The 71,708-nt window shown below is 37.6% G+C and overlaps 4 protein-coding genes across 6 annotated transcripts; 2 read left to right on the forward strand and 2 right to left on the reverse strand.

Annotated features, from left to right (window-relative positions):
* The first annotated feature begins 1,311 nt into the window (after nt 1-1,311).
* dnd1 (DND microRNA-mediated repression inhibitor 1) lies at nt 1,312-9,120 on the forward strand. 2 transcript variants are annotated; one of them, XM_059346260.1, is made up of 5 exons: nt 1,312-1,370; nt 2,781-2,886; nt 4,289-4,614; nt 6,428-6,560; nt 8,181-9,120. In XM_059346260.1, exons 1-5 carry the CDS (start codon nt 1,332-1,334, stop codon nt 8,726-8,728), a joined length of 1,152 nt encoding a protein of 383 aa, XP_059202243.1. In that variant the 5' UTR covers nt 1,312-1,331; the 3' UTR covers nt 8,729-9,120. The 2 variants fall into 2 exon arrangements, with proteins under 2 accessions (XP_059202243.1, XP_059202242.1); XM_059346259.1 differs by lacking the exon at nt 1,312-1,370 and adding an exon at nt 1,436-1,523.
* A 1,641-nt stretch (nt 9,121-10,761) lies between these two features.
* hars (histidyl-tRNA synthetase) lies at nt 10,762-24,714 on the reverse strand. Of its 2 annotated transcripts, XM_059347006.1 has the most exons (14): nt 24,587-24,714; nt 22,410-22,750; nt 21,490-21,579; nt 20,418-20,537; nt 20,245-20,340; nt 19,128-19,253; nt 18,917-19,024; nt 18,744-18,842; nt 17,085-17,178; nt 16,768-16,895; nt 14,940-15,212; nt 14,746-14,862; nt 13,797-13,943; nt 10,762-11,311 (listed from the first exon to the last, which is right to left on the reverse strand). In XM_059347006.1, the coding sequence occupies exons 2-14, from the start codon at nt 22,518-22,520 to the stop codon at nt 11,252-11,254; spliced, it is 1,569 nt and encodes a 522-aa protein (XP_059202989.1). In that variant the 5' UTR covers nt 22,521-22,750; nt 24,587-24,714; the 3' UTR covers nt 10,762-11,251. The 2 variants fall into 2 exon arrangements, with proteins under 2 accessions (XP_059202989.1, XP_059202990.1); XM_059347007.1 differs by lacking the exon at nt 22,410-22,750 and having other exon boundaries at nt 24,587-24,712.
* A 1,000-nt stretch (nt 24,715-25,714) lies between these two features.
* On the forward strand, nt 25,715-40,512 carry ugl (ureidoglycolate lyase). The gene is made up of 16 exons (XM_059346813.1): nt 25,715-25,755; nt 25,865-25,904; nt 26,130-26,255; nt 28,895-29,113; nt 29,977-30,067; nt 31,225-31,301; nt 31,537-31,647; nt 31,747-31,806; nt 32,701-32,857; nt 33,869-34,067; nt 35,869-35,947; nt 36,047-36,139; nt 36,707-36,779; nt 36,870-36,937; nt 38,482-38,606; nt 39,946-40,512. The coding sequence occupies exons 1-16, from the start codon at nt 25,715-25,717 to the stop codon at nt 40,103-40,105; spliced, it is 1,719 nt and encodes a 572-aa protein (XP_059202796.1). The 3' UTR covers nt 40,106-40,512.
* Nucleotides 40,513-61,243: 20,731 nt separating this feature from the next.
* Nucleotides 61,244-65,463, reverse strand: LOC131982217 (fibroblast growth factor 4-like). The gene is made up of 3 exons (XM_059346814.1): nt 65,166-65,463; nt 63,610-63,713; nt 61,244-61,443 (listed from the first exon to the last, which is right to left on the reverse strand). The coding sequence occupies exons 1-3, from the start codon at nt 65,461-65,463 to the stop codon at nt 61,267-61,269; spliced, it is 579 nt and encodes a 192-aa protein (XP_059202797.1). The 3' UTR covers nt 61,244-61,266.
* Between the last annotated feature and the right edge of the window lie 6,245 nt (nt 65,464-71,708).

Below are 71,708 nucleotides of genomic sequence, written 5' to 3' on the forward strand. Positions count from 1 at the left end.
TCTCCTGTTCAGCGGTGTTCTGCCGTTGGTGATTATTAGGTCCTTGAACTCCTCATAACCTCCTTTATGAGCTGCTGCTCTGCTGCAGAGAAGAATTGGGCTCTTTTCTTTCGGCATTTCTGCACTTCTGTCAGATGGATGATCATGGTTTTCTTTTATGCCCTTTGGTGAAGATGGGTGTGAGCAGTAATTTAGGGTTACATCAGTCCAGGTTCAAACAATCAATCCTGCACAAAGAACCAAATATCTGCATGAAATAATCCCTCAGTCTGAATCTTCATTCAATTTAAAAGACAGAAAAACTCACAGAACTCCATCATAAATTCATTTTAAAGACTTGTTTAAATAATTTTCTGTCTTTTTAATAAGTGTGTGTCATTTGTAATAATTGTGTGTATTTTTTAATAATTTAGTGTCTTTTTAAAAAATAATTTTGTGTCTTTTTTAAGTAATTTAGTTTTTGGTCATTTTGTGGGGGTTTTTTTTGTAATTTTTTGTCTTTTTTTGGTCATTTTGTGTCTTTTTTTGGTCATTTTGTGTCTTTTTTTTTAAATAATTTTGAGTCTTTTGTGGTCATTTTGTGTCTTTTTAAAATAATTTCGTGTTTTTTCAGTCATTTTGTGCCTTTTTCTGTCATTTTGTGTCTTTTTAAAGTAATTTAGTGTCTTTTTTACGGTAACTTTATGTCTTTTTTGTCATTTTTTGTCATTTTGTGTCTTTTTTAAATAATTTTGTGTGTTTTTTGGTCATTTTGTTTCGTTTGTAAGTAATTTAGTTTTCTTCTGTCATTTTGTGTCTTTTTAAAATAATTTTGTGGGGTTTTTTTGGTCATTTTGTGCCTTTTTTGTGTCGTTTTGTTTCTTTTTAAGTAATATAGATTTTCTGTCATTTAGTGTTTTTATCTTGTTTTTAGACCTTTTTTGCAGTGGGGTGATTGGGTCATAAGGACAGAGTTAATGCTTACACACAGAGGTCAACTTTGCAGTACTTTGAGATGTAAAACAATACTAATTGTTAGTGCTAAAAATGTCAAACTGGATGAAGATCTTATTTCATGGTGTTCCACTGGGTTCCGTTCTGGGTCTACTTGTTTTTTGCAGAGTAATGAAACGTATTTATGACATTCCAAGGCTATGACTTTTTGTTACAGAAACATTTTCCTGACAGTTTATTTTTTATCTCAAATGTGACTTGAATGCGCGGCAGCACGAGCTGACCGTGAATGCTGCGCACTTGAATCTGACCAATCACAGAGCGGCTTCAGGTGAGGCCACGCGCTGCCGAGTGGCGTCACTGTCCGCGCCAACACACCAATCAACCACCAACCATCAATGGAGAAGATGGAGCAGATGGAGACCGGACAGACTCAGGTAACTTCTGTTACAATGTAGCTGTTAATAAAAATAAGTTTTAGTTCTGGGAGAAAATCAGCTGTCGGCGCGGTGCTTTGATGTGCTTTGATGTTAGTTTGTGTCGAGTTGTTTTCAAACAAAGTGGCTACAATGTGTCAACAAGGCGTCACGGTAAAACGGTTATTTTAGACGTCTGCTTGTGTTTTCTGCTCTAGTCTTCTTGTCTGATGACCAGCTGCCGCTCATTACTTTAATAAAGGACGGAAGGGTGTTTTTTTTTAAATATTTTTTATGATTCTTTTTTTTGTTTTGTTTTGTTAATTGGAAATTACAAACATGTAGCCAAACACGTTAATCGCGATCATTTCCAAAGAAAAACAAAGTGTCAGCTTTTCTCTAAAGTTTTGTTTTTTCCAAAAGTTTCCAATTACCAATTAAATGAATCAACTCTTTTACAGTAAAGGTAAAAAAACAACAACAAAAAAAACACCTCGACCAAATGTAGTTAAATGATTTTACTTTTTTTGCAGAGATTTTTCTAATGTTGCAGTGTGCATTCAGCATTTTTAATGCAATCTTTTGTGTTTACTGTTTGTTTTTTTTGTTTTTTTGTAATTCCTTTTTGTGTTTTTATATGTTTTGTGTGTTGTGTGTTTTTTGTAAAAAATGTTTAACGTTTTTGGTGGGTTTTTTGTAATTTTGTGTGTGTTTTGTGGTTTTTATGTGGTTTTTGTGTGTATTTTTATGGGTATTTTTATGTGGTTTTTGTGTGTTTCTGTGTGTATTTTTATGTGGTTTGTGTGTGCTTTATGTGGTTTTTGTAATTTTGTGTGCGTTTTTGTGTTTTTTTAATGTGTTTTTGTAAAAAAAATATAATGTTTGTGTGTTTTTTTGTAATTTTGTGTGTTTTCTGTAATTTTGTGTGGTTTTTGTGTTTTTATGTGCATTTGTGTTCTGTATTTTTTTGTGTTTTGTCTTCAAAATGTTGATCCAGTAAGTCAAAATGAAAATAATAATCAGGTATCATATAGGTGAGGTTGTGCTGAAAACAATGATACCAACACGTCATGGTGAAGATTTTTAAGTGGTTTATACAGCTCCAGCTGCTGTGGAGGATTTAGACTTTTTGATTGTTGCAGTTTCTTACTGCAACAGACGATCTGTGTATTTAAAGTTTTTATATTTTTGTGAGTTATAAAGGACAAAGTTTGCACATGTACTCATGAAGCCAACAGCCAACAATTTATATATGTGGCTAATATTACATTTAACGCAGGAACTGAGTGTTGGGATTGTGGTTGGGGGGCAACACTGAAAAGTGTAAGTAGTGTAAAAGTGTAAAAGTGTAAAAGTAAGTGGAATAATAAAGCTACTGTATCTTTCTGACTTTGATCCTTTGACCCGTTGGTGGTCCTCTCTGTGTTTGAGGTCCTGGACGTAGAGAGGGTGAAGACTCTGGAGACGTGGCTGAAGACCAACAACATTAATCTGACTCAAGTTAACGGCCAGAGGAAGTACGGAGGACCGCCTGCAGGTGAGACACCAGACAGCTGAAACACTCAAAGAAAACGCTGAAATACAAACAGCGGCTGCTGACAGCAGAAATGTACTGAAATCACCGATTATTCAATAGTTTTGTCGGCTTCATAGGTAAAAATGAACGATGTGTATATTGATTGAGAATCTGTGTTTAGTGAAACAGGGACGCGGGTAGAGTGGCAGCAAACAAAACACACATACAGCACGATATTTGTGTGATTTAAACAGCTGTCTGTGCAAGAAATGCTTCACCAAACGCGACAGAATAAACTTGACACATTGATTAGAATCCTATTTGATCTGTGAGACGTGCGTAAAAACACTTGTGTCCAGGGGGAATTGGACTTCAGGATCCTTTTTTTAATCAAGTTATTGTCAATGAGTGATGACAGAAAATAGTGAAAATGGTAAAAATGAATCCCATTATTTCAGTCTCAGATTATGAATGCAGACCCCCACAGCGTGTTGATTTTCGTCAAATATGATCAAATTTTAAAATGCCTAAAAATGCTAGAAATGGCCCAATTATTCCCTGTTGATATATGTGGTAGTATAGTTATGGGATGTCTAAAAATGACCTCAAAAAAAGTCATACTATAGCATGTTGATTTTTGTCAAAAAATGGGGAAATTTAACCTGAGATTTAGTGTCGTGCATTTATTTATTTAAAAAGACACAAAATGACTAAAAAAACACAAAATTAATTAAAAAAGACACAAAATGACCAAAAAAGACACAACATTACTAAAAAATACACAAAATTACAAAAAAAAAACCCCCACTAAATTACTTAGAAAGACACAAATTTACAAAAAAAAAAGACACAAAATGACAGAAAAAAATGGATGATTGTTCATTTTTCCATTTGACTTGATGAAACATGATAAATGTAGCAAACAATCAGGCAACATGACCACCTCTCCTCAAAAGAAGAGACAAAATGACCAAAAAAAGACACAAGAATATTAAAAAAAACAACACAAAATGACTAAAAAAGACAAAAAATGACAAAAAATACAAAATGACCAAAAAATACACATTATTTTTAAAAACACACAAAATTACTAAAAAACGACACAAAATTACAGAAAAAACACAAAGTTACTTAAAAAAGACACAAAATCACCAAAAAAGACAAAATGACCAAAAAATACACATTATTTTTTAAAAAGACGCAAAATCACCAAAAAATACACAGAATTACCAAAAAAGACACACAATTATTTTTTAAAAAGACACAAAATGGCAGAAAAAAAAATGGATGATTGTTTATTTTTCCATGTAACTTGATGAAACATGATGAATGTAGCCAACAACCAGGTAACACCATGACCCCCTGTCCTCTCCTCTCCTTGTTTCCTCTCCTTGTTTCCTCTCCTCCCCTCTGGTGTCCCCAGAATGGCTGGGGCCCCCCCCAGGGGCCCGCTGCGAGGTCTTCATCAGCCGGGTGCCCCGGGACGCCTACGAGGACGTGCTGCTGCCCCTCTTCAGCTCGGTGGGTCCTCTGTGGGAGTTCAGGCTGATGATGAACTTCAGCGGTCAGAACCGCGGCTTCGCCTACGCCAAGTACGGCTCGGCGGGCGTGGCCTACGAGGCCGTCAGGCTCCTCAACGGGTACGTCCTGCAGCCCGGCGCCACCCTCAGCGTCCGCCGCAGCACCGAGAAGAGACACCTGGGGATAGGAGGACTTCCTGTCTCCGTCAGACAGGAGGACCTGCTGCAGGTAGGACACACTGGCTGGTAGAGCAGCTGTTCTCAACCTGGGGGTCGGGACCCCAATTGGGGTCGTGAGATGATTTCTGGGGGTCGCCAAATCATTTTGGAAGTCAGCTCTGTCTCCACTGTGTTAAAGTGTTCATGTGTTAATGTGTTTTAGTCGTTTTGGTCACTTCATGTCTTTTTTTTTGGTCATTTTGTGTCTCTTTTGATCATTTTGTGTCTTTTTTTTTGTCTTTTTTTTTTAGTCATTTTGTGTCTTTTTTTGTGTCATTTTGTATCTTTTTTTGCTCAATTTGTGTCTTTTATTGGTCATTTTGTGTCTTTTTGGTCATTTTGTGTCTTTTTTGTAATTTTGTGTCTTCTTTTGGTCATTTTGTTTCTTTTTTTTATTTATCATTTTGTGGTCAGTTTGTCTTTTTTGGTCATTTTGTTTCCTTTTTTTAGTCATTTTTTAGTCTTTTTTTTGTCATTTTGTGTCTTTTTTTGATCATGTTTCCTTTTTTTGGTCATTTTGTTTCTTCTTTGGGTGATCTGAACTGTGCGTGTGAGATTGTGTTCAGTGAGCGGGGGTCACAGACAACATGCATGTTAAATTGGGGGTCTCGACTCAAAAAGGTTGAGAACTACTGTGTTAGAGGATCTGGGCTTTATGGAGACACGTTCAAAGGTTAACATAGTGGTTCAGTGGTTACCAGTGGCGGTTCTAGACCAGTTCTACTGTGGGGGCCAAGCAGGGGCCAGTGTTTAATAAAAAAAAACGGCAAAGATTATATTTAGGCATTCAAAATCTTTATTTTAGCTCATTTAAAAATCTAATTTAAATATATTTGGAAGATACAAATACACTGATTGAAACAATGAGATTTACCAACAATAGTTATTTTTGCACAACAATGACATTTCTCATTTTTGTGCACAATTACTTTTTATTTATTTTGAAAGTGCAGTAGAGTGAGAATTATCTTTTTATATATATATATATATATATATATATATATAGATATATATATATCTATATATATATATACAAGCTTTTGCACAATTAATCTATCATACAATGGTTTTTATTGCTTAGACTTTGTGTTTCCTTCGTTCCTTAACGAATTCAAGGCGGGAAAGCATTATCGCATTTCTACCATTAAACCTGTTGGGCGCTGTTGTGTTATTCTACCATTAAAGCGGAAAGAGGATACGTCGTTTTGTAGTATTTGTAGATTTTTCCACCTATTTTCGGTCTCTTGGCCAATGAAATGCATCAGAATACATGTGGGAGTGTCTCAATGCATCATGGGACTTTTCCAGAACTGAAATCATGGTGAAGACGACTATAGCGGAGGGAGCTCAGATATAACAACTATAAGCTCTCAGATACTTTATGAATTTCATTTCTATCTGCTACAGAGGCTGAAAAATCTATTATTTAGTAGGAAGAGTTGACACTTCTGTTGGAGTTACAGAGAAACTTCAGGTTTTAGGGTAGGGGCTGATTTTAAAATCACCAATCAGAGGTTTTACAGGCAGTTTTTACAGCCGTTTTAGGCCTGAATGTGTTAATGTGTAAATCTGAACTCTTGTTTCTTTTGTCAGAGATATGAACACAGTTGAGATTTATTGGGATTTTTTGTCTCCAAACTCTCAAAAGACAAAGAGTTAAAGTGAATAATGCAAACTGTGATTTGTTTTTTTTTGCTTGAGTTGCTTGAAATCCTTGAAAAGTGCTTGAATTTGACCACTGAAAAAGTGTGTGAACCTTGAATATAGATTCATGTTCCTGCTGGTAATAGGTGAAGTGTTGTGGTTCTTGTCTGTGTTCTCAGGTTCTGCGTTCCCTGTCAGAGGGAGTAGAGAGAGTTTCTCTGAAAACTGGCTTTGGGATAGACGGAGTCTGTGCTCTGGTCACCTTCTCGTCTCACCACGCTGCTTCTATGGCCAAGAAGATGCTGGCTGAAGGTACCACAGTTTAGTCACGACTAGGGCTGCAGCGGTTAAACCCCTCACTCTATTTTTTGGTTAATTTGTGTCTATTTTGGTCATGGAAACATTCTTGCTAATAACCAAAATCATGATCAAGAAAAAAAACATGCAAAATGTCTAGATATCAGCGCTTAAATTAAACTCTTATCAGCTATTTTAGTTGTTATTAGGGCCTCGGGGCAATCGCACCGAGCTGCACTACTGTTATACTGTGGATTTCTTCTTCTTCCTCTTCCGGACACAATTTCGTCCCGCTACTAGTCCTACAACTTGAAGAGTTGCAGGACAAATTATATATCAAAACGTGCGGTTTGATCGGGATCGGTGTGCTATTACTTTTCTCTACAGAATACGAATTTTAATTTTAAAAACTGCTCAAAATTTTGCATTGAAATGAATGGGACGGCCGACAAAAAATGAGTGAAAAAGAACAATAATTGTAGATTTTTAAACGTCTACTTCTCCGGCATAATTTCACCTAGAGACTCCATTTAAACTTTAAACAGTAGACACAAGTCTTGTGTATCGGTGTATTAATCCACGTTTCGATAGGTCATATAGTTTTTTATCAATCCCTGTTCAATGACCATGATCATTTTTGGAGAAATTCTGAGATTATAATGGGTGTGTATTGCACGGAATGTTCGTGTCACAGTGTGTGACATCATCGCCAGAGTGTAGAGGGAGAGAAAAAACTGTCAAAAAATAAATTTGAAAACTGCGCTCCAGGCCGCAAATTCCACTCTACAGAAATAATTTATACATAGAAACGTAGGAAAATTAGTCTTCTCCCTCACAATCCTCTGGTAAAGCTGTCAGAGTTATAGTTTGGGCGTAGGACGCACAGATGATCCACCAACACCACCAACAGCCTCATTGGCTCCCATATTAAAAACACAGGAAGATTTCTGAAAAAGGGAGATGGAACAGTTTTTTTAGATCGCTCTAACAAAGCTATTTTTTCATTTTTCTTAAAAAAAAACATATGTAGACGTTCAGGAAGAACTCAGGACGCTCAAAGTGAAGTCGGATCAATGATAGGTATTATGGTTTTGCCAACAATGCTTTCTGTTCGAGGCCAGAAATTCCAGTCTGTCCACCTCTGCTGTCACTGTGCCGGAGGATTTGACAGCTGCAGTTAATTTCTGTTGATTGCTCTGCTGTGATTGGTCGACCGCAACGCCTTTGATGCTTTGATGTTATTACAGTTACAGATACACACACACACACACACAGGTAACTTTATGCGATTTTCGTGACACACACACACACACACAAATGTGTCCTCCAGATACACATGTTTCACACACGCACACACACACACACACACACACACACACACACACACACACACACGCACGCACACACATTTTGAGGTTAAAGGTCATAGGTTGCTGTATAAATAAATACTTGAAGAGGAATGCTTGTTGTAGGTGTGCTTTTACACATTTACAGATTTGTCTTTACATTTGCAATCAGTTAGATACAGTTACACTTATTAACTTCTTAATGACACAACTTTTTTATGTTTAAATCAGAGAATTCTCACATATTCTCGGGATAAAACAGTTCACCTCCTCTTCTTTCTGTCTGCAGCGTTCAAGAAGCGTTTCTCTCTGGACATCTCCATCTGCTGGCAGACTCCAGAGAAGCCCAGTCCAGAGGAGAGACACCAGAGGGTCTCTAGGACCCTGCTGCCCTCCCCCACCAAACCCCGCCGCCCCCTCCCCCCCCCAAAGACCCCCAACCAGCCCCCCCGCCTGGCCCCCGACCCCCCCTCCACCCCCCCGGGCTTCTGCAGGGCGGTGGGAGGACGTCCTGCAGACCTCCACCTTCCTCCTGCTGCTCCTCCCAGCTCCCCCCGGTCCCCCCGGGGGTCCCCGGCCCCGGGCCCCTGCCCCGTCCTGCTGCTCCACAGCCTGTGTGAGGTGAACGGGGTGGGCCCCCCCCTCTATGAGATGTTCTACAGCCACACGGGGCCCGACGGCTTCCTCTGCTTCTCCTACACCGTGGGCATCCCCGGGGTCCCCAGGGCCTTCGGGGGCCTGGTGGGGGTCCTCCCCGGGCCCTCGCCCTGCTCCACCATGGAGGAGGCCAAGAGGGCCGCAGCCCAGGAGGTCCTCAGGGGCCTCTATGAGAGTTAGATGCTCCTCAGGGGCCCCTATGAGAGTTAGATGCTCCTCAGGGGCCCCTATGAGAGTTAGATGCTCCTCAGGGGCCCCTATGAGAGTTAGATGCTCCTCAGGGGCCCCTATGAGAGTTAGATGCTCCTCAGGGGCCCCTATGAGAGTTAATGGTCCCTGTAAACCTGCTGCTGCTGCAGGAAATGATGTTATATATTGTTATTATGTTGTTATATCTTAAAAAAAGAAAGAAATATGGTTCATGTTACATGTAGTTTGTTGCTTTCTGCATGCTTTTATTAGACTTGTTTACATTTCCATGGTTTGTTTGTTTGTTTGTTTGCATGCTTTTTATTGTGTGTTACTGTTTTATTGGTTCCTCATTTTAATTAAATGAGATTTTGAAAACTAAATGTGATGGATTAGTGTCGTTGCTTGATTCAAGGGTGGAAAATGACGAATTAATGGAATGGAAGGTGGTTGATTATTATTATTATTAATAATTACTTTTTTATACTGTTTTTATTGATATTGAGACTTTAGAAGAGAAAAAAATGGTTGACATTACTATAATAATTTATTTAAAAAGACGTCTCACTCATTTTAAATGCTAAAAATAGTTTTTTTGTTTTTAGGTAATAAATAATAAAATTAGGTTTAAAAACATTTTAGGAGACATTTATAATGCTAATTAAAGCCTTTCACACCTTTTTTAAATAAAAGCATTAGTTTGGTAAAATATAACGTGTAACATAAATAAATATATATATTTATATATAAATAAATATATATATATATATAAATATATATCTTTACATATATAAATATATATATTTATATATATAAATATATGTATTTATATATATATATAAATATAAATAAAATAATATATATTTATATATATATAAATAAATATATTTATATATAATATATATTTATATATATAAAAATATATATTCTTTTATTTATATTTATATATATATACATATATGTATATATATATATATAAATAAATATATATATATATATATATATGTATATATATATATATATAAATAAATATATATATATATATATATATGTAAAAACCCTCAAATTAAAGCTGAAAGTCTGAATTTAAAGCTCATCTGGATTGTTTAATTTTAAATTACATTGTGGTGTTGTACAGAGCGTAAATAACCTGCATGTTTCCATCTAAAACCCTCCTATTATTATTATTATTATTATTATTATTATTATTATAATGAGCCTATAGAAGCTGTTTGTCTGTAGAATGACTTGATGTGTCCTGATGCAGCCAACAGGTCCAAGTCACTCTGACACCAGTTCATCTTTAACATTCAACACTGAGAATCAGTTGATTATTGATGTCTGAAGAACAAGAAGCTGCTCACCGAGCTGGAAAATCACACTCTGATTTATTCACAAAGTGTCTCTGAAGAGACTCGTTGATTTACTGCATCAATGCTCCTAAAGGGAAGATTCACCAACAAATCTAAAACACATCATCTATTTATTAACCTATGATCCATAGGGCTGTTTATTATTCTACATTGTTTTGGTTTGAGTCACAGAGTCAGTAGAAATATCCACCAATATAATGAATGGAATGAGACATCTTGTTGCTCTGAAATCTAAAAGAAAAACACGCTTTTCCTGGTTTCCACTGAGGTTATTGCTGCTTTATACCTGAGCATTGCAGTGTTTGATGCAATTACCAAAAATAATAGAATTACCAGAAAGAAAGTCAAAATTGCCAGAAGAAAAAAAATCAAAACTACCAGAAAAAAATCTTAATTACCAGGAAAATCAAAATGACAAAAAAAAGTCAAAATTACAAGTACAAGACAAAATTACCAGAAAAACGGGGAAAATTACCAAAAAATAACAGAATTAGCAGAAAAAAAGTCAAAATGACCCCCAAAAAGTCAAAATTACAAGTAAAAGACAAAATTACCAGAAGAAAAAAAGTGGAAAAATTAACAAAAATAATAGAAATTACCCAGAAAAAAAAATCTAAATTACCAGAAAAAAAAGACAAAATGACACTTCCATTGAGCAGAAGGATGAATGTGTTTATTTCAGACACGTGACAGTACAGCCATGTTTGATACAGATATTAATTATTAATGAGCCTTTATGTTATTGAGCTGAAGTAGTAAGAAGTAAATGTCTCCAACAGAGTCTGTTATCCTGCACAGAGAGTATTTCTGCTCTGAAATCTGACGGAGACCAAACTGATCTCAGCAGCTTCATGGAGAACAACTGAACTCCGAGTTCTTGGACTTTAATCGGTAATAATAATAATAATAATGATGACCTGTTCCTCATATTATACATGTACATAATCCACAGCACAGGCAGGGATCCACCCTGGATCTCTGACCACGGTTCCTTTAAGAAGCACTTCCAGTTCGGCCTTCTTGCTCTGTTGCAGAAGAGCAACAGGAGAAATTCTGTACAAGATTCTGCAGACGGTGAATGTGTGTGTGAGTGTTTGAAGCGATCAGAAGACGTGGTGGAGCTGTAGTAGAAGAAGAGAGTCTAGGCCTGAGAGGTCCTCCTCCTGATCTCAGCCAGCAGCTCTGCTCTGGAAATATCAACCTGAGGACAGAAGAAGAAGAAGACAAGTCAGTTCAGAGTGTCACATGAAGATTTCTGCTCTTTTCAGAGACACAGTGGCTCATTTATCACACGAGAGTACGACAGAAAGTGGGCGTACGATCATTTCTCTGTAAGGCTCGGTGTTTATCAGTCTGGACGGACAGGTGTGAGTCAGAGAACTGATCTCAGACTATAGTATCGATGCCTGGAGCTGGTAAAACTCTATGCTGTTTTGTTTTTTAACGGTGACGAAGCGAAACATGTTTAGGCTTCATTATTTATCACTGAAACGTAATTTAAGAGAAAATTCACCCCGCGACCGTGAAATTCTTTAAACAGGATACAAGCCGAGGATATTAAATGTTGGTGTCTTATATTAAATATTGTTGTCTAAATGTTGTTGTCTTCTTCTATTAAATGTTGTTGTCTTCAGCTATTATTATTTACTACTATTATTCCATAAACCTGTCGCTGCGTATTTCTGTAAAATGTCTATTTCCTCCTGTTGTTATTTGTAACGGTGCACTTTGCTAATAAAAGGTCAAAAATCCTCTCTCTTTTCTTTATTGTGACTTCTGTGATAATCTCCAGGTAATATCGTCTCAGATCAGCTGGTTTCTACATTAGTGTGATAACTGAGGGCCGTAGTGTGTTAATAACTGTTATTAGTGTGATAACTGAGGGCCGTAGTGTGTTAATAACTGTTATTAGTGTGCTAATCATGTGTCGTAGTGTGTTAATAACTGTTATTAGTGTGCTAATCATGTGTCGTAGTGTGTTAATAACTGTTATTAGTGTGATAACTGAGGTCCGTAGTGTGTTAATAACTGTTATTAGTGTGCTAATCATGTGTCGTAGTGTGTTAATAACTGTTATTAGTGTGCTAATCATGTGTCGTAGTGTGTTAATAACTGTTATTAGTGTGATAACTGAGGTCCGTAGTGTGTTAATAACTGTTATTAGTGTGCTAATCATGTGTCGTAGTGTGTTAATAACTGTTATTAGTGTGCTAATCATGTGTCGTAGTGTGTTAATAACTGTTATTAGTGTGATAACTGAGGTCCGTAGTGTGTTAATAACTGTTATTAGTGTGCTAATCATGGGGCCGTAGTGTGTTAATAACTGTTATTAGTGTGCTAATCATGTGTCGTAGTGTGTTAATAACTGTTATTAGTGTGCTAATCATGTGTCCGTAGTGTGTTAATAACTGTTATTAGTGTGCTAATCATGTGTCGTAGTGTGTTAATAACTGTTATTAGTGTGATAACTGAGGTCCGTAGTGTGTTAATAACTGTTATTAGTGTGCTAATCATGTGTCCGTAGTGTGTTAATAACTGTTATTAGTGTGCTAATCATGTGTCGTAGTGTGTTAATAACTGTTATTAGTGTGATAACTGAGGTCCGTAGTGTGTTAATAACTGTTATTAGTGTGCTAATCATGTGTCCGTAGTGTGTTAATAACTGTTATTAGTGTGCTAATCATGTGTCGTAGTGTGTTAATAACTGTTATTAGTGTGATAACTGAGGTCCGTAGTGTGTTAATAACTGTTATTAGTGTGCTAATCATGGGGCCGTAGTGTGTTAATAACTGTTATTAGTGTGCTAATCATGTGTCGTAGTGTGTTAATAACTGTTATTAGTGTGCTAATCATGTGTCCGTAGTGTGTTAATAACTGTTATTAGTGTGCTAATCATGTGTCGTAGTGTGTTAATAACTGTTATTAGTGTGATAACTGAGGTCCGTAGTGTGTTAATAACTGTTATTAGTGTGCTAATCATGTGTCCGTAGTGTGTTAATAACTGTTATTAGTGTGCTAATCATGTGTCGTAGTGTGTTAATAACTGTTATTAGTGTGATAACTGAGGTCCGTAGTGTGTTAATAACTGTTATTAGTGTGCTAATCATGTGTCGTAGTGTGTTAATAACTGTTATTAGTGTGATAACTGAGGTCCGTAGTGTGTTAATAACTGTTATTAGTGTGTTAATCATGTGTCCGTAGTGTGTTAATAACTGTTATTAGTGTGCTAATCATGTGTCGTAGTGTGTTAATAACTGTTATTAGTGTGATAACTGAGGTCCGTAGTGTGTTAATAACTGTTATTAGTGTGCTAATCATGTGTCGTAGTGTGTTAATAACTGTTATTAGTGTGATAACTGAGGTCCGTAGTGTGTTAATAACTGTTATTAGTGTGATAACCATGTGTCCGTAGTGTGTTAATAACTGTTATTAATGTGATAACCATGTGTCCGTAGTGTGTTTATAACTGTTATTAGTGTGCTAATCATGTGTCGTAGTGTGTTAATAACTGTTATTAAAGTGATAATCATGTGTCCGTAGTGTGTTAATAACTGTTATTAGTGTGCTAATCATGTGTCCGTAGTGTGTTAATAACTGTTATTAGTGTGCTAATCATGTGTCCGTAGTGTGTTAATAACTGTTATTAGTGTGATAATCATGTGTCGTAGTGTGTTTATAACTGTTACCTCCTCTCTGGTGGCCACCACCCTGAGCTTCACCACCCCGTCCTTCAGCTCCTGCTCCCCCAGGATGGCCACCAGGGGGATCCCTGACTCCTCACAGTGCTGCAGCTGACTCAGCAGCTTGGGGTTCTTCTTGTACATCACCTCAGCCTGCAAACACACACACACACACACACACACACACACACACACACATTCAGGATTTCACTCATTATTAGAATCATTTTACTTTTCTATATGACAGCACGACATCTTAGAATAGATCCAAACATAAACCTGAGGCTCCTTTGACCTCTGACCTCAGGTTATTTCACACCTTTTGCTTCTGTTTTTGCTGCTGTGACAAGTGAATTTCCCCATTGTGGGATCAATAAAATATAATCTAATCTAATATCTGAATGAAAATGGGTTCTCCTCTTTATAGAAACTTTATGCAAAAACCATCCAGTTCAGGGCAGAAAACATGCAGTAGTTCTGATTTTAACCTACTGTATGTATGTATGTATATATATATATATATATATATATATATATATATATAGCTGAGACTCTTGTGGATTCAGTGAGCCCAATTTTATTCATGTGTGATGATGTTAGTCACCATAAAAAAAACCTTTTAATTATATTACAGATTTATGAACAGAACTTTTTTTTTTGTCATTTTGCGTCTTTTTTGGGGGCCATTTTATGTGTTTTTGGTCAATTTGTGTCTTTTTTGGCCACCTTGCGTCTTTTTTTGGGTCATTTTGTGTCTTTTTGTGGTCAATTAGTGTCTTGTAGGTCAATTTGTGTGTGTTTTTTTGTCATTTTCCATCTTTTTTGGTCATTTTGTGTCATTTTTTGTTCTATGGAGTGCTGTTGGTAAATGAACACGAGTCACCTCTTCTGTTCAGGGTCAGTTTGACCTGTCAACTTCACGAGGTGAATACAGAAGATGGAAACATGAGCAGACCTTGATCCCAGCGTTCCAGAGCTCCGTCACCAGTTTGAGTCTCTCCTCCAGCAGGTTCTTCTGAGCCGACGCCACCATCACCTGGACCTCCGTGGTCCGGACCTTCTCCGCTGAGCTCTGGACACACAACAGACACAGTCAGGACACCAGTACACACAGTAAACCAGGTTTACAGGTACCAGGAGGCTCTTCACCTCAGCTTTCTGCTCCATGATGGAGAAGATCCTCTCGATGCCGATGCTGACTCCAACACAGGGAACCTTCCTTCCTTTAGGGTCGAACATGCCGACCAGGCCGTCGTAGCGCCCGCCGCCCGCCACGCTGCCCACGCTCACGCTCTCCTCAGCGGGGGCCCCGTTCTGGGCCTCGGTGGTCACCGGGGCCACGCCCGCCTGGGTCAGCACCGCCTCGTAGATGATCCCTGTGTAGTAGTCCAGACCGCGGGCCAGACTCAGGTCAAACACCACCTGGACACCAGACAGAAGTAGAGGGTATGATAAAACTAAGAAATACTTTAAATAATAATCAGAAATAACCAGGCGGCAACCTCCCGGTCTGAGCAGGAGGCAAACCAGGAAGTACCTTAACCCTTTATCAGGCGAAAGAAGAACTATATTTGGTAACTTCAGTGGATATCTAAATGGGGTCCCGTGTCTCTCTGTGAGGTCGTAGAACCACATGGACTTGTAATATTTAGAGAAAAAAGTGGCAAATTTACTAGATTAAAGTGGCAAATCTACAAGAAAAAAAAAGTTGCAGATTTAAGAGATTTAAAGTGGCAAATCTGCACAAAAAAAGTCGCAGATTTACGAGAAAAAAGTGAAGAAAAAACTTTTTTTCTCACAGATTCATCACTTTAAATCTCACAAATCTGCTAATTTTTTTGCACAAGTTGCAAATTTACTAGATTAAAGTGGCAAATCTACAAGAAAAAAAGTTGCAGATTTAAGAGAAAAAGTGAAAAAAAAACGTTTTTTCTTGCAGATTCACCACTTCTCATAAAAATCTCATAAATCGGCACATTTTTTCTCGTAGATTTGCCACTTTAATCTCATAAACTTTTTTCTCTAAATATTAGCCCCTTCCCCGGGTCCGTATGTTTTTTTTTTACACATTCTGGCTGTATGTAATATCCTCCAATATTAACTAGGGTTGAAATTTGGAATTTGCAAGTATTTCAATGAGTGTCCTATTCAGGGTTAAACTGCATTCTACTGAAAATTCCAGCAGGGGGCACTGACGGTGGCTGCAAAAGCATTTTGGTATATATATATATATATGAATAAAAGGACATTTAGCTGTTTGCTTTCATGACTTTGACCCATTTCACACTTTTAAATTATAATTTCAACGTTTTGTTCATTAAAAATGTCTTGTTCATCATTTGGTCGGACTAACAGACTAACAGAGGAGATCCCTTAAAATGGAGGAGATCTTGGGCCTTCACTCTCTTGATTCTGATGCATTTGCTGTCTTTGTCACTAATGAAAACGGTTTGTGGGACTTGGTAAATTGGGGTACCCTATACATTGCATTCACGTAGTTGACTTTCTGTTCCTCCACTAGGTTTATTGGTTGTGCCACCATTGTATTGTTTTGGAAAAGTCCTTTTGTTAGAGAAGTTAGTTAGGCCTTTTGTTTGTTTGTTTTTCTTCACAGCTAGTTTAGATCGGCCTTCTTTTGTTGTTTTATTAATTTCAACTTTCTTTTGGCTCAATCACTTGTCCCATCCTCCCCCACCTTAGTGTGCCTTTTTTTCGTTACAATAAAGCACAATTGTTAACTCCACTTTTGACTTCTCTGATTTTATGATTGTCACGTTATTGTCTGCTGGCTGGGTTTGGTCAAGTGGACGTAACATCAGGTAAGTAACGAACATTTTGTTTTTGCTTTTTGCAAAAAAACAAACATCCCAGTTAATGCTAACAAGAGTCAGTCAGGTTGAGGTGTAGAGAGGCTGTAGTCAGTGATCAGATTTATTAGATTCATATTCAGTCTACAATAAATAAGAGCGTGTCTCACCTTGTCTGTGACCTGGAAGAGCTGCAGGTAGCTGAAGAGCTGCTTGATGTCAGTCAGACCAGCACAGGCCTGTTTACTCTGAGACATCTTCTGGTCCTGGAGGAGGCGCTCTGCTAGCTCCATCCCTCCTGCAGCAGAAACAACAGTTAAACAGTTACACATCCATGAAAGTTAACCTTTATTAATCGTATGTTGAAACTGATTTGGGGTAAAAAAAAAAAAAAATGAGCCCAGGAGGATAAACAGATGATTCCTTGTGAAGCCCCAACATCTCATCTTTGTCTTGAATCTTTTTACTAATAGTGAAGAAGTCTCACCCTGCTGGCTGACGTACTCCCCGATCTGGTCGGCGGCCTCCTCTGATAAACCTTTCTCATTCACCATCTCCTTCTTCACCTCCTCCCACGGCATCTGGACAGGAGGAGGAGGAGGATGAGGAACAGAGGAGTGAGGAAACCAGTTTACATCAGATGAACAACAACTGTATGATGTTAAAAATGTGCCATTCATAACAGCTGACTCTGTAGAACATCACCAACACATCTATTTAACCCTGAGGACCTGTTCAAACTTTATGCACACTTGTACTGCTCAGTGCTCTTTAAAAGCAAACTATAAAAATATATATTATACATTATGATATTCGACTTTCATTATACGGATTGTTTTTCCACCTACATCTGACCCAATTATTGGTATCAAACACTGATTGATTTTATGAGTTTGTCATGTCTCTCTAGATGGCTGATTCAAGATGACCCATGTTTAGATTTATTTGAAGCACTTAATGTTTGTGTGTGTGGATTCTCTGGATAAATCAAGTTTTTTTCTCTATATGCTGAATATGGTCAAAATGATGCAACGTGGTGGAAGGTAGTAAAAATGATCAATTCCGAGGCCAAAGCCCAGATTGACACCAAAATTTAATAAATGCATGTAATCACTGAATTTCCCCTCAGGGATGAATAATGTAATTTTGATTTTTTTTTTTTTTATCTTATCTGGCCCCCCTCCAAACAGCGGATGACTGTCTGACTATGCTACTCTGCCCTCTGTGGCATGTCATAAGTCTGTTCATGTTTATAAAGGGTATTATGTTTATGTTACTGAGGTTTTTTTTCATTGTTTTTTCCTCCTTTCCTCCCCTCACGTTGTGCTGTATTTCTTTCTCTTTATCTCTGTCTTCCTGTCCTGTTCATCTGTCATATTGTTTGTGTGTTTTTATAAATTTTGGACAGCTTGATGGAGAAGTTCGTTGTCCTACCCTGTGCAATGACAATAAAGGCTTCCGATGGTTTTATGCTTTAACGTAAGCGAGTTTAAAAATTGCATTTTGAATGGGTTTCAATGGCTCAACCTGAAGAGTAACTATTGTTTGTCCACAGTGTATTTCAGCCTTACTGCTGGAAATAACAAGATCAACTAAAAACACACAATCTTGCCAAAATTCATGCCAAATGCATGAACACAGCCGAAACTATTAACAATGACACACATTCAAAATGCGCTCAACCTGCCCTGAGGGTTAAACTGGTAAATGCAGACTTAGGCCCCGTTACACGAGGACACTTGCAGGCAAATTCTGGATGCACCAATTGGTCGGAAGCGAGCCAGACGGCTTTGTACGAGACCTGGGAGATCTAGTGATGTGGAGAACTTTGTGGAAGGAGTAGCTGATGAAAATATGTGGCGTGAAAACTTCCACATGCCCAAAGATGCTCTTATCTCTTTAAGTAAAGAACTTCAACCTCACATCGAGGGTGAAACCACCAATACATTACATTATTTAAGCGACGAGGGGCGGCTAAGGAAAACTGCCAAAGCTTTCGTTTTATCCCGATCGAATTCACACACTTTTGCGTCACCGTATGCAGCAGATTTCCTCCTGAAAACGCTCGTCTAAACACGGAATTAAAAGTGAAGACGACTGTTCAGACCGTCACCATGGAAACAGAGCCTTAAGCATGAACACACACCTTGTCCAGTTTGTCGACTGTAGAGCAGATTGTGCGGAACTTGTCGTCTGGAACGCCACAAACAGCGAACATGCCGTCCAGGATGCGTCTGTCGTTGACCTGAACACAGAGACGAGTTAGAGACGACAGCAGCTGCTCACCTGGACGTTTCTCTGAGCGGACGAGTTAAAAACCTTGATACGGAAGTCTCCCAGCTCCAGCTCACTGAGGATCTCATGGACGATCTTCAGACACTCGGCGTCTGGAATCATCGCGTCGTACTGACCCGCGATGTCAAAATCCTGAAACACAAACACACAGTCAGGAATTCAACTAGAGCAGATTATCTGTTTTTAGTAAATCAACCCAGGTCTTTCTGAGCCCGTGTGATCTGTGAGGACTCACGCATTGGTAGAACTCCCTGTAGCGTCCTCGGGTCATGGCGGGGTTGTCACGGCGATACACCTTAGCGATGTGGTACCTCTTGATGTTGGTGATCTTGTTCATGGCCAGGTAACGGGCGAACGGGACCTGAGAGAGAAGAGGTCAAGGAAAACACACTGCTCTCTGCTTTAATGGATGTGCTGTTATACCATATATATATATATATATATATATATATTATATTATTTTGAAAAGGAGCCTTTTTTAATAATTTTGTGTCTAGTTTGGTAATATTTTTTATTTTTTGGTAATTCTGTCTTTTTTAGTAATTTTGTGTATTATTTGGTCATTTTGTTTCTTTTTTTAAGTACTTTATTTTTTTCTGTCATTTTGTGTCTTTTTTGGGTCATTTTGTGTCTTTTTAAAAAAATAATTTTGTGTCTCTTTTGGTAATTTTGTGTCTTTTTTTTAGTAATTTTGTGTATTTTTTTGTAATTTTGTGTCTTTTTTAAATAATTTTGTGTCTTTTTTGGTAACTGTCTTTTTTTCATTTTGTTTCCTTTTTAAGTAATTTAGTCATTTTGTGCCTTTTTTAAAATAATTTTGTGTCTTTTTTTGTCATTTTGTGTCTTTTTTGGGTCATTTTGTGTCTTTTGAAAATAACTTTGTGTCTTTTTCGTGTGTCATTTTGTGTCTTTTGAAAATAATTTTCCGTCTCTTTTTTTAGTAATTTTGTGTCTTTTTTGTCATTTTGTTTCTTTTTCAAGTCATTTAGTTTTTTTTCTATCATTTTGTGTCTTTTTTTAATAATTTTTTGTCTTTTTTGTCATTTTGTGTCTTTTTTTTAGTAATTTTGTGTTTTTTTTGTCATTTTATGTCCTTTTTTTTGGTCATTTTGATACTGCCTCCAGCAGCCCCCAGGTAATTTGAGTTTGAGACCCCTGCTATAGATGATCGAGGCCTTTTTCAAGTTTGGGCAGAAGTAAAGTGAAAAAGTGGAAAGTGGAGGAACTTGAAATGACCATTTCATCAACCAATCAAATTATTCACAACAGAAAACAATGAAGATAACGTGCCAGCAGAGGAGAGGAGAAATTCCACCCTAACACTAGAAGTATTTAGTGTGTGTGAAGGATACAGTGAGGTCGTATCTGAGCGACAGCAGCTCTCCTCCCTGGTCCTTCAGGTCGTAGATCAGTTTGGAGTCTTCTCCGTATTTCCCCGTCAGCGTTTCCTAAAACCACAGGAAGTCAGGAGGTAACAGGGCTGATGGCCACATGAAGGCAACATGTTAACTCTTTAACTATCTACCTTCAGCTCAAAGACAGGCGTGTCGATGGTTTCTGCTCCGTGGCGTTTGAAGCAGCCGATGATGGTGTTGAAGACCTGCTCTCTGATGGCCATCTGCTTCGGGTTGTAGTCCCTCGTTCCCTGACGGAGGAAAAAACACCGGCCGCATTTAAAAATGTCTCAAAGAAATGACACAAAAGACACAAAAGACACAAAATTACTAAAAAAGACACAATATGACAAAAGACACAAAATTACTAAAAAAAAAAAAAAAGACACAAAACGACAAAAAAGACACAAAATTATTTAAAAAAATACAAAATTATTTTAAAAAATACACAAAATGACCAAAAAAAGACACAAAATTACTTTAAAAAAAAGACACAAAATGACAGAAAAAAAACTAAATTACTTAAAAAAAGACACAAAAGGACGAAAAAAGACACAAAATTACAAAAAAAGACACAAAATTACAAAACTAAAAGTGAAAACTAAAAATGCATCAAAATCAGTTTTGTTGCTAATCTTTGACATATTCAAGGCTGTGATAAAAACCAATGCCTCAGCCAAAAATTATTTATTATATGGAAAATAACTCAATTTTGTGTTGTTTTTTTTCGCTACACATTCTAATGCCACTATTCCATCTGAATCATTGCATATTTTAGAGAATTATTGTAAAGGAGAATAAGGGTTCTTCTATGTTTTATTTTGACAGTATTCTTGTAAATTCTGCGGTGGACTCTGCTAACACATCCATGTGCTGTTATTTTGAAAGCTACATGTGTCTGCTTTTATTTTGAAGGTGGGTCTAACACGTTGTTTCCGTAACGCCTTATGGTGTGTTTAATTTACACTCAAAGTCAGAACTTGTAAATAAATTACGTGGTATCAGATCAGTGCCTGGACTCCAGTATTCGCTGATACCGATGCAGTATTTTCGGCAGTATGGGAGCAATTTCCTATACTGGTATCAGAATCGGAAACAACTCTAGTTATCACCAGGGGGAGTTTGGTCTCTAGTTACACAGTATGCTTTTTATTCTCTATTCAAACTGCTCTGTGTCTGAACTCAGCAGGTGTGTTGTCTCACCTTTGCCGTCTTGAGGACAAACTGATTTTTGCCATCATCTCCTCCTAGTCGAGCCTTCAGCTCCAGCAGCTTGGCAACCTCTTCATCAATCTGCACACACACACACACACACACACACACACACACACACACACACACACACACACACACACACACACACACACACACACACACACACACACACACACACACACACACACACACACACACACACACACACACACACACACACACACACACACACACACCAGGAGATTTAAAAAATGACCCACAAATGTATTTGCTATTTGTGAGAATCAAACATACCAGGAGTGTTAACCCATAAGAACCCAGACCTATCTATTCTTAAAGGAACATTATTATTATTATGGGGATATACCACAGACCGAGTGAACCACATAGAACACATTTATGATGTTTTAAAAAAAATTCTACCCCTAAATGTCAAAAATCTGTGATATGACATATATGTGACATTGGGCGTTTATGGAAGTTTTATGTTTATGATATTTCTTATTTTAAAATAAATAAACTCGACACCTTTTCTGCTTACAGAAACACAAATTTGCCTTTTTCTTTGCATCTCCACAACATTTATCAAAATTGTGACAGGATAGGATTATTTTTTGTTCATATTTGGTCGAATGTACTTAGATTAGAATTATTAAATTGGTTCAAATTTAGCCTAGTAACAAAAAATAAGCTTTTTGAAATTAGCTCTTTTTTTTTTACATTTCTGTTTCCAGTCACACACATATTTTGGAGAAGTCTCTTCTTATCACAGTCAAACAGTCTTGCTGAGGGACTTAATGAGTTAATGTGAAGCATAAAGCTGAATATGGGAGATTATAGAACATTTAAAGTGTTTGTTACACGGGTGTCACCATAGGTTCCTATGGGTTAAAGACAGAGAGGCCTACCTGAGCCACGGTGATGCCAGGTGATGAATGCAGACATCGGAGGCGTGTTGCGGTCCGAACACCAGCCAGACCAGAACAAACACGGACACACAACATTCCCAGCATGTTCATCCACAGCACACACACAAATATAGAAAAAAAAGTCCAAAAAGTGTGCAGGTGGAGAGGTCAAAGTTCAGGAGTGCATCATGGTGCAGCAGCGTCCAACAGACAGTAGAAGAAGAAGCAGCAGGGACGTCCAGTGAGGTAGACGATGGTGATGATGATGAAGAGGGAGGAAGGCCGAGGTGGTCCAGGTTCAGACGGGAAGAACAGGAGAAAAGTGGTAAGCAACCCTAGCACTAGGGAGGGCAGGGCATCATCATCATCATCATCATCATCACAGCGTGGAGGATAAAACATGAGACCAAGTCAATCAGAGAAGCCCAACGCAACACACACACACACACACACACACACACACACACACACAGAGACAGAGACACACACACACACACACACACACACACACACACACAGCCCTGCTGAACATCTATTCTATGTGTGTAGTGCATTTAGTGTTTGGATGTCATTCTGTTCCCATCACATCACAGAAAATATGATGGAAGAATGACATCTGAAGACACCAGATTAGCTAAAAATTACCAAAAATAAATTTAAAAATGACCAAAAAAAAGACACAAAATAACCAAAAATAATGTAAAAAAGACCAAAAAAAGACACAAAATGACCAAAAATAATGTAAAAATGACTAAATAGACACAAAATGACAAAATAAATGATGTAAAAATGACCAAAAAGGACACAAAATTATCGAAATAGACACAATTTGACCAAAAATACAGTCATGGAAAAAATTCTTAGACCAGCCTTGTTTTCTTCAGTTTCTTGTTCATTTTAATGTCTGGTACAACTAAAGGTTCATTTGTTTGGACAAATATAATGATAACAACAAAAATAGCTGATAAGAGTTTAATTTGTCTGTGAAAGACAGGAAATGTCTGAATAGCATCATCAGAACATGCTGGAAAATCAGTTTAAGGACCTCAGCTCTCTTTGGACAATGCAGGTCCAGAAAGCAGTGAGACGGGATTATGTGCCGATTCGGACAACAAACAGTTCTGCAAATTATTTTATCCCCTCGGCCATAAGGCTGCTTAAAGCACAAAATGCAGTATAAACAGGAAATCATTCTCTGCTGTACGCTCACTGGTTGTTGTTGCATCAATGTACTATTTATTAATTCTACTGTTTTTTAATATATATTTTTGTACTATGGACATGCTAACTGTATAACTGAATTGCCCTACTGGGACTAATAAATTATTCTGAATCTGAATTTAAGAGCTGATATCTAGACATTTTCCATGGTTTTCTTGATAATAACCATAATCATTATCAAGAAAACCATGAAAAATGTCTAGACATCAGCTCTTAACTTAGCTTAAACTCTCTTTAGTTGTACCAGACATTAAAGTGAACAACAAACTCTCTAACCATGTTTTCCATGACTGTTCTTGTCGCAGGTTCATCCACATGTCTGTGTTAATAAATCAGCTTATTGCATCATCTCACATATCCTTAAAATGTTTTATAAACAAAAAGATTAAAGCTACTAACTAAACGCATCGTGACACAGTTGTCTCAAAACGTCCCTTTATAAATAAAACTGATTAAAGCTGCTGCTGGTTTTTAGGTCGGTTAGCTACTTTAGCATTGTGTTAGCACTAGCGAGCTAACCACAGAATGCATGTAAACGGACGGGGCTTGTTAGCTCAAAGCTAGCAGCTAGCAGCTAGCCGGCTCGCCTGAATGAAAGCACCGGTATGAACAGGCTTCTAGTGACATTAGCTTATTTTAGCAGCTGATTTAACAGCAGAGCGAACAGATAATATATATAGAAACAATGTGTAGAGCTAGCTTTAGAAATTATTGTTTTAATTGATTAATTTGGCTTATAAATGACAGAGGAAGGTTTTAAAAATAGCAGATTTTTATCAAGGTGTTTCATTCATAAAGACTGATAAAAAAAGCAAGTTATGGACAATATGATGGACTAAATGCTGTAATAATGAGACAGAAAGTGAAACTATAACAGCTGCTAGCTGTTAGCATGCGGTGAGCAGCATGTTCTAATATAAAGCTTTAATATCTTTATGTTTTATTGTGTTACTGACCTGTTCTTTGCTCGCTTTCTCACACTTTAACTTCCGGACCACTTCTCCCTGGTTTTTAATGGCTTCTTGTATCTGAGCCTTGTCCTCCATGGCTGTTATTAATGTTATTAATGTCCACACTCTGTTTTAATAACTCTCTCCTCCAGCTGCTGTCAAGAAGACCGGGGCGGCGGACAGCGGATACGGAAACACGTCAGAGGAACTTCCGGTTGACTCTTTTCAAAGTAAAAGGCTCCCTGGCGATAGAGTGCTTGGATTTGTTTTGTTTTTTTTGTTTTTTTAATATGATCTTTATTTCACATTAGTTTATAGAACATGTTCAGCTTTAGTGCAGTAACAGAAGCAGCAGAGTAAACATTACATTAATAATATTTGAGAAACATCTAAATAATACAAAGATAAATACATAAATAGAAAATGAAAATAATAACAATAGTAGTAAATTTATATATATAGCTAGCTAGCTAGCTATATATATATATATATATAGCTATATATATATATATATATATATATATATATATATATATATATAGCTATATATATATATATATATATAGCTATATATATATATATATATATATATATATAGCTATATGTATCTATATCTATCTATCTAGCTAGCTATCTAGCTAGCTAGATAGATAGATAGATAGATAGATAGATAGGTAGATAGATAGATAGATAGATAGATTTGTTTGGACAAATATAATGGTAATAACAAAAATAGCTCATAAGAGTTTAATATCACACATATATATAACACAAAAATGAAATACAAATAAAAACACAAACAATTGCAAAAAAACGCGTAAAAACACAAAAACACACGGGAATCACACAAAAATATACAAAAAACACACATAAAAATGCACAAAAAATGCAAAAACACACACAAAAAATGACAAAAAACACATAAAACACACAAAAAACATTAAACACAAAAGACTGCATTAAAATGCATTGAAATGCTGAATGCACACTGCAAAATTAAAAAAAAATCTGTGCAAAAACTTCAGTAAAATTGTGTTACACTTGGTCGAGGTGGTTTTAACTTTTGCTGAAAAAGAGTTGACGCGCTAAATGGGACATGGAAACTTCTAGAAAAGCCAAAATTTCAGAGGGAAGATGACAGCAGGACTCTCCGGCTCTTTCCTGGACTCCAGAGGGTTAAATAGCCTCAGATTTAAATGCACAAAATACTTTCATATGGGACTTTAAACTACAAGCAAACATCTTCCTGTTCAAACAGTAACCAAAGCTAGTCCACAACCAAAGTCCACTTCCACTGAGGGGACAGAAACCTGTCTGCAGCTCTGTAAGTATCATTCTGTTCCTTTATTTTATAGCTGAATTATAGATATTATAGAAAGAAATAAATGCAGCATTCTGGGTGATGGGAAGCTCCAAAGTGAGCAGGTGTTAACAGCGTTGTGTTGCAAGATGGACTTTGAACTTCAGAGCAGTTTCATTAGTGTGACTGTTCTCTTATTTTGAAATGCCCCAGAAAATCTTCTGATGTGTTGCCTCTTTTGGTCCCCAGTCAGTCAGCATGGAGCTGTTTCCTTCTCCCTATGGTCTACAACAGGAATATGAGACTCTTTTCACCTCCAGCTCGCTGGACTTCCTCCACCAGCTGATCTCCACCTTTAATGAGGAGGTGGATCAGGTAACAGCTAGAAAAGTCTTGTTGTTTTTTCACTGTAATACTTGTTTAACCCTGTGGAGTGTCCAAAAGCTCCAAATAATCCAGACTTGTTGCCTCCATCAGACTAGAAAACAAAGCAGCGTGGAGCCCTACTGTACATTTACCTCTAAAGTTCTGGCTGTAAACTCCATGAGGCCAGTTTCAGTTTGATGATGATATACCAAGTAAAACTGGAGACAAGCTCAAATAGATTTAGTATCAAATGATAGAACTGGATGGAACCCTCTTATATGGTAGATTTGACACCTTTGGTCACATTTGACACATTTAAAATTCTTTATTGAGCATGATAGTGTTTTGAAAGTTAAAAAAAATATTCAAAATCACATTTTATGTTGGACTAAAGGACTAAAAAAGACACAAAATGACTAAAAAAGACACAGAAAGATGCAAAAAGACTAAAAAAAGACAAAATTACCAAAAAAAGACACAAAAAGACACAAAATGACAAAAAAAGACAGCAAATGACCAAAAAAGATAGAAAATGACCAAAAAGACACAAAATTATAAGGCAGAATGACAAAAAAAAGACACTAAAATGACACAAAATAGCTAAAAGAAGACACAAAATGACCAAAAAAGACACAAAATGACAAAAAAAGACACAAAATGACTAAAAAAGACACAAAATGACTAAAAACAGACACAAAATGACCAAAAAAGACACAAAATGACTAAAAAAAGACACAAAATGACTAAAAAAGAGACACAAAAAGACTAAATAAAGACAAAATGACCAAAAAAGACAGAAAATAAAAAAAAGACACAAAATGACCAAAAAAGACACAAAAAGACACAAAAAGGATTAAAAATGGACAGAACAGCCCTATAAGACTCCACAGAGTTAATGACCCAGGAGGAGACATCTACTGTCCTCTAATCAGGTCTTAGGTTTACTACTGTCCTCTACCAGGTCTTAGGTTTACTACTGTCCTCTATCAGGTCTTAGGTTTACTACTGTCCTCTACCAGGTCTTAGGTTTACTACTGTCCTCTATCAGGTCTTAGGTTTACTACTATCCTCTACCAGGTCTTAGGTTTACTACTGTCCTCTACCAGGTCTTAGGTTTACTACTGTCCTCTACCAGGTCTATAGGTTTACTACTGTCCTCTACCAGGTCTTAGGTTTACTACTGTCCTCTACCAGGTCTTAGGTTTACTACTGTCCTCTACCAGGTCTTAGGGTTACTACTGTCCTCTACCAGGTCTTAGGTTTACTACTGTCCTCTACCAGGTCTTAGGTTTACTACTGTCCTCTACCAGGTCTTAGGTTTACTACTGTCCTCTACCAGGTCTTAGGTTCACTACTGTCCTCTACCAGGTCTTAGGTTTACTACTGTCCTCTACCAGGTCTTAGGTTTACTACTGTCCTCTACCCAGGTCTTAGGTTTACTACTGTCCTCTACCAGGTCTTAGGTTTACTACTGTCCTCTACCCAGGTCTTAGGTTTACTACTGTCCTCTACCAGGTCTTAGGTTTACTACTGTCCTCTACCAGGTCTTAGGTTTACTACTGTCCTCTACCAGGTCTTAGGTTTACTACTGTCCTCTACCAGGTCTTAGGTTTACTACTGTCCTCTACCAGGTCTTAGGGTTACTACTGTCCTCTACCAGGTCTTAGGTTTACTACTGTCCTCTACCAGGTCTTAGGTTTACTACTGTCCTCTACCAGGTCTTAGGTTTACTACGGTCCTCTACCAGGTCTTAGGTTTACTACTGTCCTCTACCAGGTCTTAGGTTTACTACTGTCCTCTACCAGGTCTTAGGTTTACTACTGTCCTCTACCAGGTCTTAGGTTTACTACGGTCCTCTACCAGGTCTTAGGTTTACTACTGTCCTCTACCAGGTCTTAGGTTTACTACTGTCCTCTACCAGGTCTTAGGTTTACTACTGTCCTCTACCAGGTCTTAGGGTTACTACTGTCCTCTACCAGGTCTTAGGTTTACTACTGTCCTCTACCAGGTCTTAGGTTTACTACTGTCCTCTACCAGGTCTTAGGTTTACTACTGTCCTCTACCAGGTCTTAGGGTTACTACTGTCCTCTACCAGGTCTTAGGTTTACTACTGTCCTCTACCAGGTCTTAGGGTTACTACTGTCCTCTACCAGGTCTTAGGGTTACTACTGTCCTCTACCAGGTCTTAGGTTTACTACTGTCCTCTACCAGGTCTTAGGTTTACTACTGTCCTCTACCAGGTCTTAGGTTTACTACTGTCCTCTACCAGGTCTTAGGTTTACTACTGTCCTCTACCAGGTCTTTGGTTTACTACTGTCCTCTACCAGGTCTAAGGTTTACTACTGTCCTCTACCAGGTCTTAGGTTTACTACTGTCCTCTACCAGGTCTTAGGTTTACTACTGTCCTCTACCAGGTCTTAGGTTTACTACTGTCCTCTACCAGGTCTATAGGTTTACTACTGTCCTCTATCAGGTCTTAGGTTCACTACTGTCCTCTACCAGGTCTTAGGTTTACTACTGTCCTCTACCAGGTCTTAGGTTTACTACTGTTCTCTACCAGGTCTATAGGTTTACTACTGTCCTCTACCAGGTCTTAGGTTTACTACTGTCCTCTACCAGGTCTTAGGTTTACTACTGTCCTCTACCAGGTCTTAGGGTTACGAGTGTCCAGGAAGGCCCAGTTGGACCTGTCAGGTGACCTGCCGGGCTTTCTGGAGAGCACCATAAACATCAGGAGGGACCCGGACTGGAGGGTCCTCCCCGTCCCCCCGAGGCTCCAGAGGAGACATGTGGATATCGGGGACCTGGCTCCCTGTGACACCCAGCGCTTCATTAAGGCTCTCCGGTCCCCAGCACAGGGCTTACAGGTGATCCTCATCAACATGGTGCAGCTCATAGCAATAATCCAAGAGCATTGAATACATATTTTCTTTGACCCTTTATAACATAAACAATCTAAAGTCACTGTTTAATATGAATTTATAATTTTTTAAAAATAATTTTAAGGTACTTTCTAACACTGTGAGCTAAATTCATCACTGTAACACATTCTAAAAATAAAAACAACAAACAACGAAAGGTTTTGTTTTTTTTCCTTGGCAAGCACTTAAATATGCTCGAGGGTCGCTGGTTTCACCAACATGTATTTAATTAAAATATGCACATTTTTAATGCAAACAATTCTATCCTTACCGTAACATTTAACCATTTTTCTTCAGTCTTCATTCAGATTTTGTCCTTTATACATTGACAAAAACCATTATGTTTGATTATATTCTGTTAAAGTATACATTTCAATCAAATGTATATTTATTTTTATAAAGTTTATTAAATATTTATTATATATAAGTGTGGGGGAAACCATGACATTTTTATCATTACAGTAATGAATTTGTGAATCAAAAATATGTTTAAAAATATAGAAAATATTATTTTAACACAAAACAATGAATTGTGCCTCATTTTGGTTGTATTGTTCATTCATATAAAAGTGAAATGTATTTAGTTTAATAAAGTATGTCCTCATAAAACTACATTGTATTCTCTACTGTTTGGTCATAAAAGGCCTTATTATAATTGTTAATGTGGAAATTCCAAAAAGTTAAAGTGTTTTAGGTTTCACTTTCAGGTTTAAACTTTGTGGTTGGATTAAATGCATTAAGATACTGAACATACAGAGTTAAGTTCACATGCTGTATAATAAAATGAGATATTCTCTGTTTGGTTTCAGGTTGACTTTGATGATGGAAACTGCCCGACATTTTATAATCAGATCAAAGGCATTCATAATGTTTTGAAGGCGGTTCACAACCAGTTCCCCAGTAAGTGTTTTTTTTTACTTTATACTGAAACTAGTGATGTCCAAATAAAGCTTCATGAATCATTGCTGGCATTAAAGAGCATTTCTAAAGTAATTTCCTACATCATACGAATCATAAAGAAGAAATCCAGCCCTGCTCCGCTGCTGTATGGGGTTCCACAGGGGTCGAGTTTAGGGCCCCTGCTTTTTTTTTTTTTTTTATATTTACTGCCTCTGCGCTCCATTTTGAGAAAGCACGGCATCCCTTTTCATTGTTACGCCGATGACAGTCAGATATATGTGCCACTGAAGTTTCTTCATTGATGTTCATACACTGAAAAAATCGGAGTGACTTTTACTTAAAAAAAGCTCTGCAAGTTTTTCCACACAGAAAGTGTTTGTAATCTTTACTCAGGCTGTTTCTGGTTTAGTGAATATTACTTGGAACGAATGATTCAATTTACAGACAAAACTGAGGACACATAATAACAAACAATCACTAATTAATGCACCACATTAAAAATGATGTTTTAAAGTAAAAGCACTGAATTTTTTTAGTGTACTACTACATGCAAAAACTTATTTAACCTATTTCACATGCTAAAATATATTTGTTCTCCAATGTGCAATATCTGTAATATGCAAAGTACTTTCAGGAAAACAACCCAAAAAAATATAACAATAATAATCAAAGCCAAATAGCAAAAATGTATGTACCATTTTCGATACCACAAGGATAAAAACAAAGACCCCAAAATTTAACAGAAATATTTTTATTAACAAGAAAAATGCAACATGTAAAAATGAACAGAACCACAGGTTAAATATTTATAATAAAATGCACTCGTGCAAAAAGAAACTGCAACTATGATAACAAGCTTCAGGTCTGAGGTAGTGCAGAAAATAAATAAATACAATAAACAACATAAACATGAGGGGGGTATCGATACTTTTGAAAATGAGTGTCGTATCTGGATACAACGTTTTAGTATAGATACTTTTTTGAGTATCGATACTTTTGACAATCCTAGTACAGAAAGTATCTTATTTTTTATATTCTTTATTCTGTCTTCTACATCTATGTGTCTGTATCTTGAGCTGCTGTGACGACTACATTTCTAACCCACTGCAGGATAAATAAAGTTTTATCTTATTTTAACTTATCTTATCTGTTAATAGATGTTCCAGATATCTCTCAGGCTCCAGTTCTGATGCTTCGTCCTCGAGCCTGGAACATGGTGGAGCACAACATCATGGTAGAGTCACAACATCTGTACTTAACGTCACACAGTTTTTATAGACGGTGCAGATTTGGATCAAAATCAGCAGTTGGAGTGGTTGAAAGGCCATAAATCTGCAATGGTTTGATTTGAAAATAGAACAAAGATGTAGAGGGATAATGTGTTCTGAGATTTAAAGCTAAAGTGTGGCAGTATCCAAAGCACAGCATAGTGTTAGAAAACTGAGATTTTCTGATTGTTGTGTCTCCAGGTGGAGGGCAGAGAGGCTCCTGGTCCTCTGGTGGACTTCGGACTCCTCATGTTCCACTGTGGACGGAAACTTTATGAAAACAAGAGTGGACCCTTCTTCTACCTCTCTAAGGTAACACACACACACACACACACACACACACACACACACAGATGATTTGTCTCTATTAATCCAGTCCGTGTGAAGCTCTATTGTTTCTAATGTTTTCAGGTGGAGAGCTTCATGGAGGCCAGACTGTGGAACAAGATCTTTATCTGGACTCAGCAGAAGGTCTGCACCGTTTATACACATCACTCAGAGTTTGGTCCTCTTTTTTATTAAGTATCAGTTTTCAACAGATTTAGTTTGAAATGAGCAGATCTGACTGATGGTCCTGGCTGCCAGCAGGTACAGTAGTGTGAGGATCAGTTTATAGAGAACTGGATCATGTGGTCATCAGAACGTTCAGTTGTTGGCCAATGGTGGTTCAATGGATGGTTCAGTGTCTTTTTTTAAATAATTTTGTGTCTTTTTTTGGTAATTCTGTGTCTTTTTTAAATAATTGTGTCTTTTTTAATAATTAAATTACTCAAAAAAAGACACAAAATTATTTTAAAAAGACACTCAGTCTTTTTAAAATAATTTTGTATTTTTTTGAGTAATTTAGTTTTTTTCTGTCATTTTGTGTCATTTTTTGAAAGGTTTTGTCTTTTTTAATAAATGTGTGTCTTTTTTTTAACAATTTTGTGTCTTTTTTGGTAATTCTGTGTATTTTTTTTGTCATTTTGTATCTTTTTCAAGTAATTTAGTTTTTTTCTGTCATTTTGTGTCTTTTTTTGCTCATTTTGATACTGCCTCCAGTGGCCCCCAGGTAATTTGAGTTTGAGACCCCTGATCTAAAGTTATAGGTTTTACTTTCCTGTCTGACATAAAAAATTATGGCATGACACAATAACAGAAGGTCTTTATTTTTCTCTTGTGAATAACTGAGCAGTTGTGAAAACCAAACCACTTTATTCTTGTGAAAAACTTTATACCCAAATCCAAAAATCTCAGATGAGGCTTTTTGTCCCTGACACCTAAACTTTGTCTCCCCAATCACTGAAGAAGTATAGAAATAATCTATTTAAAATGACCCCTCATATGTAGTTATATCTCAGTGTGTGTGTGTGTGTGTGTGTGTAGTTGGGTCTTCCTGTGGGCAGCATCAAGGCGACGGTGCTGATAGAAAATGTTCTAGCAGCGTTTGAGATGGAGGAGATCCTCTACGAGCTGAGAGAACATTCAGCAGGACTCAACTGTGGCATCTGGGATTACTCCGCCTCCTTCGTCAATAAGTTTGGTGAGTCACACCTTCTGGTTCTCAGCACCTTTTACTCAACTTGTTACACTGGCTCTTATTTATCAAACCAGCGTAGAAACGAGCACAGATCTGGTATCTCAATATCAGGGTTCTACCAGCCGATTATTACTGAACAGACTCTGGCTTCAAAAGGCTGCACCAGCACAAGATGGCAGCGCCTTTATCCGGAATATTTTGGCTTCATTTAAATTTAAAGCATTGCATATACAATCTATCTTTTGGAGCCAGGCAACTTCTATGAAGGTCTCGAGCCACACTGCAAAAAAGCCAACTTGTATTTTTTGGCCTAAAACAGTGATTTAAGTTGGTAAAACTTGGAAATATAATTACTGACATTTAGGGCAATAATGTAAGTTAGCACAACAAAGGAAGCCAGTTGTCTGCTCAAAAACAAGTTGGTGAGTTGTTGTTACTTATATCTTTAAGTTGGGGTTCACAACAAGGGACAATAGTTCTGCTAACTCTTATTTCTTTGTTGTGAAATTTGGACACTAGCGGCTAACTGATGCTAGCGGCTAACTGATGCTAGCGGCTAACTGATGCTAGCAGCTAACTGATGCTAGCGACTAACTGATGCTAGCGGCGAACTGATGATAGCGGCTAACTGATGCTAGCGGCTAACTGATGCTAGCGGCGAACTGATGCTAGCAGCTAACTGATGCTAGCGGCTAACTGATGCTAGCGGCGCTGCTTGTTACAGCTACAAGAGTAGCCATTAGCGTATCAATGCTAACTCAAAATTGTGGTCGCAACATTAGCTGACATTTCATAGCGGCGTTACAATCGTGCCAGAGAAATTCCGAGTTGAGCAAACTCAAAAACAAAACTTAAAGTATTTAGTTTAATTGTCCAACTTAAAATTTTATCGAAGTTTGTTGCCTTGAAATTTTGAGTTCACCCAACTTTTCTTTTTTTGCAGTGTAGATGTACTATCAGAAAGAGGCCATAGTTGTCTCATTGAGGTGAAGAGGTGTTGTGTTTGTCCTCCAGGTCACCGCCAGGCCTTCCTGCTGCCTGACCGCAGTAAATACGTCAACATGGAGAAGCGTTTCCTGCGCAGCTACATGGACCTGTTGGTCCAGACGTGTCACCGGAGGGGAGCGCTGGCCACCGGAGGCATGGCCGCCCTGCTGCTGCCTCAGGACCCGCAGAGTGACTCGTACAGGAGAGTGTTGGCTACTGTCACCAGGTAGGAGCACCACCGGGTATCAATAGCCTGGTATACCCAGACTGCCTTGCACGCTCGAATTTAATTTCGAACTGCGGCGGAGTCTGGAAACTAGGGCCGTTTCTTAGCCCTGTTTTAGGGATCCAATCACAGAGCGGGGAGGGACGGCAAGACGATGACGCGTACTACTCGGCACTTGGAAGCTTGTAGTTTTCTTACGGATCCAACATGGCTGCTGCAGACGCGAAACTCTCTTTAGCTGCAGATGGTGTTTTAAATAGTTTAGAGCGAAAGTTGAAAGGCGAAAGGTCTCTCGGCGGCTCCGCTGAGATCACCGGCGTTATGGTAGCGGGGCTATTAGCGTCGCTAGTGGCTATTAGCGCCGTTAGCGGCTAATAGCTAATAGCCGCTAACGGCTAATAGCCCCGCTACCGCGGACAGCGGAGCCCCCAGAGGCCCGCAGCAGCTTGTTTATTGCCCATAAAATCAGTGGATGTGTGAGGCTGAATGACATGAGGGGGAATAAAGCGTGAAAATAAATAATCTTGCAGAAAGCGAGAACTGGAGAAGCAAAGCAGCAGCAACACTCTCTCACAGACACACACACAACAAACATCCATCTCTGTTGCTCTACTACGTCGTATAACGTACAACGTATAACTACGTTGGTATAACTGATCTGATTGGCTAAGAGCTACCTACAGACGCTTTGATAGACATTCTACGCGTCCAATAAACGGCTCTGGAGGATCATAAACCACACCTCCTCTACGGAGAAATCCATTGCTTGTTGCCAGACTAGATCTCATTTGAGAATAGTCTGGTGTTAGCCAGGCTAGGGTATCAAGGCAGGATAGTCACTGGAGAATGGGAAGGAAACTGGACATTGGACACCACTGGTCCTAAGAAGCTGATGCTAATGGTGTTACTGTACCAATCTGGGACAACTCTTTGTTTTCATTTTTCTGGGATTACCTGTGAGATTCCTGAAGGGAATTAGTCGTAAGAATCTAACTAAACTTTACAACCTGCAAGCAGCTGAAATGGTGGACCGACCAAGCTTCCTGCTGTCCTCAGACTTTCCTTTCATACTGACATTTCCACAGGACTATGTACACATTTTCACTTGTTTCTGAGTGTAAAGCTACACAGTGCCACTACATCACTATTCTGACAACTGTTACATCCCAGGCAATTGATTTAAACTCCTGTGTGTATCTGGACACTTTTCTTGGCCTACCTTCAGGATTTGGAAGATCAGGAGGACACTATCTTAACTTTGAAACCTGTCAGCTGCTCAAACTTTGGATCTCAGAGTCCCACTAATTGTAAAACATAGATTTTCAGGAAGCGGAAGCGTGCTGGGCCCATAACCCAGAGGTCGATGGATCGAAACTATCCTCTATCATTGCTTTGTAAGCACGTTTTCACTTGGTTTCCAATGTAAAGCTCTCCACTTCCACTTTTTCCAGTAAACCTAACCTTCTCCATTTGCTCCTTGACCACTTGACCAATTTCAGGTGGTGTGGCTGAGTGGTCTTGTCATTGTAAGCCATATGGAAAATGCCTGACAAACCCTTTATTTCATGTATCTTGGGCTTGGTTGACTTGTGTGACTCAACTTGTAAAGCAACCAATATTACCAAACACATCAGTGTGAAACACTCTACCTCATCCATCAATACTGGCATTGTCTAGTCTTCTGATAAGCATCCATTGCGTCCAAGTGTCATAAGTGAAATTCCTGATCCAATCTGATCTTTTAAATGTATTGGGTTAAATATGTCGGCCACTCTGAATTCTGTTTCCTTCCACCTATCAGACTGAAGCTGTTGGAGATCCAGGCCGGCGTGGACGGCTTCATGGTTTATGATCTCAGTCTGATTGAGCCAATGCAAAAAGTAAGAAATCCCACATTATAAGATATACAAAGTTTTCTACAAAAACTGGGTAATAATGACTCACGTTTTCTACTTGTGATTATTCTTCACATCTTTCAGCTTTTCAAACTCCACACTGAAGGTGAAAACCAACTTGACCAGCTTCGACATGATGTCACAGTGACTCCTGAGGACCTGCTGTCCATGCCTTCAGTCAGTCATCGCTTCTACCAGAAATAAAACAGCAGATGAAACCTCGCAAAGCTTGTAACCAGAATGACAAACCCCTTTGCACAAGATATAAATGAGTGAAATATGAATTTAAAAACTATCATTACATGTCTTAGTTAGGTTGGTTTCACCACCAGATTTATACTATTCTCTACTTTTGGTGATAAATTAACTGACTTTGATAGCTTTGTTTAACTCTCTGGAGTCTTGGACTATTTTTCAATTAATTTTTTCATTTTTGAATCCTTTTCATGTCTTTTTTTGTCATTTTGTGTCTATTGTTGTGTCTTTTTTTTTTAATTTATTTTGTGTTTAAATTTTTTTTTATTTTTGTCATTTTGTGTCTGTTGTGCCTTTTTTTTGGTCATTTCGTCTCTTTTTTTCTAGTCTTTTTTTGTCATTTTGTGTCTTTTTTTGTCATTTTTGTGTCTTTTTTTGATGTCATGAAGAATTTGTGCTCCGACGCTTTCGTGGACTCCAGAGGGTTAAAATAACTGGATATGCTGTATTAGTCTCAAGTATATTTTGATATATTTTGTGTTTCCTCAGGGAGGAGTCACTCTTTCTGGTTTGATGTATAACATAGCAGTTGGTGTCCTCTTCATTAATGCTTGGCTGTCAGGTAAATATGTGCAGATATTCTAGTTATTCTCATATTTAGCTGCAGTGAGTCTTGTTATGTAGACTTTTAACGGCGTGTTCTGTTTTCTAGGCAAAGGCCACTTTTTCTACAGAGGCCAGGTGGAAGATTCAGCCACAGCAGAGATCTCCAGATCACAGGTGGGTTTAGATCACAGGATCCAACTTCAGCAGTTTCCCTTTGGGGCAGAACTGGCTGCTTAGTTAAACTACAAGTTAAAAAAAACTACAGATAAATCCTATCCATAGATGTTTTTATTACTAGAAAATATTTTAATCTGTCTCTGAATCCAGATATGAATCAGTGTACATATGGTGTGAAGTGGTGTGTTTCTGTCTTTTATGGACAAACTATGCTCTAATGTGAATCAACAGACAATAATAAAGCAATTTTCTGCATTTTGAGGCATTTTAAAATGTGACCATTTTTGACAAATATCAACATACTATAGTATGACTTTCTTAATAATTGGACATCCCATAATTTGGTGATTTTTTTGGTCATTTCTCTCCATATTATGCTCTAATATGTATCAACAGACAATCTTAAAGTCATTTTCCGCATTTTGAGGCATTTTAAAATTTGACCATTTTTGACAAAAATCAACATGCTATAGCATGACTTTTTTTCCCAATTATTGGACATCCCATAATATGGTGTTTTTCTGTTATTTATGGACAAACTACACAATTATTATGTATCATCAATCTATAATGAAGTAATTTTTAGCATTTTAAAATTGGACCGACACACTATAGTATGACTTTTTTCCACAATTATTGGACATCCCATAATATGGTTATTTTTGTCGAGTAACATGGTGAACAGTAAATCTGACCACTGAGATATCATCAAGTTCATGTATCATGTTGCTGTAGTGCCACCTGCAGGTTTAACGTAGTGATGACTAAAGGAAGTGTGTGTGTGTGTGTGTGTGTGTGTGTGTACCAAGGTTGTAATAGTTTTGGATTTTTCATTAGTTTTAGTTTTGATTTTGTTGTGAATTTTCAAATTCAGTTAGTTTTAGTTAGTTTTTAGAGTGCGTTTGCTAGTTTTAGTTTAGTTTTTATTTTTTGGAAAATGCTTAGTTTTAGTTTAGTTTTTATTAGTTTTAGTGTATTTGGAATGGGCTATCTGGTGCCAGATTCAAAGAGGTCATAATAAATTTTTCCTTTTTTTTCCTTCCGTTTATCCAACATCCAAATTTTACCGAGTGTTGCGCCGGCGACATGTTTGCTCAAGCACACTTCAGATTACCATAATAACTGAACGGATTACGCTATCGGAAAATCTCCTACGTTTTCTGAAAGCTGAGAAGTTTTTCTTTACAGCCAACATGGTGTCATTACGGTAATTTCACTGGCGCTTCACCTGGAAGCCCAAAAAGCAGGAATACACACACTCAGCGGTGGAGAAATAATAACACTGGATTATGTATGAAAAAAAGTTGATAAAGACGAAAACGAAGGACATTTTCACTGTAATTTTAATTAGTTTTAGTTAGTTTTGTAACCACAAAATACAGTTTCAGTTAGTTATGGTTTTTTTTAAAAACTCTAGTTTTTATTTTTATTTCAGTCAACGAAAATGTTTTTTCAATTCTAGTTTTCGTTAACTATAATAAGCTTGGTGTGTGTGTGTGTGTGTGTGTGTGTGTGTGTGTGTGTGTGTGTGTGTGTGTGAGGTGTGGCAGTGGATCCGTCACCAGACTGGTCTGGAGGATGACAGCAGGTTGGTGAGCAGACGGCTGGTGTCTGATCTCACCAAGGAGATCATGATGGAGCTGAAGGTTCTCTGCCCCTCCGTCAGGTAAACACACACCTTCAGATCACCTTCATTACTTTTAAAATTATAAGATACCAACAAAAAACAAATGTTGTCATTACATACTGTCTATGTCTATGCACTTTATGTGTTCTTTATGCACACTGTTCATTGCACCTTATTTGTTTCATAGCACCAACATTTTTATACTGTATATTCATATTTATTCTGCACTGGAATTCTATTCTACTCCTTAATACATACTCCTTCTTTAGACACTTTATTTTTTATTGTATTTTTATATTTTATTGCTTGAAGTATGCCTAGGTTGTTCTTTTTATTTAATTGTCATTGTCTATGTGTGTAATGCTGCTGCTACACTGTAATTTACCAGCTTGGGATAAATAAAGTCTATCTATCTATCTATCTATCTATCTATCTATCTATCTATCTATCTATCTATCTCTCCATCTATCTATCTATCTATCTATCTATCTATCTATCTATCTATCTATCTCTCTATCTATCTATCTATCTATCTATCTATCTATCTATCTATCTATCTATCTATCTATCTATCTATCTCTCTCTCTCTCTCTCTCTCTCTCTCTCTCTCTCTCTCTCTCTCTCTCTCTCTCTCTCTCTCTCTCTCTCTCTCTCTCTCTCTCTATCATCTATCTATCTATCTATCTATCTATCTATCTATCTATCTATCTCTCTCTCTCTCTCTCTCTCTCTCTCTCTCTATCATCTATCTATCTATCTATCTATCTATCTATCTATCTATCTATCTCTCTCTCTCTCTCTCTCTCTCTCTCTCTCTCTCTCTCTCTATCTATCTATCATCTATCTATCTATCTATCTATCTATCTATCTATCTATCTATCTATCTATCTATCATCTATCTATCTATCTATCTATCTATCTATCTATCTATCTATCTATCTATCTATCTATCTATCTATCCATCCAGCCATCCATCTATCATCTATCTATCTATCTATCTATCTATCTATCTATCTATCTATCTATCTATCTATCTATCTATCCATCCATCCATCCATCCATCCATCCATCCATCCATCCATCCATCCATCCATCCATCCATCCATCCATCCAGCCATCCATCCATCCATCCATCCATCCATCCATCCATCCATCTATCTATCATCTATCTATCTATCTATCTATCTATCTATCTATCTATCTATCTATCTATCTATCTATCTATCTATCTATCTATCCATCCATCCATCCATCCATCCATCCATCTATCATCTATCTATCTATCTATCTATCTATCTATCTATCTATCTATCACCATGAATATGTTAACACTATAACAATAGAACACTTTGTATTTTTCTCTGTCTGTCTTCTCCAGTTTACCCTCAGCAGCAGACATGTTCCTGGAGGTTGTCCTGAGGAGAGATTTCCCAGAGTTCATCACCAGCTACCTGAACCAGGACCACACCTTTATCACCTCCCAGGACCCGGGACAGGTGGAGGCTGTGGACTCACACCTGCCCCGCTCCAAACTGTGACCATCCAGCTGGAACACAGTAAAAAAAACACTGTGGGAAGATCCACGGGGCTTTGGAAATCACAATGAACATCATTCATTATTTCCTGTGATTTTACATCATTAACCCTCTGGGGTCTTTTGCCTATTTTGGTCGTTTTTGAATACTTTTGATTTTGCCCTTCATGTACCACATGAAAAATGTTTACTATACCCATATTTGGAATCCATCTTTTCTCCTCCCATATGATCGGACAATTGTTTTTTCAATTTAACCTACTTTATCAATCCACAAATATGCTCAATTAACTGTTTTGGAACATGGAAAATGTAACATTGGAAAATGTAAACATATGATGCATATATGAACATATAAAAACGTACAAATTGAAATATAATAAAATTATACAATAAAGTCCCAGAAAAACATGTATATTTATAGGTGTTTTTTTTTCTTGTTAGCTGCAACTCTTCAAAAACAAACTATGTGTCAGATTACATATTATCATTCTTATCTTATCTTATTATCTTATCTTTGGTTTTACATGACCTGGGAATGTCAATGTTAAATGTTTTTTTGTTAAACTTCACGTGATCTGATCAGGACGGCACGATCATAGACTCCAGAGGGTCAATGTGTTAGTTAAAGAAAATCTGATGATCAGATGAATTGATAATAAATAATTCTTAGTTGCAACAATGTATTAAACTGCTGAATGTGGGTTGGACTCATGTCCCTTAAAGAAAAATGACTAGACACATCAACAGGTTGTTCTCTGGAGGAAAACCAGACAAAGTTATAGTTCCAGTCTCTAATGATACTGACACTCAAAAGTGTCAAAATAAATTGCAGATGTAATATTTTACCTTGCTTTGCTTTATGTTTGAACAATTAAATGCATGCAACTATGTTTAACTCTCACCATTCATATGAAAATAGAAGATCTAAGGAATCTATAGATATCGGGTCGGGAAGTTGTCGAAATAACGCTGCAAAGTTCGGCTATTTTTTTATGTTTCATGGTGATTTCCAAGTGGTCATGTGACCTCTGACCTCATGCAATCTCACTGAAAATTAGCTCTCTGGGTTCCAACAGGTCTCTTCTTTACATACATGCCTTTATACTGATAACATGCAGTTTAACCCTATAAAGCCTGAACCATGAAATAATTGCCAGAATTTTTTTATTTTTTTTAAACTGTGTTTTTATTGAACCTTTCTTATATGCGGCCACATTTGCAACATTTCAAATTCTTTATGGAGCATGATAGTGTTTTGAAAGTAAAAAAAGGTCAAACTCACATTTTATGTTTGAGTAAAGGACTAAAAAAGAGGACAAAATGACTAAAAAAAGACACAACAAAAGACACAAAATGACCAAAAAAGACACAAAATGACTTACAAAGACACAAAATGACTAAAAAAAGGCACAAGATGACCAAAAAAGACACAAAATAACTAACTTAAGACACAAAATGACCAAAAAAGACAAAATGACTATAAAAAGACACAAAATGACCAAAAAAAGACACAAAATGACCAAAAAAGACAAAATGACTATAAAAAGACACAAAATGACCAAAAAAGACAAAATGACTATAAAAAGACACAAAATGACCAAAAAAAGACACAAAATGACCAAAAAAGACAAAATGACTATAAAAAGACACAAAATGACCAAAAAAAGAGACTAAATGACTAAAAAAGACACAAAATGACCAAAAAAAGACACAAAATGACCAAAAATATATATATCCCAATTACATGAAAGTAAATGGGCCTGAAACCATCGTTTGATTCCAGTGTTATAGCAGATACACAAAACTCAGTGTCTCAGAAAATTAGAATATTGTGAAAAAGTTTAATATTGGAGTCCTCAGTCAGTAGTGATTTGGGGCCATGTCCTCTGCTGGTGTTGGTCCACTGTGTTTTCTGAAGTCAGCGGTGTATTAATGCAGGAATTCATGCAAAAGAAGACCAAACTTTAGGTCATTTTCTCACTGATGATGTAGAGGTCTCAAAAACTTGTGTATGAAATATGATACACTTGGCATTATAGGGTTAAGGCAAAAACCAAAGTTTTTCTCATGTAGTACAAATGTGCTATTTCCTCCTACTGTATGTGAATATTTGTGCATCCTGAGGTCCCTAAACAGGCTTTGATGTATATAAACTGGGTACCAGTGGAAAGCTGAGTGTGTGAGCCCTGGTCAGTGATCCATCCAGTTACTACCACCTAGTGGACGGTTTTGTTAGTGTTGAGTTTCTTAAGTTTCACTTTTAATCCATGTGTTTGTCTGTTGAACTAAGAGCAGTCTGGAGTTTGCATGCAACCAGAGTTTTCTTTACGTTTTAAGCCTTGGAGTTGATCTGTCCGTAAGTACATATGCAAATATTTGTTCCTTTTCTGATAAATGTATGGTACTGGTCAAATGGTAAACTTTCAAAACTTTTAAGAATTCCTGGACAGTTAAAAAGTAACGGTTTCGTTATCACGATAAGCAAATGAGCGTTTTGTAGCTGTACATGTGTACATTGTCATTGTGTTTGTTTATAGTAAGCAGTTTATGCAGAACATTTATATATTTGTTTGTATTGTATGCTTCAGTTTAGAAGAAACATCAGTAAAGCCGCACCTTCTTTAGGACACGTTTCTAAGTCGATTTGTGTCTTTTTTTTTGTCATTTTTTGTGTTTTTTGGTCATTTTGTGTCTTTCTCTGATCATTTTTTGGTCATTTTGTGTCTTTTTGGTCATTTTGTGTCTTTTTCGGTCATTTTGTGGTCATTTTGTGTCTTTTTTTTTAAGAATTCCTGGACAGTTAAAAAGTAACTGTTTCGTTATCACGATAAGCAAATTAGCGTTTTGTAGCTGTAAATGTGTACATTGTCATTGTGTTTGTTTATAGTAAGCAGTTTATGCAGAACATTTATATATTTGTTTGTATTGTATGCTTCAGTAAAGCTGCACCTTCTTTAGGACTCGTTTTGTTGGAGTTTTTGCCTCCGTGAGGACAGAATAGTGAGGGTGCTCCACTCTTCTCTAACATTGTCTACATTTGGTCCGCTTGGTTTTAGTTTCACACTGCAAAAAGAAGAACGACTTTACAAGATAATTCTGCTGGACACGCCATCTCCCTATGTAGGCCTACTTCCTTGGCTCATGTTCTTCTGGTTCCTGCGTCGTTAGGCCGACAGGTGTCGTGCCAGAAAGTGATTGCCTGCCAGAATCTGATTTCTGGCCGCGGGAGCGCGCACGGCAGCCCGTTGAGCGGCAGCGTAAACACGTCTGCTTTTCTCTGGATTAAACGGTCTTAATATGCAGATACACACAGGGCCACCTTAAGCTAATGTTAGGCCCCGGGGCTGAGAGATCTGTAGGCCCCCCATCCCCTCGATTTATAGAGTCTCATTTTAAAAAAAGTGTGATATCTAGGTAATCTACACCACAAAATGCATCAGTTTCTTTCGAGACATACAACAGTGAGTTTTCCCTCTTTGAGTCAGAAAACACAATAATATTGTTATTAACATATCAGTGAGCCCACTTGAGAATAAACACAAGACACTTTATTTAACAACCACACACAGCAACTTATGGTGATAATAAAACCAAAATGTGTGAAAGGATGATTTTAAACAATATTATGAAAAATATCACCATCCATCACCTGTCTGCACAAACATTGATAATAACGTATTAACTTAATAACAACAGCATAAGCATAAGAACAGCAACAGATCAAAGTAGGAGCCTCTTCTCTGGCCTCAGTGGGCCCTGTGAACAATCACATGCACCCACAAAGACACACAAACACATTCAGCACCATGGCCTAATGCCAGGTACCAAAAAGATTAAACTGAGCAACATTAATAGAAGGTTTGCAGTATAATCTAGACAAACATCTAAGCAAATATGCATTTCAAAAACAATGCACAGCCACAACAATTTAAAACCTGCACAAGCTATAAATACAGTGGGTCGCTGTCCCACACTCCGCCCCCTGCGGTGTGTGGGACAGCGGCCTTCCTCCGGTGCTGGGTCCATGTTCAGCAGAAGCTGGTTTAAAAAATCCAGTGAGCTTTTTATGCTCTTTAGTATTTCTTTCTCGCGAAACTCCTTCTTGATCAGTTTTTTCCTCTTCTGGGCACCACGCTCAAACCTTCTCCCTGACATTTTCCACTTAACTTTTCCACTCAATCTATGATTGACAGTCATAGAGGGACACGCCCCAGAACTAACTACAGACATTCTGATAGGTAAGACCACCCGCCATAGGCTATGGGGGCACGTGGGTCACTCCTAATTTAGATCAATCAGCAGCCACGTAAGTTACGTTACATTGGGTGACGTAACGTGCGATTAGAGTGATTGACAGAAAACCTGACAAGTTACAAAACAATGTGACCTTTTCAGCATATTCGTGAACATATATATATATCCAATATATGTAGAAACAACACATGCAAAATATTTTCCCAGTACATGATGATTTAGGGGCCACCGCACATCTGTTATTGTTGGATAAAGTGGTTAACAGTGCTCAATGGTCGCCATGGAGATCTGAGGTAAACAATACTAGAGCTCAAGAAAACTGAGGTAATCTTTCTGTTTCAGGTGATCTTTCTGTGTTGGGTATGTATTATTACATATTACCATCATATCTGTAGTTGTGTCTTTGTATACTTATTTATCATAAGTCATTTAAGTCATATTTTTAGGTATTTGGTGCATTACATCTAGCTAACATTAGCTAGCAACAGTTTGCTAACCACAGTTAGCTATCTATGTTAGCTAAGCTATTAAGCTTAACATTAACAGTATTCTAGAGTGGACAATGTCATATTCAGGGTATAGATGCCTCATGTTTATTGAGAGTAGCATTGTAGTTGTTACAGTAAATTAACATTTTAAATACAAGTAACGATAAGTTATGATGAAGTTAGACTATGTACAGTTAAAATTTGAGTATCTACTATCACATGACCATAGGCCACTACTACTATTGCCATCACTATAGACCAGTACTCTTATCACATCACCACAGACCAGTACTCCTATCACATCACCACAGACCAGTAGGGGAGAGTGGGGTAATTTGTGCCAAGGGGCAAGTAGTGCCACCCCTGTTTTCTAGAAAACCATAGAAGAACATGTGACCACATATTTTTGAAGGGGCATCCATTTCACTCATCATGCAAAGAAGGGAGACACATAGCTTGAGAGGTAAGCACATTTAAGCTCAAAAAACCTTTTTTTGCCCTCAAAAGTAAAATTTCTATGATGAAGGTTTTTTGATTGCTGTGTTTGAACAATTATAGACAACTTTGAAAACAGTTCACACATGTTTTAGTGCTTTAGTAAGCTACAGCATGAGTCCATACAGTTAGCATGATGCTTGCTCTAAACAGCTGGGGGATGCATTTTTTTCAAAATGGTGGGTCTGGGGTAATTTGTGCCAAAGGGCCTGGGGTAAGTTGTGCCAATGGCACCCTATGATTTTTTTTTTTTACTATATATTACTTTATTGTATTTTATTATTATTGTACATTGTATTCTTACATTTGATCACTAAAACTATGTGATATTCTAAGTTTTAGACCATCATGCCACGCATGAAGAGATTGATGAAGGAGTCATCCCTAGAGGTGATGTGCTCAAGAAATTACCCAGACCACAAAACTTGGTGGTACAGCCAGAAAGGAGCAGAAGTTCATATTTCCCTGCTGCATTGACATGTAGGATGTTAAGTTGTAAGCCTAGTAGGCTGGATCTGTGAAGTGTAAGACTCAATTAGGTGTTCATGTGACGGTCTTGGCCTTGTTATAGAAAAGTGGCCTTTGATGTTGTTAAAACTTTAAAAAAAAGTTAATTTGTATTGAATTTGTCTTGCTTCTATATAGCATTATCATTTGTGAGATTAAAATGATCTGTTTTACTTCAATTATCAATGGCACAATTTACCCCAGTGTATTCTCTGTAATGGCACAACTTACCCCGTACCAGGGGCAAGTTTTGCCACAAAACCACTTTTTTTTGTAAAGCTGTATTTCTCAAACAGTTTGTTTAAGATCCAAAGTATTGTTCCCAGGGATGCACAACATCCTAAACTATATGTAGATATCTTAGTTGGAGGCATTACTTTTTTCCCCTTGCTTTAAGGGCACTTTCAGTAAAAATTGGCACTACTTACCCCACTCTCCCCTACTCCTATCACATCACCACAGACCAGTACTCCTATCACATCACCACAGACCAGTACTCCTATCACTGATTGGAAGGTTGGTGGTTCGATCCCTGACCATGGCAGCCACATGTCAAAGTATCCTTGGGCAATACTGAACCCCAAAAGGCCCACGATGCTGCGTTCATCAGTGAATGAACTCCCAATGGTGTCAGGTGGCACTAGTGTGAATGGGTGAAAGGATAAAATCTCTATGTAAGTGCAGTCCATCCATTTACCAATTAGACCACTACTACTATCACCATCCTTGTACACTACTACTATCACATGACTATATAGTGCTGCAGGCAGTTGAGCATGACCTACCAACAGCCAAACATTGCTGCTGCAAATGCAAGCTAATCCCTGAATAGGACGGTTACTCTTGGGTGGCGGGTGGGGAGACATATCAGGGGGGAGACGCACTGGCTAGGTTCAGAGGTCAGGTTCCATTTCCTCTCTCTTTCTCCCTGGTGATGTTGTTCAGTGGAGCAGACTCTGACACAAGTTTAGTTAGTGTCAGCTCTCACCATTAGGCCCTGTTAGTTGCCAATGAGTTAGCCACTAGAGAAGGTGTCTCAGTAACGCCCCTTGTGTTAAGCAATAAAGTCAATTAAACTTTATATGCGTGTCCAACATCCATCACTGCTGCACAAAATTCAGGGTAAGGCCATGTGAACATGTCCCATTGACCTCCATTCATTTGTCTATTGGACAAATGAATGGAGAATCTTGAAAGTTGAATTCTGGGAAATGCCCTAGTTGCCCAAAGGGCAAACAAACAACTTTTACTTTGATAATCCTATAGAACATGTTAGTGTATAAAAGTTCACTGTACTCAACATTTCCAGGTCAACCTTTTGGCAATTAGACCAAAAATTGCACATTTTTCTAAATTTCACCAAAGTTCATGTGTTAGGTGGCACCCCTAGATCTCAATGGAATTCCTCAAAACTTTGCAAAAGTCATTTTTATGTTAAGTGGAACAAAATGCAATGCCAGCCAAATTGATATTTTGAAATTAAAAATTCCCATTCAAATTTGATGCACCCTAATACACACAACTGTATTATAATGTAATTATAGCAAAGGCATGTGGCTTCGAAAGTTTAACGTTTGTTGTTGCGTAATTATTACAACTGTGGCCAAAAGAAATGTAGTTTGTAGCGAAATCAGACATGGCACCTACGTGATAGACACGTCTATTTCAGTTTTCACCTCGCAAAAACTGATTGAAGGCATAGTATAGTTACTGAGAGGTTATTTCTGCCTAAATATGACTTGATCTCATTCATGAGCTTCATAATGTAAACACTAGAGCTCACAGGACAGCTTGGAATCCCTTTAAAGCACCATTACAACACAAAATAGGCATTTTCACCTGCCAAAAATTGATTGAAGGCCAGATACAGTTACTCAAAGGTTATTTCTGCCTAAATATGACTTGATCCAGGCCAGCCGTAAGACGTATTTACTTAAGACGTATTTATTTACTATCAGTATCACTACAGCTTTGCTATACACACATACATCAGTAACTGGCATAAGACAAACAAAAGGGCTTAAAGGTTAGCCGGCAGTCGAAAACTGTGTGTTTCTCCAGGTAAGCAGCACACCTGAGGACTAATTACCTCTTCCTCTACTTATACATTTACACATGCTGTTGTCCAATACGCCCCCTACTGGAGCAATCAGGAATAGGCCTTGACACAGATATAAACGGCTCTAACAATGACTTCAAACCTTATATTTTAAGAAAAGAATCAAACGTGGAAGCACCCATCACTGGGCCTCTGACCCTAACCCTCATCATCTGGTTTCACAGAAAGGACTCAGGAGCTGACAGGACCGACAGGAATCACTGAGCGCTGCACTCTCTTCTTCTTCTCCTCCTTCCAGACCTGAACACACACAGGTAGGAAACCTCTCCAACACACTGAGAAGTCTGCAGGACGTTTAATAATGTCTGTAACTGTGACAGGTTTCATCTGATCACATTCATCAGGACGTTTGTGAGAACAAACTGACTACAGTCTCTTCTTCTGTCTCAGCTGTGTTTCATCTCCTCACACACTCTGAAAAGTTAAAGTTAAAACTGGTGTGTGTGTGTGTGTGTGTTAAAACAGCTTCTAATGAAAGGACACACCAACCTGTTTCATATGACCGTAATAAAACCTCTACCTTTAGTCTTACATCTAATAAACTGAGCAGAATAAAGTTACAGCCTCTGTATCAAAGTCCTACAGTGAGATTAAATATTGACCAGTTATCACAGAGTGATGGTTCATGTTTATATGTTATATGTTTTTATATGTTCAAACTCTTTTTATGACTATTTTAATTCTGAAACATGTGACAGAATTATAGCTTGAAGCTAATTTTAATGCCAGGTCTGCAGCAGGTGAAGCATAATACAAACAGGGCAAACATGAGATAAAAGAAGGATTATAACATATTCCTGGTGAGTTATTAATGGCTCAGAAGTTCAAATGATTGGTTGAATTCTTGCTGTGAGGGTTCACTGATGATCTGTCTCCACAGAGCCTCTCCAATCAGCTGATGATGGAAAGACTTCCAGAAACATTCAGACTGAACTTCAGATTGATAATCATAGACAACAAGAGTTCAGCATGTCTAAACCAGTCTCCTCAGGAGAGTCCAAGGCTCCAAGTAGAAGAAGAAGATGGAGCAAAATACTCCCTCCTGATCTGTCTGAATTAATGTACAGTCTTATTGGTGATGCAGATTCATTTATCACTGAGTTTGACAGCAGAAGAACCAGGGTGAGACAGATTGTAGAAGAGATTACGAGGATCACACAGGAAGTAAGAAAAATGCAGGATGCAGAAAAAGTCAGGGAAGAAAGAGTTAAAAAAATGGAAGAAGAAAAAAGAAAATATTCAAGAGCAGTAAGAGTAAATGAGGAAGCATCAGATGTAGGGTTGCTAGCAATAAGACTAGCGGTGGGAGCATTAGCAATAGGGTTAACTGGCCTTGCAGTCCTTGCAGCTCCTATCACTGGAGGGCTGAGCTTAGCAGCAGCAGCAGAAACAGCAGCAGTAGTAGGAACAGCAGCAGGAGCAGGAGCAGCAGCAGAAGCAGCAGCAGCAGGAGCAGTAGCAACAGTAGTAGCAGGAGCAGCAGCAGCAGCAACAGGAATATCAGCAGCCATCAAAGCAAAACAAGCTAATACAGCAGCAGAAGCAGCTGCTTCTGCTGTAGCTGCAGCTGGAACAAAATCAATCACAGAGAAGGAAGCTGTTACAGAACAAGAACAACTGTGGAAGGAGCTCAGGGAGATTCTGAAACTGCTGAAGAAGAAACTGGAAGAAATGAAGAGGAAGTGTGAAGAGATTGAGAAAAAATCAGATGAAGTTCAGGCTGAAAACACAGAAGAAAATCAAAATGTGTTTCAGGAGATCATTGGACCAGTGTCGGGTCTGAGAAGACAGATTGAACGTGTTTTGAATCGAACTGAAGCAAACATGGAGTATATAGATGCCCTGGTAGGGTCTAGTGTTTCATTAACCACTCTGACCCCTGAAGATGAAGAACGCATCAACATGTCAGCTGATAGATGTATGAAGGTTGTTTATCTCTTTGATGAGATAATGGAGAAACTCGAGGAAGTCTTCCCAGAAATTAAGAGATACCATTTTTTTTAAATGCAATTTCTATGTAAATTCACATACTTTCACTTGCCAAATGAAGTTTTGAAATCAAACTAAACTCTGTTTAACCTGCAACAAACTTTCTCTGGAAGAGATGATGAAGGAGCTTGGACACAGACAGACCTGATCAGCAGCAGGAAAGTTAGTTTGCTGACTGGATGCCGTGTGAGTAACACTGTTTATTGATCTGAATCATCATCTGAATGGCACTGAACCATTGCAGAGAACTCCTCCTAGTCACAACATTGGATGTGAAATATGTGGTTTTGTTTTGAATGATTCATTTGAACTGAATCTCTTGTTCCACCTCCAGAATCATGTGATTTGTACTATTTGAACTGATCCTGTCATTTCAGTGTGTGAAGTAAACTAAACTGAACATTCCTGACATTACCAGACAGTTCTAACACACTGGCAGCCTTCAGCTCCATTACCCACAATACACCAGGGCATTCAGCACTCAGAAACCAGGTGTTGGATAAAATCAATTGTGCCTTGTGTTTTTCAGTGTGAAAGATTGTCATTTATTCTTCTTTACTAATAACTTCTGTAGCCATATATACCATAATAAGCCATAATACAATTATTCTGTATTTGTGTTCATGCATGTAATCATAGTCAGTCTATGGCTGGGAATACTTCGTTTTTCTCTATAATTGTAGGTGTAAAAATAAAAAATAAAATAAGAGACATAAAAAGCTCCAAACAAAACAGGCCCATTAGGAGGAAGACTCGGGACCTGGTGAAAATTCACATAATAATAATAATAATAATAATAATAATAACAATAATCATATTGTTTTTGTCTGTTTGGAAAGTAAATAAGATATTGATGTGAAGACACTTGTTGTCTGTGTCTGCAACATTACCTGCACTTCCTGCTGTTGTTTTCAGAGATGAGACAGAAGTTTTGTATATTATATAAATAAGACTACCAACTGGTAGAAATAATCTGTTATTCCATCAAAGGTCACTATCAAATGCATGTGTAATTCACTGTGTGTGCCCTCTCTCTATGCATTTATATATTAATCATGTAAGATGCTTTTGATACAATGACCATGTGCTAATATTGTTGTAAAACTATGATTACTCTAGATACATTCAAACTAAATACATTTATCCCAACTGCTTAAACTTCATAAGATTCTATCATCACAAAAATATATATTATATGCTCTGTATTTTATGTGCACATTGCAACATCTGTGTCTCTAATTATATCTCTGTAAGTCATATCAAGGCAGGAGGTTTTGTTGAACTGATCCGCCTTAATCATGTAAATCAGGGAAGTGAGTTTTGAACCCAGAGACTCTGTAACTGCACATTTCTTGACGTATTGTAATAAAATGAAGTTAAAGTGAGAACTTGGACGTCTCCTCCTCATCATTCCCCATCAAACGATCTGCACAGAGAAATAGGTGAGGATTTACTGTTGGAGTCAGATCATTTCATTTTAAATGTTTCCTCAATGCATTTCTCTAACACAGCCTCTGTACACCGTGCTGTGGGCAAAAATGTTCTGTCTATTTTCTTATTGAACTCAGTTTGAAGTGGAGATTTGATGTATTGAAGCGTTTTCCTCCTTCTCTGCTGCCGTTGTTCTCCAGGTGGAGACGCAGAAGAAATGCATATTAATAAATTCATCTTAGTTTAATTGAAGTAAATGTGAAGAGACTTTATGTCTCAGCTCCGTCTGAAGTGGCGGGAGAGAGCAGCGCCAAAACAGGACAGCGTCACACAGGCGGCTTTTTGTGCCATTTTATGTATTTTTTGGTCATTTTACGTCTAGTTTTTTTTTGGGCATTTTTTTAATGCTTTAGTCGATAGAGACAGATAGAAAGGGGGAGACATGCAGCAAAGGGACCTCAGGCCGGATTCATGGTAAGTGCTCTACCAGTGTGAGCCACCGGGACGCCCCATTTTACGTCTAGTTTTGTCATTTTATGTCTTTATTTTGTAATTTTATTTCCTTTTTGGTAATTTTATGTCTATTTTTGTCAATTTATGTCTTTATTTTGTGATTTTGTGTTTATTTTTTGGTAATTTTAGGTCTTTTTGGTTATTATGTGGGTGGGATGATGTTAGTCATCAGTAGGAGCCAGTTCATGTCTTGAGTCTGGAGCTCAGTGTATAAATGAGCTGCTGTGACCTCGAGGATAATCAGCCTCATGAAACTTTACAACCACCAACTAGAGACCTGGAGCATTCAGAGGATGTGCAGCTTTCCTATATGTTGACAATATTTCGGGTTTCTCAGCAGTTTGAAGAACAGAAGTGATCATCATCCAATCGCTGAAAATACAGAAATCTCCAAAATGGCCAAAGTTTTTGAACCCAAATCACAGCATGGATTTTTATATGTTGTTCCAAAGGTCTTGATATATTGATGTTATATTCTGAAAGGGTTTTTGACCATTTTTATCCATTCTTGATATGAATAAAATTACATTATTCAGCACCAAATGCGTGTAACAAATGGTATCAACCCAAAAATTGCTGCAACAATTTCTGGGACAAAGTTGATGGAAATGGACTTCAAAGGGACAAATATTAATGTGATGAACCCTTATACACCTTGATAGGTTCAAATAAACTAATAATCAAGTCATTTTTCTTACATATTTTTGACCAGAACAACTTGACATCCAGTGCTGAGCTGCATCTCAAATTAATCCTCAGGTTCAATAGTTCTATGTAGCATTTATTGTTGTCCTGCCATCTAAAAAGGACTTGGAAAGCTCTTTGCTGAAGCTCTGACCACTCTCACTGAACTCCTAATAAACACACAAATAAAGCTAAAGTCGATCCCAGAAGAAGAAAAACAATCAATCCAAAAACTAACAGTCCTCTGCCTCTGGACTCCATGGGCATTAAATATCTGTCTGTATTACTGAATATGGTATGGTGTGTCCTTTGTCTTTTTCTCTAGTGTTGTTATGCAGAGATCAGTATACAGTATATGAACCACAGCAAGGTCTATTTTTCAAGTTTAACTAATTTAAAGTTGTGTTTTGTTATTAAAATTGAGGTGATGAGGACAACAGCCAACAGTTCACTCTGACAGTGTTATAACAAATATGTTTTTTTGTGGTGTCTCAAAAAAACAACCAAAAAAAAGGAGGGTAAAAATCGTTCCATCATTCTCTCCTGATGCCTCTAACCTGGTGACTCTTCTCTCAGACTCACTCTGATCAGTTTGTATGGCATGGAACTTAAAACTAGTGAAAAAAACTGAACTTCTTGTGTCAAAAAGAAAGAAAGCTCCTCTGGCCTGTCTGTGGTTAAATCCAGTTAATGAGCGAGGCTACAGCTCCATCTAGTGGAGACACCAGCACAGTTCACATCCTGCAGGATAACAGAGCACAGCAGCACTCTTCAGAGAAGAGAATAATCTGATCAGGATATTCACTGATGCATATATGGGTAACACCAGCAGAAAACTGACTTCTAGCATAAACAGATCTGTACAGTTAGAATGGGGTCTACCCTTAGTTTATGTTAAATTAAGATGGGTAAAGAATCTTAGACTGGTCTAACACCTCAAGCTCAGCTCTGTGGATGGATTTTGCATTGAAAAATGTTTTAAGATATTTTACAACTCCTAAAACAAACAGCCAAAAAAAAAAAAAAAAAATCACTAAACAATAAACCTGACTATGGTCAGTGCTGGAGAATGTGCTGGTAATTTTCATATTTTTTGGGACTGTCCTATTATTTCTTCTTACTGGATAGATGTGGTTACAGATCAATAAATGACTCAGACCTAAATTTGAATTTTATTTTTCTTATATTCGGGAAACGTGCAGGACTGAACAAACAGGACAGATATCTATTACTATTCCTACTAGCATATAGCAATAATCAATGTTTTTAAAGTGCTCTACAAATAAAGTTGAGTTGATAAATGTGAAAACTGCTGGAAGAAATGGAAATCTTAGCTGAATGCAAATCATTGTCTTATTTCCCTTTATGCAGAGGTAAATTAGACTTGGGTTTTTTCTTCAAAACTAAAAGATAAAAAAGAGGCCTATTTTAAAATAAAATCACAGACAAAATAGAATTCAGTCCTTAGTCCACTCAGCAGGTTACCTACTTCTGTTTGTTTTTGGTTTTATATGATGCAATAAATTGCCGTTTGTTGTGTTTATGGTAAATGTAAAAACTAACAACCATAAAACAATAAAGAGAAAGTCTGCTGTTGCCGGTGAAAAAAAGATTACAAGTACACAATGTCAGTTTTGCTAACATACAACTAACAGACGTCCAGTTGCTGCTTGTGAGTCGACACCTTTGTCATAATAACTAACTTCACAGCAGAAACAAACATGTTTACAGCCTGCTTCAAAAAACATTTTTGTCTCTATAGCTAATTAACCCCTTCATCTAAACTCTGAGGAGGATTTTTTAAATTTAAAACTAACTTGTATGACCTATGAGTGTCTATTTGAGTGACGGGATAGTGCTAATAATCACTAGCCGCTAGCTGTCTGCTAGCCTCGTCTCAGCTAAATCCACTGCAGTTAATTGTGCTAACAAGAAGTCTGTGTTCCAGTTTTTACTGTGAGTGGGACTATTTTTATTTCTATGTTAGCGCTAATTAGCAGCTATAGGCTATAGCTGTCCACTTGTTAGCTAACGAATTAGCCAGCTAATGTTAGCTTGAGTTGCCTTTAAGCTGCCTGGAGCAAGACTTTTGAGAGTGAATAATATTGTCATATTCTTTTATGTTTCTTGTGTGACAAGACAAATTCTATAGCTGTAATGTAAATAAGAGATTTAACTATTTATTAGTGATTTATTGTATTATAATTAAAAAAAAAACTACATATAGTTCTTACCTGACATTTGTATCCTCCTGAGTCAGCATGTGGAACATTTTATATTAAGTTCCTGTAAGCCACGTCATTTTTGTGTGTCCATCTACTGTGTATATATATATATATATATATATATATATATATATATATATATATATATATATATATATATATATATATATATACACAGTCTCCAAAGAGATCTGGTCTGGTTTTCTTCATAACACAACGGAGAGTAGCCTCCACCGGATACACTTGTACTTTTTATTAGGGAAGGACATGACTGAAGGAAAGCGCTGTGCCTACTATTTTCTTTCTCTGAGGCAAAAAACATCAGCCAAGAGGGAGAAGTTTGGAAGCATTAATGCAGAGGTAAGTCACAGGCCATGTGACCATGTGTGTGACAATGTGGACTAGGGATGGGCATTTTGAAGAAACCCTGCAACTCGATTATCTATAACGTTGACGATCAATTAAAAGATTAATCGTTGCCTACATTCATGGGCAAAATAAAAGATATATATATATACAGTACCATGCAACTGTTGCCTGTTTTGATAACGGATGCTTTTATTTTGAAAGGACAAGAAGAGACTTGATCCTGACGATTATACTGTAAAGATAACGTCAAGGAGTTCAATGTTTTATGTTTTAGCCCCCGAAGAGGCATGAGCTTAGTTTTCATAGTAATTAATCATTTGAATGGAAAAACAGGCAACATCAGGTCAGTGTTAGCTTTTGTCAACACAGCTGCCTAGCTGCAGTCTGACTGATCACCACTACAATATTTCGGAGTCTCCAAGGAGACACAAAAGAACAACGTCTCAGAAAGAGGGAAGTCTATGTGCAAAAATCGCAAAAATCTTTAGTAAAAAAGTCAGCCTACAAGGAGACTGAAGGCAAGATTTCTTATTTCAACTGAATGTGCCTCTCCTTGTAAAAAAAAAAACGTTTTTGCCAAATAATAAATAAGATTGTCTCCACCCTCCGGTTTGACGACAAGCTGACCAGATCTCCCCGTTAGAGAGGAGAATCTTGGCACTGGTCCGCTCTGTCTTGGAGATGTGGACACATCACCTTCTGATGCTCTTCAACACTGGAGAAGATGTTTGTGTGGGTTAGCGGCTTGTCTCCTTCAAAGGCCACTGCAGATTTCGGCAGTACATGCCAAGCAAGCCGGCCAAGTGTGGCTTAAAGATCTGGGTCACCGCCGACGTTGCCACTTCATATTCCTGGAGGTGCCAGATTTATAGTGGGAAAGCTGCTTGGAAGATCTGTGGAGGTGGGCCAGGGCAACTGGTCGTCCTGGAGATGACAGGAGGGCTCCAAGGGATCACCGGCACATGTGATAATTTATTTGAATTCTTAATCACCTGTGCAGGAGCTTATAAAGAGGCAAGTGGATCCGGTCGGGACTATTAAAAAAAAATAGCACAAGCTTCCCCTCAAACTCCTGCAGACGAGGGAGAGAGCTATCCTCTCCTCTCTAGTTGCCTTTACAACAACACCACAGCACTAAGCTACAATCAAGATACAAAACAAGCTACAAGCTACAAAAAATGTGATCCTCCTCAGCAGCAAACACAGAGACCCAGCTTTGACCGAGGATGAGAAGAGAGATTACAACTACTGCAAGGGAGGCATCGACAACCTGGACAAGGTATGAGCCTTTATTTACTTATTTTTTCTGACTGAATTCATGAGCTTGTCTGATGTATTTAGTGATTTTATTGACTGTGCTTGTAAGAGCCCACTATATACTCTCCACCGGGCTTCTTCCTATTTATTCTTCCATGTTTTTTTCGGTCGCAAAAACACTAAAAAGGTATAAAATCGACCGGCTCAGCCATGACAAGTTTGCTATGACTTTCCTAAAGGTTTCAGTAAACGTTTTTCAAATTTTTCGGCATTAACACGGCAAAAAATCCCTCTAATGTTACCTTATCTTATCTTAACAGACTATTTGTTCTCTCATATGAACACACGTGTTGAAAGCTTGATCTGTCACATCCCTCAGCAACGGTAGAGATAATGTCCTGTAAACTACTCAGCATTATCAATAACGTATGGGGAATAGTCATGGGCCAGAATCAAGCACACTCAAACATTTCTTTAGAAATGTTCTAGTTTTATTTTGTTAATCAATAGACCCATTGCAAGCTATTTACAGAATGTTTTTATAATAAGAAGGAATATTTCTATTAATTTTTTCTTGGTCTTTTGTAGGTTGTTGGCACCTACAGCTGCAGGAGGAAGACCCGGCGGTGGCCACAGGTCCTCTTTAACATGATTGATGTCTCTGTTCTCAACTCATTTGTGCTTTTTTCTGCTACAGATCGCTCCTGGAAGCAAAGGAGTTGGGCAAATCCCTGGTTTCTGCAGAAATCATGCGGAGACGGTGCATACCAAGTACACCGACTGCTGTTACCACAATGTTGGATATAGAGGCCTTGGCCGGCGCTCCAACAGGTGACCCAGACACCGACACCACCGCCAGCAGCTCCACAAACAAGAGGAGACTGTGCTGGTTGTCCACAGGGGAAAAAAGGAAGTTGCCACCACTTGCAAGAGGTGTAAGAAGCTCACCTGCTGAGAGCACCAAGTCCTGTGCTGCTGGAAGGAGTGAATGCACACACAGACACACATACAAACACACTACAAACACACTCTTCCTATAAAGAAGTAGAAGAAACAACTTTTCCGATGGCTCGAATTGAAAGACAAAGACAACAGACTTGCACATGTGCATTCCACACAGGAAAATACGCCCATCTAAAACCATCTTTGGGTTCATTGCTTGTGGTAGAAGTGTGATGGTGATCTATGAAGATCTATCTTCAGACCTATAAATTCAGTCAGGACCACTTGGAGATGTCCTTCTCCATATTAATGTTTCATTGAACGTTCATGTTTTTCCTCCAATAAAATAATTGATTGTTCAACAAAACAATTCAAAGTTGATAAACTTCTACTTACAAATAAATCTGTAAAAATGTCAGTTTTTATTTTTATTTTTAATATTTCCAAAATTCCCAAGCTTAACTTCCCATGAAGCCAACCATGATGGCCAAGCCAGCCAAGATGGCTTCTGCATCATACTGCAAAATTGGATTCAATCATATAGTAAGACAGGAGACAGATATCATAAAATAAGGTAAGGTAATCCACAGAAAACTCACAAAATGAATACATTTTTTAATGGAAATTAAGGAAAAGGTGGAAGAGGTGGTTGGTCCTTTCTCTGTGGTGTGTGTGTGTGTTAATGTATTTGTTTTGTCAGTAGGTTTGTGTGTTTTGCGTGTTGTAAAAAAGGCTGCAGTTTCTGTGAATTTAGGCTCCAAAACCTCCGGATAAGATGTTATAAAGGACAGTTTTTGTAAAAGTAAATACATGTACTAAATACCTGCAGTGACATGAGCCACAGAAGTTACGTAAAAAGAAACGTGAGGTGGCTGCATGTTTTAGATCTCTCCCTGCTCCAACACAGCTGATTCACATGATCGGCTCGTTATGAACTCCTGAAGTTGCTTCATAACATTTCATGCATTACTTGTGCAATTACACTACAGGCCAAAACTTTGGAAGCAAGATCAAATTGGAAGATGATAGTTTAATTTCTATGCTTTCTCAATCTGGTGGAAAATAGTAAAAAACAAAAAAACTAATTTGGAGATTGAAAGTCAGATACAACAGAATGCATGATTTTAATGACTGTGGGATCAAACATTGTGGTTTTAATGAGACATGTTTTCCTGTAAGGGTCTGAATTTATTATTAGAGACCTATTGTAGAGGCTTAACTTCCAAAATCAGAAGGGAAAAAACTAAAACAAAGAAAGAATCATGCAATATGAATATCAATAAACCCACATTTTACTTCCATTCTTATAATAAAAAAGATGGGATATTAAGAGATAGCAGGTCAACAGTTGATCCCACAAAGAACCAGTGTACATCATCTGAAAGCTGAAGATTAATTTGAGATGCAGCTCAACACTGTGTCAGGTTTTTTCTCATCAGAAACCTGTAATAAATATATTTTTTTGGTCAGGTGCCTATTTAAATGTTTTAAAGTGAATAAGGGGTTAGAACATGATGATGACCGTTCCCATGCTGAAGCAATTGATATAGTTGATATCATTTGTTACACAGATCAAGAATCCACAAGACTGAGTCGTACCCAATGTATGTAACACACATAGGCTGTTTAGGGGCCGCAGTATGCAGAAATATCATTTTTTTATTTGCTCTCCATGAGAAAATATATGTACTTTTATATGTAAATGGGCAGCCTGTCCTCCCGTCAAAAACGTAAATATAGGTTGTGTGTACAGGCAGCGAAAAACGAGCTATATTAACGAATTTCACCATCTGCTGTAATGCATCCGATAGAAAGCAAAGTGAAGTTTAAAAGGGCGGAATCACGCATTTGGTTGTAGTTTGGGGTGGTTGACTGGGTCAAACAAGCAACAGACTTTCACCCCAGAGAATGGGGTATGTGTCCCGTGTGAAAAGAAAAGCAAATTATTTTTTTATCTTAAGTTACCTTCTTTACGTAAGTTACGCGAATCACGTTTTTGAACATAACTTATGTTTTTTACTTGTCTTAAAGACGGTAATCACGTGACCCTTGTAACTACTTCATTTACGGCATTTCTGTACATTTATTTACTGTTTAAACTTGCCACTCAACTCTTGACGCAAGCTGTTGTCATCTCAAAACTTGACTACTGCAACGCCCTCCTGACGGGCCGCCAGCCTGCACAGTAAAACCCCTTCAGATGATCCAGAACGCGGCACGGCGCCTTGTCTACAACCAGTCAAACAGCTCCATCTTCAATGGCTACCTGTTGCAGCCTGCATCAAATTAAAATCTCTAATGCTGCCTACAAAGTTGTCTCCGGTACTGCTCCTACCTACCTGAACGCCCTGATTCAGACATATACTACCTCACCACCGCTGCGCTCTTCCAATGAACGGCGCCTGGCTCTGCCCCCCGTTGGTCCAAGGTAATCCAAACTCTTTGCATTTGTTGTTCCCCGTTGGTGGAACACACTACCAGTTCCTACCAGAGCAGGGCCGTCCCTCTCTACCTTTAAAAAACTCCTGAAGACCTTCAGAGAGGACCTTCTCTCCTAGCACCACACCATAATTCTACTCCTTAAAGAATCCTCACTAGCACTTATTGCTGCACTAACGGCTCTTATTGCACTATTCCTTGATTGTTCCCTTTTTTCCCTGTAAGTTGCTTTGGATAAAAGCGTCTGCTAAATGACTAAATGTCTTTTATAACGCCTTACCAGAGGTTCTTTGCTCTAAACCTAGGTCAGTGGTTTTACAACATAAATCCGCAGAAACGGCAGTCTTTTTTTTACAACCGCGGACTGTAAGTGTGTGCTATTTTTAGAACGCGCCGTTATACCATGAGCCGACAAGTCGTGTCGCGATACGTTCGTATGTGCCGTGACATGCGAGCTGCAATACGTGCCTATGCGCCGTAATTTGTGGTACTGAGACACAACCTCTTCTGCTGTTTATGTTGAAGGACTTGTTGAAATGGGAAATTCATTCAACCCATTTTCATTGAGATATCTTAAGGTTGGTTGGGTTAGGGTGGCTCGGTTGGTAGAGCGGTCACCTACTGATTGGATGGTTGGTGGTTCGATCCCCGACCATGGCAGCCTTCATGTCCAAGTATCCTTGAGCAAGATAGTGAACCCCAGATTGCTCCCGATGCTGCGTTCATTGGTGTGTGAATGAATTCCCAATGGTGGCAGGTGGCACCGTTCAGGGTAGCCTCTGCCACCAGTATGAATGTGTGAGCGAATGGGTGAATGAGTGCAGTCTGTAGTGTAAAGCGCTTTGAGTAGTCGTAAAGCGACTAGAAAAGAGCTATATAAGTGCAGGTCCATTTACCATTTAAGGTCAGAGGTTAAGGAACCCCTTATGAAAATGGGTATGTCACTTTTTCTCCTTTCCAACATTTTACGACCTGGTAGATACCAACGATTCCTTAGATATTCTTGTTTTATATGACACAGTAAGTAAGTACCAGTACCAAACTGTTAAATGCAATAATCAAGGCAAGAAGAGACGAAGGCATCGACATCGGCAAGCAATATAAGCTAAAATATTTTAAAATGTTGTTATCATAAAATATTACTTTATATATTATCTTACACTCTTGTAGCATTCATTCACATGTTTTGTCTCAAACTCTCAAACTGCCCCTGAATATTTGTAAAAAGTCTAATTTTACAGTTGGCAATGTTGACTCTAATACTGCTGTATATATTACTATTAAATAATTCACAGCCATGTTACTGTTCTTTGGTTGGTGCATAATAGCATCATGCAAACTTTATCTACAGAGCTGGTTAGCTTGTAATTAGGCCAACATATTTCAAATGGCAGTTCTCCACTATAGTCAGTGTTAACTTCGTTCTGTGCAGCTGAGAGTTTTTTTCGTCTTATATCCTGGGGAGGAAGTGTGTCATGGTCATGGTGGGTGTGACCCGGTTGCCTCTTTTGGTTTTGCCGGTCTTGCCGAGGCCGATGTACATGCCGGGGTAGGCAGCTGATTCATAGGCGTTATAGTTGTTGGCCAGGAGGTTCTCCTTGAACCTGCATTCATCGTTGAAGTGGCCCTGTGCAGAGGAGAACAGAAAAAAGTACTAATCAGTGTTTTGGAATGTGAGAATTCCTGTTCCTGATTGTCAAGCCAAAGGTTCACACCGAGTTGTACCCTGCAGCTACTTGAACAAGCTTTCCACAATTGTTAAGACTGCAGGGAAGGTGGTTGGCCAGCCACAAAGAGACCTCAACACAGTGCTGTGCTCAGAAAGGCTAAACAGATATTTGTAGATTCTTCACAATACCCTGAACTCTGAGTTTGAGTTGCCGTACAGGCACCGAACGCCAAATGATGGGGGTATTTGAGAAAAAAGTCGCAAATGAAAAGTGGCAAATCTGCAAGAAAAAAGTCACAAATATACGAGATTGAAAGTGGCAAATTTGCGAGACAACAACTTGCAAATTTAGAGAAAAAAGTGGCAAATCTACAAGAAATAAGTAGCGGATTTACAAGATTTTAAGTGGCAAATCTGCAAGAAAAAAGGAGCAATTTTTTACGAGCTTAAAATGGCAAATTTGCGAGAAAAAAACGTGGAGATTTATGAAAAAAGTGGTTTACAAGATTAAAGTGGCAAATTTGCGAGAAAACAACTTGCAAATGTGAAGAAAAAAGTGGCAAATGTACAAGAAATAAGTAGCGGATTTACGAGATTTAAAGTGGCAAATCTGCGAGAAAAAAGTCACAAATTTACGAGATTAAAATGACAAGTTTGCAAGAAAAAAGTCACAAATTTACGAGATTAAAATGACAAGTTTGCAAGAAAAAAACTTGCAGATTTATGAAAAAAGTGGCAAATCTACGAGAAAAAAAGTAGCAGATTAACGAGATTAAAAGTGGCAAATCTGCGAGAAAAAAAGTTTGGGAAAATAGGGTTTTCTATGGCCCTAATACGCCATTGTAAATTTTCCTGCACATTGTAAGAGAAACAGTAGCAGAAACAGTGATCTGGTTGGCTCAGGGGTTGCAGCCTGTCCTATGGAGAACCGTTTGCACCATGTGTGCATCCTGAGATCTACACGTTAAATATCCCAGCCGTATTTGAACATGCCACCAGGGCCTGGGGCTGTCCTCGTTGTGTCACCCTCACCCTGTAATGCTACAGTATACACTAATCTAAGGAACAGACCTCCCTCACCGCAGCATCACCAGCCAAAGGTCAACTCAGCCTCCTACCTCTGTGCATCCAGTCCTGCTGCTGGATGAGTAAGTGGATGACTAACTGATGTTTAGATTATGGCTGAGTTAAGCCTCAGTCAGCATTCACAACAATATTAATCGGAGGTGATCAGTCCAATGTTTGGGCGCTGGCTACCAAAACATTACACCTATAGCTCGGGGCCAGAGGACCTGACCTAGAATTAACTCTGACATGGGATTCAATGAGACACGGTGCACTACGTCATCTGGACACCAGGAGCTGCATTCATGTCACATTCCAATTAATGAGCATTGGATTAAAAAAAAATCATTATTATGTATCTAAGTTCAGGTTTTAACCCTTTGGAGTTTGAGGCTATTCTGTTGGTTTTTGACTCCTTTTCATTCTGCCTGTAGAAACCACTTGTTTTCACCATGTCATGTTGGTATCATTGTTTTCAGCACAACCTCACCTATACGACCTGATTATTAATTTTTCATTTTGACTTACTGGATCAACATTTTGAACACAAAAAATACAAAAAACACAAAAAAACCCCACAATAAAATTACAAAAAAGCACAAAAAATACACAAAACATAAAAATGCACAAAAATACACATAAAACACACAAAAATGACCAAGAAACCCCACAAAAATACACACAAAAAACATAAAAATCCACAAAAAACTAAAAATTACAAAAAAAACAGACACAAAAAACAATAAAATTGCAAAAAATTACAAAAAACACATAAAAACACAAAAAAATGCATTGAACTGTTGAATGCACACTGCAAAATTCGAAAAAATCTCTGCAAAAACTTAAAATCATGTTAGACTTGGTCAACGTGGTTTTAACCTTTGCAGAAAAAGAGTTGACGCTCTAAATGGGACATAGAAACTTGTGGAAAAGCCAAAACTTTAGAGTTCAGCTGACAGCAGGACTCTCTGGAGCTTTCCTGGACTCCAGAGGGTTTTAATTGTAATAAATTTAAACTTTAACAGTTGTTTATTCAGGCTGGTCCTGATGCGTCCTTACCGAGCCGTAGAGTTTCCCTTTGCTGCTCATGGCGACGAAGAGGCCGCTCCTCACTCCAAACAGAGTCACCACTCCTCTCTCCACTGGAGACATCTCTAGAAGACCTGAAGACAAGAAAACATCAGCATGATCAGCAGCAGATATTTAAACACTAACAATGCTTGTTATGATGTAACGCCTCAGTAGCTCTGGATTGTTCTGAGGAAAAGTTGATGTATTTAGTTTTCTCAGCCATATTTGAGAAAAAAGTCTCAAATTTACGTGATTAAAAGTGGCAAATCTCATGAAAAAAGTTGCAGATTTACAAGAGAAAAAGTGGCAAATTTGCAAGAAGAAAAAGTGCAAATTACTTTTAAAAAGTTGCAGATTTACGAGACTTATAGCACCACACTGACTCCAAGTCACACGTCTTTTTTCTGACTAAGCTAGGTGAAGCATGTTCTCTATGGAAGAATTATCCTCTCTTCATTCAAGAGCGTAGATTTTCAGTATGAGAGCATGATTTTACATTCGTTTTCAGTGACACAGCTCCTTCTCCTGCTCAGATTTATTCTTGTTGGACACAAACGTTTCGCTTGCATTCAAATATTTCCTGTGTGCGCTCAGATCTAAAGCGCACAGGACATATTTGAGTGCGTGCAAAATGTTTGTGTCCAAGAAGAAGAAATGTGAGCACAAGTCTTTGATTTTTGATCACAGCACACATTTTGAAAGAAAGCAGCAGAATCTGAGTGCAAAATGTGAGCATGAGGAGAATAAATGTGAGCAGGAGAAGGAGCTGTGTCACTGAAAACGAATAAAATTATGCTCTCAAACTGAAAATCTACACTCTCAAATAAAGATAGGATAATTCTTTCATAGTTCTCCAAAAAACAGCTGTTTAAAAATCACACCAACTTCACACTGGGTTCACCATTTAGTGAAACTGCATGGGGAAATAATCCAGTAGTTTAAGAACATTTACAGCACATTTCTCAGCACACAATTGTAAAGAAGTTTGTGATTTCACCATCTAAAATCCATTCATAACTTCTTTAAAAGTTCAGAGAATCCAGAGCAATCTGCACATAAGGGGCTGAAAACAGCTAATGGATCAATCAATCAATCAATCAATCAATCAATCAATCAATCAATCAATCAATCAGACATTCATATAGTACCTTTCATACATTTTTACATCTATTTTTGGTCATTTTGTCTTCTCCAGTCATTTTTACATTTATTCTTTGTCATTTGTGTCATTTTGTCTTTTTTGGTCATTTTTACACTTATTTTTTGTCATTTTGGTCATTTTTACATTTATTTTTTGTCATTTTTACATTTATTTTGTTCATTTTGTCCTTTTTGTTCATTTTTACATTTATTTTTTGTCATTTTGTGTCTTTTTTGTCATTTTGTGTCTTTTTTGGTAATTTTAAATGTATTTTTTTGTCATTTTGTGTCATTTTTACATCTACAGTGATAGAAACATTCTTCTTCTAAGCAAAATAATTACCAAGGAAAACCATTTGCCTCTACGTGGATTTGAACAGGAAAAGTCTTATGAAATGACTTACTGTATCTGTTCTCATTGTGCACGCCTGTGATCTTCCCGCTGGGTAAGACCTGGATGTGGAAGCCGATGCCCACATTACAGTAGAGTCTCCTCAGCCTCTTGATGCCCAGCAGGTACTCTCCGTCCCGGGCGGTAACCTCCCTCTTGTCCCAGGAGCTGCCGCTGCCACTGGCCTGCACCAGAGACCTGGAGCTCCTCAGGCTCTGCCTCCTGCTGCTGATGACTGGAAGAGGAGCACAGGAGCTGCACAGGAGGACCCCGTAGAGGAGCAGAGGGAGCCTGGACCCTGAAGAAGACATGATCCTCTGGAAACCTGGTCTGGAACCTGCACAGATGCACCACTATTGTGTACTTCTAAGACTAAATAATGGACAGAATCGGTCATAAAGTGTCTCCAGCTCCAGAGAAAGAAAAGGTCTGAACGTGTGCACGCTCTGAAGCCCAGAGAGAAGTTTCACTGTGCATATCTAGACATGTCTGAGACCCGTTGGGGGTCCAGCTGGCTCCAGTGACTCGTTGTCTCCTGTTTCCTCCTCAGGTAGATCCAGCAGACACTCTTATATGTGGCTGGATTACATCACACGCCACCTGCTGTCTTGTTTGTCTGTGAGTCACAGATGCTGCAGAAGCAACAAACAAACTGGGAAATACATAAAACACATAGTGACAGAAAACAAAGAGGGACACGCAAGTACACAGACAACAGAGCGGTAAATAGGTTTATAGAGAGATTCATCATCAGACGGCTTTAATCCATCACGAGTTCTACTGACGTTTCAATCTCCACACCACCTCTATGGCTTATCAATTAAAGTGGACAAAAACAAAAAAAAAGTCCCAGATTTACAAGATTAAAGTGGCAAATCTATGAGAAAAAAAGTCCCAGATTTACAAGATTAAAGTGGCAAATCTATGAGAGAAAAAAAAGTCGGAAATTAACAAGATTAAAGTGGCAAATCTATAAGAAAAAAAGTCCCAGATTTACAAGATTAAAGTGGCAAATCTATGAGAAAAAAAGTCCCAGATTTACAAGATTAAAGTGGCAAATCTATGAGAGAAAAAAAGTCGGAAATTAACAAGATTAAAGTGGCAAATCTATGAGAAAAAAAGTCCGAGATTTACAAGATTAAAGTGGCAAATCTATGAGAAAAAAAGTCCCAGATTTACAAGATTAAAGTGGCAAATCTATGAGAGAAAAAAAGTCCCAGATTTACAAGATTAAAGTGGCAAATCTATGAGAAAAAAAGTCCCAGATTTACAAGATTAAAGTGGCAAATCTATGAGAGAAAAAAAGTTGCAAATTTACAAGATTAAAAGTGGCAAATCTATGTGAAAAAAAGTTGCAAATTTACAAGATCAAAAGTGGCAAATCTGCCTGAAAAAAGTCACGGATTTACAAGATTAAAAGTGGCAAATTTGCGAGAAAACAACTTGCAAATGTAAAGAAAAAAGTAGCAAATCTACAAGAAATAATTAGCGGATTTACAAGATTTTAAGTGGCAAATCTGAAAGAAAAAAGTAGCAAATTTACGAGCTTAAAATGGCAAATTTGCAAGAAAAAAACTTGGAGATTTATGAAAAAAGTGGTTTACAAGATTAAAAGTGGCAAATTTGCGAGAAAACAACTTGCAAATGTGAAGAAAAAAGTGGCAAATCTACAAGAAATAAGTAACGGATTTACGAGATTTAAAGTGGCAAATCTGCAAGAAAAAAGTCACAAATGTGAGTCTGTGAGTCACAGATGCTGCAGAAGCAACAAACAAACACATAAAAACACATAGTGACAGAAAACAAAGAGGGACACGCAAGTACAGAGACAACAGAGCGGTAAATAGGTTTATAGAGAGATTCATCATCAGACGGCTTTAATCCATCACAAGTTCTACTGACGTTTGAATCTACACACCACCTCTATGGCTTATCAATTAAAGTGGACAAAAACTAAATAAGGGGGAGAACTTGTTTGCAAAAAGCGTTTCCATCTCCCGTTTCTTTTATGGTGTCTTTTCTAACTAATTTTGGAAAAATACAAAAATTTGCATAAATTATTACAGTGTTTGCATCATACAGGCTTTGTACAGGTGCTTGAAATCCTTGAAAATGCTTGAATTTTAATGTTGAATTTCAAGGTTTAAAAAGTGCTGTTACTGGATTTTGGATTAAGTGCTTGTTAATGCTTGAAATTCTTACTGTATTTCTCTTGCAGTCTGACTAAAGATAACCACATTTTCAATGGAAAAAAATGTATAAATTGAATAGTCTATAGCCTATAATCTGAAATGAAGAGCTTCTTGTTGTTTCTGAGATGTTTCTTGCTGCTCTCCCCTGTATCTTCTTACTGAAGGGAGTTTTTATAATTCCTAGTGGATGTGAGGGCTCCTGAAGTATTTCTGGTCTTTCCTCCTAGTTTGGGTCGTGTTTAGTTCCACTTGATGATTTCTATAAGATTACTTTTGCTCCTATAGCCCCTAGATTCCCATACCAGTATGTTTTATGAGATTAGCAAACTACTTTTAGTTGTTAAAAGTGTAAAACCATTGCTGGTGGTATGATTAAGTGAAATTACCCCTTTTATTATTGAATTACTCATCTAAAACATTACATTTATAAGGTCCTGGAAAAGTTTGAAAATGGACCTGGAAAGTCCTTGAAAAGTGCTTGAATTTGATCACTGAAAAAGTGTACCAACCCTGATCATAGATATAATATAAATGAGAGAGTTTTACTGGAGAAGTCCTCTAACTCAGCTATTCTCAACCTTGGGGTCGGGACCCCAATTGGGGTCGCGAGATGATTTCTGGGGGTCGCCAAATCATTTTGTTGGTCAGCTCTGTCTCCACTGTGTTAAAGTGTTCATGTGTTAATGTGTTTTAGTCTTTTTGGTCATTTCATGTCATTTTGTGTCTTTTTTTGATCATTTTGTGGTCAATTTGTGTCTTTTTTGGTCATTTTGTGTCTTTTTTGATAATTTTGTTTCCTTTTCTGGTCATTTTGTGTCTTTTTTGATAATTTTGTTTCTTTTTTGGTCATTTTGTTTCTTTTTTGGTCATTTTGTGTCTTTTTTGATAATTTTGTGTCTTTTTTGATAATTTTGTTTCTTTTTTGGTCATTTGTTTCTTTTTTGGTCATTTTTTGTCTTTTTTGGTCATTTTGTGTCTTTTCTGGTCATTTTGTGTCTTTTTTGATAATTTTGTTTCTTTTTTGGTCATTTTGTGTCTTTTTTGATAATTTTGTTTCCTTTTTTTGGTCATTTTGTTTCTTTTTTTGATAATTTTGTTTCTTTTTTGGTCATTTTGTTTCTTTTTTGTATGATCTGAACTGTACGTGTGAGATTATGTTCAGTGAGCGGGGGTCGTGGACAACATGCATGTTAAATTGGGGGTCGCGATTTAAAAAGGTTGAGAACTACTGCTCTAACTAACTGGTGGATGTTGTTCTGCTGCTACAAACAGTTGAAGCATAAAGACTTAACCCTATAATGCCAAGTGTATCATATTTGATACACAAGTTTTTGAGACCTCTACATCATCAGTGTGAAAATGACCTAAAGTTTGGTCTTCTTTTGCATGAATTCCTGCATTAATACACCGTTGACTTCAGAAAACACAGTGGACCAGCACCAGCAGAGGACATGGCCCCAAATCACTACTGACTGAGGACTCCAATATTAAACTTTTTCACAATATTCTAATTTTCTGAGACACTGAGTTTTGTGTATCTGCTATAACACTGGAATCAAACGATGGTTTCAGGCCCATTTACTTTCATGTAATTGGGATATATATATTTTTGGTCATTTTGTGTCTTTTTTTGTGTCATTTTGTGTCTTTTTTAGTCATTTAGTCTTTTTTTTTGGTCATTTTGTGTCTTAAGTTAGTTATTTTGTGTCTTTTTTGGTCATCTTGTGCCTCTTTTTAGTCATTTTGTGTCTTTGTAAGTCATTTTGTGTCTTTTTTGGTCATTTTGTGTCTTTTGTTGTGTCTTTTTTAGTTATTTTGTGTTTTTTTAAAGTCATTTTGTCCTCTTTTTTAGTCCTTTACTCAAACATAAAATGTGAGTTTGACCTTTTTTTTACTTTCAAAACACTATCATGCTCCATAAAGAATTTGAAATGTTGCAAATGTGAACAAAGGTGTCAAATATAACATATAAGAGGGTTCAATAAAAACACTCCAGTTTAAAAAAAATAAAAAAAATCTGGCAATTATTTCATGGTTCAGGCTTTATAGGGTTAGATTATCAACAACAATGTGATTCATACAAACAAACAAATGTTGGCCTATGTTGGTCCGGCCATACGCACATGAAGCAGCAGCCGTGGAGGGTTGATATCATGTGACATGTGGTGCGTCATAGCAGAGAGAGCAGTCCTGGATCATGAGCGGTGCCCCCCCACCAGGTGGAGACCCCTCGTAGCCGTGACGCGGGTCACCATTTATCACCATTTGCTCTGACATCAAACATCGTCAACAGAGTTTCCCCCGAGCCATGAGGAAGAGGTCTGGAGTAGAAACTCCTCGTCCTCTGAGTGCTGGGTGGTGTTATCGTCCTGGGAACCAATGAACAGGGGTTTTTCTCATCTCTCTTTCTTTTTTCCTCTCTAAACAACTCAGTCTCCTTAATCACATGTGTCAGCTGGGTCTTATGGCTCACTACTGTCCAGTCAGCCCACACAAATACAAGAAAACCTTGTGACGTTATGTACAACACGCATAAAAACAACACAGCAAATACAGTGTTCAGAGTGGACGTTTAATATCTTGTCTTTGTTCTGTACACTTCAAAAAAGCCAACTTGTATTTTTTTGGCCTAAAACAGTGATTTAAGTTGGTAAAACTTGGAAATATAAATTATTGACATTTAGGGCAATAATGTAAGTTAGCACAACAAAGGAAGCCAGTTGTCTGCTCAAAAACAAGTTGGTGAGTTGTTGTTACTTATATCTTTAAGTTGGGGTTCACAACAAGGGACAATAGTTCTGATAACTCTTATTTCTTTGTTGGGAAATTTGGTCATTAGCGAAAGCTAGCAGCTAACTGATGCTAGCGGCTAACTGACGCTAGCGGCTAACTGACGCTAGCGACTAACTGAAGCTAGCGGCGCTGCTTGTTACAGCTACAAGAGTAGCCATTAGCATATCAATGCTAACTCAAAATTTAAAATATTTAGTTTAATTGTCCAACTTAAAATTTTTTATCGAAGTTTGTTGCCTTGAAATTTTGAATTCACCCAACTTTTCTTTTTTAGCAGTGTAGGCCATTTTCCATGGTTTTATTGATAATAACCAAAATCATTATGAACCTTTAGTTGTACCAGGCATTAAAATCAACAAGAATCAACAACAATTCCATGACTATATTTTTGGTCAATTTGTGTCTATTTAGATCATTTTTACATTTATTTTTTGATATTTTGTGTCCTTTTTGTTCATTTTTACATTTATTTTTGGTCATTTTTTGTCTTTTGTGGGTAATTTTGCCCTTTTTTAGCGTATTTTTGTGTCTTTTTTTGTCATTTTATGTCTTTTTTTTAATCTATTTTGGAAAAGAAAACCTTGTGACGTTATGTACAACACACATAAAAACAACACAGCAAATACAGTGTTCGGAGCGTCAGTTGGACATTAAATATCTTGTCTTTGTTCTGTTGGTCATTTTCCATGGTTTTATTGACAATAGCCAGTCATTATCAATAAAACCATGTTAAATGTCTAGATATCAGCTCTTAAATTAAACTCTTATCAGCTATTTTTGTTGGTATCATTATATTTGTCCAAACAAATGAACCTTTAGTTGTACCAGGCATTAAAATCAACAAGAACCTGAAGAAAACAACAATTCCATGACTATATTTTTGGTCAATTTGTGTCTATTTAGATCATTTTTACATTTATTTTTTTGACATTTTGTGTCCTTTTTGTTCATATTTACATTTATTTTTTATCTCTTTTTCTTTTTGGTAATTTTTACATTTATTTTTGGTCTTTTTTTGTCTTTTGTGGGTAATTTTTTTTAATCTATTTTGGAAAAGAAAACCTTGTGACGTAATGTACAACACACATAAAAACAACACAGCAAATACAGTGTTCGGAGCGTCAGTTGGACATTAAATATCTTGTCTTTGTTCTGTTGGTCATTTAACATGGTTTTATTGACAATAGCCATGTCATGTCATAGTCATTATCAATAAAACCATGTTGAATGTCTAGATATCAGCTCTTAAATTAAACTCTTATCAGCTATTTTTGTTGGTATCATTATATTTGTCCAAACAAATGAACCTTTAGTTGTACCAGACATTAAAATCAACAAGAACCTGAAGAAAACAACAATTCCATGACTATATTTTTGGTCAATTTGTGTCTATTTAGATCATTTTTACATTTCTTTTTTGACATTTTGTGTCCTTTTTGTTCATATTTACATTATTTTTTGTCTCTTTTTCTTTTTGGTCATTTTTACATTTATTTTTGGTCATTTTTTGTCTTTTGTTGGTAATTTTGCCCTTTTTTAGCGTATTTTTGTGTCTTTTTTTGTAATTTTAT

The sequence above is a fragment of the Centropristis striata genome, chromosome 12 (genome assembly GCF_030273125.1).
Source record: "Centropristis striata isolate RG_2023a ecotype Rhode Island chromosome 12, C.striata_1.0, whole genome shotgun sequence".
Lineage (NCBI taxonomy): Eukaryota > Metazoa > Chordata > Actinopteri > Perciformes > Serranidae > Centropristis > Centropristis striata.

Coding starts and splice junctions, on each gene's coding strand:
- hars (XM_059347006.1), bottom strand. CDS start 22,520: ATGAACATGCTGGGAATGTTGTGTGTCCGTGTTTGTTCTGGTCTGGCT. Junction 21,580..22,409: donor CTGGCATCACCGTGGCTCAG/GTAGGCCTCTCT, acceptor GTGTGTGTGCAG/ATTGATGAAGAGGTTGCCAA. Junction 15,213..16,767: donor TCTTCCAGGTCACAGACAAG/GTGAGACACGCT, acceptor TCTGGTGTCCAG/GTGGTGTTTGACCTGAGTCT.
- ugl (XM_059346813.1), top strand. CDS start 25,715: ATGACAGCAGGACTCTCCGGCTCTTTCCTGGACTCCAGAGG. Junction 32,858..33,868: donor CTCCTTCGTCAATAAGTTTG/GTGAGTCACACC, acceptor TTTGTCCTCCAG/GTCACCGCCAGGCCTTCCTG. Junction 36,780..36,869: donor CATTAATGCTTGGCTGTCAG/GTAAATATGTGC, acceptor TCTGTTTTCTAG/GCAAAGGCCACTTTTTCTAC.
- dnd1 (XM_059346259.1), top strand. CDS start 1,461: ATGTTAGTTTGTGTCGAGTTGTTTTCAAACAAAGTGGCTACAATGTGT. Junction 2,887..4,288: donor GTACGGAGGACCGCCTGCAG/GTGAGACACCAG, acceptor TGGTGTCCCCAG/AATGGCTGGGGCCCCCCCCA. Junction 6,561..8,180: donor CAAGAAGATGCTGGCTGAAG/GTACCACAGTTT, acceptor TTCTGTCTGCAG/CGTTCAAGAAGCGTTTCTCT.
- LOC131982217 (XM_059346814.1), bottom strand. CDS start 65,463: ATGTCTTCTTCAGGGTCCAGGCTCCCTCTGCTCCTCTACGGGGTCCTC. Junction 63,714..65,165: donor GCACAATGAGAACAGATACA/GTAAGTCATTTC, acceptor TCTTGTCTTCAG/GTCTTCTAGAGATGTCTCCA. Junction 61,444..63,609: donor AAGGGAAACTCTACGGCTCG/GTAAGGACGCAT, acceptor TCCTCTGCACAG/GGCCACTTCAACGATGAATG.